General features: G+C 37.0%; 4 protein-coding genes and 1 long non-coding RNA gene across 5 annotated transcripts; 2 read left to right on the top strand and 3 right to left on the bottom strand.

Moving 5' to 3' along the window:
* Window positions 1-100: 100 nt before the first annotated feature.
* On the bottom strand, window positions 101-1,376 carry LOC137709707 (zinc finger protein ZAT4-like). Its single transcript, XM_068448688.1, has one exon. The coding sequence runs from the start codon at window positions 1,268-1,270 to the stop codon at window positions 278-280; it is 993 nt and encodes a 330-aa protein (XP_068304789.1). The 5' UTR covers window positions 1,271-1,376; the 3' UTR covers window positions 101-277.
* A 28,206-nt stretch (window positions 1,377-29,582) lies between these two features.
* Window positions 29,583-35,837, bottom strand: LOC137709963 (WAT1-related protein At5g47470-like). The gene is made up of 7 exons (XM_068448939.1): window positions 35,755-35,837; window positions 35,550-35,615; window positions 33,267-33,383; window positions 32,786-33,026; window positions 30,206-30,367; window positions 29,886-30,037; window positions 29,583-29,667 (listed from the first exon to the last, which is right to left on the bottom strand). The coding sequence occupies exons 1-7, from the start codon at window positions 35,835-35,837 to the stop codon at window positions 29,583-29,585; spliced, it is 906 nt and encodes a 301-aa protein (XP_068305040.1).
* Window positions 35,838-39,905: 4,068 nt separating this feature from the next.
* On the top strand, window positions 39,906-41,054 carry LOC137710407 (uncharacterized). The gene is made up of 3 exons (XR_011064976.1): window positions 39,906-39,991; window positions 40,187-40,336; window positions 40,981-41,054. It is a non-coding gene; the product is annotated as an uncharacterized lncRNA (long non-coding RNA).
* A 3,113-nt stretch (window positions 41,055-44,167) lies between these two features.
* On the top strand, window positions 44,168-46,561 carry LOC137710406 (uncharacterized). The gene is made up of 7 exons (XM_068449415.1): window positions 44,168-44,410; window positions 44,539-44,599; window positions 44,704-44,798; window positions 44,915-44,948; window positions 45,194-45,248; window positions 45,344-45,386; window positions 46,150-46,561. Exons 1-7 carry the CDS (start codon window positions 44,213-44,215, stop codon window positions 46,219-46,221), a joined length of 558 nt encoding a protein of 185 aa, XP_068305516.1. The 5' UTR covers window positions 44,168-44,212; the 3' UTR covers window positions 46,222-46,561.
* Window positions 46,562-61,164: 14,603 nt separating this feature from the next.
* LOC137709879 (metalloendoproteinase 1-MMP-like) lies at window positions 61,165-62,271 on the bottom strand. The gene has a single exon (XM_068448858.1). It carries the CDS (start codon window positions 62,269-62,271, stop codon window positions 61,165-61,167), a length of 1,107 nt encoding a protein of 368 aa, XP_068304959.1.
* Between the last annotated feature and the right edge of the window lie 9,818 nt (window positions 62,272-72,089).

The raw sequence follows: 72,089 nt of genomic DNA, 5'->3' as shown, positions 1-72,089 counted from the left end.
ATTACTAAATGAGTTAAAAGGCAAGTAAACGAACACCACTTGACATTGCAAGTAAAACCCAACATTACTTGAATTTTGCTATAATAATAAAAGAAAACAAAAATGAATAATGGTCCCAATACGGAAAAGAAAGAGCGAATCGATTGATATATGAGTGACAAATATCGAAAAAGTGTTTCAATCTTCACCCATTTGATCTAAATGTTGCTCGGATAATCGAATTTCTTTTACCTTTGGATCCGAGTTTTGATGGAGAAGTCTGTTACTTTTTACATTTTTACGCATCCGATAGCACGCTAAATTCATCATCTTCTTCCGGAGCAGGCAGGTTGAGATCTATGAAACCCTCTTTAACTTCAGTTTTTGCAGCCATTGATACAACCATTGATCTTGAAGAACCCGAAAGGTGAGATCTTTTGTGACCGCCAAGAGCTTGACCGGAACCAAATATTTTGTAGCAAAAGGGGCACTCAAACAGCTTCTCACCACCTGCATTGTTGATTGCTTCCTCCTCGTTCCGAAAGCAAATCTTTTTGTGGCCGCACATTGCTTGAAAAGATCGAAACAGTTTGTTGCATTTCTCACACCGATTCTTCCCTCGAAGTTTCTTCGATTTGACCCCCTCCAGCTGCTCCACTACTTGCCTACTATGTTCTTGAACTTGAACCGATTGATCTGCTTGCTGATGGTCATGTAATCTTATCATCCACACATCTCTTGACAGCATCATAAGGCACATAGCAACATCTTCTTCCGGAGAAGTATCGGAGACCGAGCTCACCGGCTCAAGCTCTGCCGCTAGAGTAGGAGACTCGGCCAAACGCCGCGGTGTTGAAATTGTCAACTTGGGTTTTTTCTTCAACTCCAACTTCTGGCTCTGCAGATTATCTGTAACAACAACGAATGATCTTCGATTCCGCTTGGATCGTCTCCGAGTTGGGTTTCTTGACTCGGTCTCACTCTCTCTGTCTTGAATCACCGACCCAGCATCAACAAAAGAAAACTCAGGATCCGCAAGCCGGAAACTCCTCTTTGGGTTCTCTCTCAGCCCATAAGTCAAACCCTTTTCCTCTTCTTGTTCTTCTTGCAAATGTTGTTCTTCTTTTTCTGGTTCTTCGCCGGAGGAGGAAGATGAAGACGAGTCGGACTCAGTGATTTGGTAAGTTTTAGGGGGAAGAGGAAAAGTTGCCAAGTGAGCCTTCATATGACCACCCAGTGCTCTGCCATTAGCAAAAGCCCTAGAGCAGAGCTTGCATCTGTGCCTCTCCATTGGCACAGTACACAGCAGAGCAGAGCTAAGAACGGAGCTTTAAGGCCCTCTCTCTACTTTTTGGAGAATACAAGTAGCATTAGAGAGAGATTGAGAACTTAAGAGGAGTAGGTGACAAGCATACCTTCACCAAAAGACACGCACAACCAGAAATTATATACCAATTTTTTTTAAAAACACATAAGAAAATATGAAAAAACAGTTGTGAAGTTTAAAATAATAAAAGAATTGATGATAATTGTAGGCCTATTTTACTAAAGAAAAATAGGGATGGGGGCCATTGGTAGGGGAGGGAGAAGAGAAAATTTAGCGATTCTATGGTGATGATTTTTTATCTTTATCGCCTTTATTTATAGTAGTAAGAATTTATCTTCAATTGATTCTATGGTGATTCTTTGGAGATGGGATATTGGCATAATGATGGAAGTATCCATGATTAATTGATTGTGATTTGATGAAATTTATCTTCAATTGAGAATGTATTAAAGATATAATTTAATCCTATCTTTAATACCTTTGACTTTTCCACGCCACGAGTAGGGGAGCCTTGAGCCAAAACAATGTCGTTTTAGAGCTGCAGGCTAGGCTCGGGGCTAGCGTTGTTGCAGGCGGCAGCTCTAGGCTATGGCGGCTTGCAATTAGGGTTTTGAAAAAAAACCTAATTTGCTCATATTTACTTGTTGTTTATTGTTCACACAATTCAACATAGCAATATCGAATAATAACAAAATAGATTATTACGTGTGTGTGTGTGTATTGAACAATACATGCAGTACAGGGCAATATATAAAGCATAAATAAATTGAGGGTTCATGCACTATAGTGAATGTTTTCATGCTATCAAGACTTATGAACTCAATTTTGTGATTTAGAAGGGTGAAACGACAAAAGCCTTTGAATGCTAGTTGTAGAAGAACCTCCTCCAAAAACCTTTAGTTTCTTAACCCATCAACGACAGCATGCTGATAACGTGTTGTATGCCTATTTTATTGAGGAAAAGTAGAGAGAAGGGGCAACGATAAGGAGAGGGAGAGGAGAGATTTGAGTCATTAGCATCACAATATATATTTATAGTAATACGGAAGAGAAAATCTTTACCTTTTAAGTAATATATTACAACTAGAAAACTATCTAGAAGATATTATAGAATCATATTTAGATTTACATAATCATATTCCTAATTAACTTAGGACTGCAACACTCATTAATTTGTTTTTAGTGTGCCAAAAAACTTATAAAGTGTGATCATGAATGGGTAAAGAGGGACAAGTAACATGCAATCCTTGCCCATTTCAGTAGGAAACTTTTCTTTTTACCACTTTATGGATTAGGCAATTAAACTCCTCCCATGGCATGTTTTTAAAGGGTTTTTCTTTAATTTTTTATGTTTGTTTATATATGTATAGTCAGTGTGAGTGTTGTATTCATTGCAAGGCCATTATGGATTTGTTAGTTTCAAGACCAAATTGATTGTGTAACATGGCGTTAGTTTAAAATTTATGGGCGATCATTTTTGGTCATTTGCAAACTTTTTTGAAGCCACATTGCATGTCTTAATCTGAATAAAATTCAATTTTTTTGGTATACCAAGTTTTCTTTAACTTGAAGACTTGAAATTTCCCTTTTTTCCCATACCTTTCTTCCTCTCCTACTTCCTTTTTTTTTTGTTTTTTTTTTTTTCATTTGTTAATGATTCCCCCTTTTCTTTTTCCTTTAGTCTTTAAAGAGAATTTTTTTTTTCAATTTTTTATTTTTCATATCAACAATAATCAATTGAAAACATTACTCTAGCTAGCATGACCATCTGTGATTTAGTTTGATTTTCTATCATTGATACATTTGCTTAACCCATGTAATTCAAGCTTGTAAATTGAGCAAACTTATCCCCTTAAAAATAGAAGTGACCTTTCTTAGCATGCTATCAACGTTGATTTTATGTTAGATTTAATTTTTCTCACACATTTTAACAATACAAGGGTGAGATTTGAGAGGCATAAGCATAATAAAGTAAAAAAAAGAGTTAAATTTGTTAGAACAGTATGCTCCAAGTGATAGGAATCATGTGTTACCAAGCATTACAGATTTGGGCTTTCAATGCCCGATTTGAGCCCAATGCCCCGCCGTATGGAAGAGAACGGCATCACAAAAAGAACATAGTATTTGTCTTGATACAAATACATTTTTACCCAGAATTCTAATGTTTACTAGCACTAAACAAGAAGTTTTGAGGAAATTTTTAGTATTTTGTTACTATCATATTTTGTGCATACTAAAAATTCTAGCAAGCCAAGAGTTGGGAAGACTAAACGCCTCAGAGCAAATAAAAAGATAAACACATTTAATCGCTTATTCTAAAACTCCAAAAGCCGTGGTCATTAATTTTAGATGGCACCATTGGAGCTATACGTACTTTTACTGGTATATATTTATTACATTCTGATACATACAGAAAAAATGGTGGTAGCTAGTCATATCCAAATTTAAGTAAGTACGAACCAGCTCGAGCTGAGGAGGATCAGTGACATGATCCCGGCACGCTTGCCAGGGTAGTTACAGTAACATAATGATAAATAGATCAAAATTTTTAAATTAAATTTACAAATTAAGTAATATGATTATTGATAATTGAATATTATTTAAACGTTAATTAACATATTTATTTTTTATTAATAAAATATTATTTAATTTGTAAATTTAATTTAAAGTATTAACCGGATAATTAATATTTGCGAATGTCCTACTTTTACCTGGGTAATCAGCACCAACTGTTACATTACAAAGAGCTTTAGCAATTAGCATGTCGGTCGGTGCTTTCTACGGTCGCTACATCCACGCGCCTGTTGCTTTGGTGTGTGTTTTTTCCTTTTTTCTTTTTATTGTTTTTCATAGCTGGAGAAGTGGTTGTTATACACTTTTTACGTGTTATAATATATTTTTGGAAAGTGTTATTGGTATTCCAAAATCTTATTCTACACTCCACACAAGTGTATTTTTTTTTCCAAATATAGAAAATTTAGAGTGTAAAATGAGATTTTTGAAGTGCCAATAACAATTCTCATATTTTTCATTGTTTTTCTATTTGTATTATGATAGTCCCAGCTCGTAGTTTGAGTATACGAAAATCTCTCCCTGTATATGTACTGAATTTCCGTAGATATTCAATTTAAAGAAGTAGAAAAGAAAAGGTTTAGCTTTGTACATGTGCATTGCAAATGTACATGTACATGGAGGGGTAGATACTAACAAATCATAATACCAGTGGCCATTGCTATTCTAATTTTAGCTTTGTACATGTGCATTGCAAACCATTTGTTGTACGAGAAAAGAAAAGGTTTCATAATTATGCTTTGTGTTGCTGCAAAGTAGATCAGTTTGTGGCACCAAACACGATGTGACTCGCGTTGGTTGATGAAGCAGTTTTAGATTTGCATTTTGCTAGTAAATGGAAAAAATTATGACACTCCTCACAATTTGTCTTAACTTTTAATCCATCTTTTTTATTCCAATGAGCAATCAAATTATAGCATGCAATGGATAAGTGTAGCTTGTAATCCCAATGATAATAGTGAATCCTTGTCCGCTATTTCTTCTCCTTCTTCTTCTTCATTTTTTTTTTAATTTATTTAAAATTTTTTTTTTTTTGGGTCTAATATTTCTTCTGAAACAACTGAGATTTGGCCAACGACAGTTGGCTTAGTGGGTAAGGCGTGCTTGTGGTCAATTTCTAATCCAAGTTCTAGCTTCGCTGTTGGTAGAAGAACTTGTTAGTGCTTTCTGTATAAACTCTTACATAATTTCATATTGGTGGCTGCTGACAATTTTTATTTTGTCAAACAATAGATTTGTTAGATTAGATGTTAGATTAAAGAACCAACATGATTTGAATCCATGCGTAGGACATGGGCAATACCTAATTGTCAGCTGTCACACATAAATCTCTCAAGCTGGAGCTTGAGGTTGTGCGTACGCTTTGACACTGGTGATGAGCATAGCCAATCTCCCACTAAACTATTTTGTTAAAAAAAGAAGAAGAGAGATTTGAGTCATTAGCATCACAATATATATTTTTGGGTTTTTAAATGGTCCCTGTAATTGACCCTCACCATCAAGATGATTCCTGAAATTGAAAATCAATCAATGTAGTCCCATAAGAAGGCCAACAAGATCCTCTCCGAATCCTTTTGGTGAGGATCCTAGGAATCCGTGCATAGTATCTGTTCATTGTACATCGTGCAGTTTGTTTTTATCAAGTACTGTTTGTGTTTAATTTTAAATAAAAATATTAAAATAATTTTTTACCATACGATGTACGATGAAAAAACACAATTCACAAATATCTAGAATATTCACAAAGAGGATCCAGCGAAGATCCGAATTCTTAGGAAGGGAGCAGCATTAACTCTTAAAAAAGTAAACCATGCAACAAGGAAAATCATTTAGGCCCACTAAAACGTGTCACAGTGTAATTAACTAGCAAGCATATACTCATGGAGTCTTGGTATAAACATAATAAAAGCGTAAAAGGTATTCGACCGACCGACCGAGTCATTGTGGTTGGTGATATGTTGTGGCAGTTTCCACCAGTTGAAGAATGAGCCAAAGCTACACACACAAAACACTACGAAAATTTTATGGTGTTCTAAATTACATATTCTAGACTTTTGGATTATTAGATTTTGAATACTATGTTTTTGAGGAGAAACGATAGTGTTTTATTGATAATTAAGCCTTACAATTTTCCAAGAGGTCACATATGAGATATGGAGGTTCTTCAAAACAAAATGATTCGAGTTGAAAGTACAAAGTTAATTTGGCCAATTTATACACTGCGACATTGAGCGTCGGTCATGTGTAATGCGGAAATTTGAAAGGGAACTCAAGTAAAATTCGATGCCGTCAATTAAGGCATCTTGGCGGCTGCTACTTACGACTTTTCGCTCTTGCAGAGAGTCACATTCAAGAACTTGGTTGGCTTGAAGCTCCACGGCTCTACAAGCACCTTCTCTGGGAACAAGACACTCGATCAAAGCTGGAGGGAAGATGTGACGTAGACGATAGATAAAACCACGTACAAAGTCCCCGTTACTGTTTCAAATGACACCCACCAGTAGGGGTGGGTTCAAAAAACATAAAACCGAACCGAAGTCGAGAAAAAAATGAACCGAAATCGAAGTAAAGAAACCGAACCAAACCGAAATCTTTTGATTTAGTTTTGGTTTCGATGGTTTGGAAACCGAATGAAACCAAACTGAACCGATTTAAATATATATTAATTTTATTTGTTTATTTAAATTATATATTTATTTTCTATACCCAATTTCAAGTCAATCATCAACTTAATTTTAGACCCAAATATGTTCTATCTCAAGCTTGGCTTTTTGGACTAGGTCTCCAGCTAGAATCATCCTTTAAACCAACAATCAATGTCATGATTTTTATTTTGTCAACAGCCAGCCATCCCATTGTTTTCCAGAGTTTCTAAAATTATGGCACTAGGCATTTGCAAAGCAAAGAGCTCCACCTTGTGCTATTGCATACACCTCTGCAAATCAATAAAGTGCCATACAAGTATATATATACACATGTATTCGTATATAGGCAAAGAACTTTAGAACTCTCAACTCTTCCCCACCCGCTGCTTGTGAATATTTAGATTTTTTAAAAACAATTTTCAGCTTTTATACAATAAAATAAAAAACCAAAACCGAACAGGAATCGAATCGATAAAAACTGAACCAAACAAAATGGAAAAAAAGATGAATTGAACTGAACTGAAAAGTAACTTTGGTTCAATTTTCGGTTTTGACAAAAAACTGAACCGATTGAAACAGAACCCACCCCTACCCACTAGTACATTTAGAGTATTTGATACACTCTATTATGTATACTTTGAATGTGTTGGTGGTATCATTCGAGGCTAGTGATTTTAACATATATAACAATGTATTGAGAATTTTTATGATAATTTAATGATAAGACTAGTAATTATGACACTTTTGTTTTTTTTTTCGCTCTTACAGTGTACAAAGTATTACAAAAAAAATTAAAAAATCAAAATAAAAAATTAATCTAGAGTAGAGATGACCAGAAAATGAGCGCCAAAATTGTCAACCCCATCTTGGAAAAAAAAAAAAAAAAAAAAGTCAACCTGATTATAAGAAGCTCGGTCATAAAAAATAAATCTAGTATTTTATTTTTCTTGTGAAGGAGCTTTTCAATAAATCAGAAGCTCAAGCAGTTGGTTAATAAGTTTTGAAAATTTAAAAAATATTTTGGACCTTGTGTGTGTCGACAAGTGATTTTTTATTTTTTATTTTTTCAATTTACAAGATTTAGAATATAATTATAAGGAGCTTAAGCTCTAACTTATAAGTTACAAGTATGATGGAAAAATATGAGGTCATGTATTTGATTATTTGCCCCAATATTGCTTGTCTTAAAAATAAAATAAAAAACTAAATGTAGGGGTCTATCTTCAGTTTTTATAAGTACTTAGCACTCTCATCATCCGGCGGTCTGCTAAAAATGATATTCAAGGAGTATACCCAACCGTCAGATATCCTTAAAGCATGTTATCACCGTCTGGTGGTGATAATAGTACTCAACACTCCTAAGCATTGTTGGTACTTGTGTATAAGTCCATGATCTAATTTGATATTTATGTTAATTTTTCTTTAATAATCTGGATTCAGTAGTACGAGAAATGAAAGGTTATGAGCGAATTGAGGAAATGTTGGTTTTGCTTACTAATTTAATGAATATAAACCCAAACTATCCACTAGTCCGGACTGTTGAGGACTTGTCACTGTATATGTCTTAAAAGCCCGACTTCCAGAGTTCATCAAGTATCACAGCCACACTACTCTACCTGCAATTGAATTTGAAGCTTATGTTGCAGGGAGGGGGCGCCTTTAAATCCATCGGAGTAAAAGTTGGCCGCCTTATTGCTTTTGAAGTTATGAAAGTTAAATGCAAACGAAATCAAGTGAGAAAAGTTGTTCCATGCATACTATACTTTTATGCCTAATCTCATGAGAAAATATTAAAACCAAAACAACTAGAATACTTATTTACATTTCCTACGTTGATGTAGAGTTTATGATTAAAATGGCATTTATTTTTAGGCGTAAAGTTAGGTTGTAGAGTTTATAATATGGTGGCAGCTATTTTCCAACTCAACTCAAAGATGATTGAGAAATTAGTTGTTGCAATAATTTCACATTTGTTACTTAATACTACAGTTTACTAGTATTTATTTTTAGTTATAAGTGAAATGTCTTAAATTCAAATCTCGTAAAAGACAAGTTCTATATAAAGTTATTTCTCCATCCCATTTGTTTAATTATATCGTCGTATATGATGATTATATAACATTCAAGTACTGACCTAACTAATATCAAATGAATGACGAGTCTTTCACCATAAAAAAGAATGATGAGTCTATGAGAGTGTATCCGATGAGTTTGACAACCAAAATTTAGATTCCTGATGAGTTTAGCCAATTCTCCACGATGATATATCACCAACCCATTTTGCTTCATTTAACTTGGGGATGGGTGATTGGCAATGTTAGGTGAGATGCATCACATGCATGACACATCTGTGTATATGCTATGCCTTTGCCTTTTAGCATGATTTGTTAAATGTCTCACTTTTTCATTTATACTCGACTTGACGTGACAATTCAAATTTGGACCTAGTACTCCCACCATCCATATAGGTTTAGTTTTTGTTGCTTTGGTAACAAGTAATAATTTTGAACCTCAACGATTTTACACGTGCTTCTGTTCAGTAATATTATGGACAGTAACTATACATATTTAGGAATTTTTGGACAAATATTACCTAAATTATTAGAGATGTCTGCAATTGTCACATAATTCTATTTTTTTTTCCCTTCGGCAACGCCGTATCTAACTTCGTATATAAGCTAGTTCGGAAGAAGGGAGTTATTATAGCGATAGGTATGATTAATAATCCAAAATTGACAATGGGATAATAAAACATGGTTAAGTTATATGGAAAGAGAACATTTTCAATATACTGTAGCACACAATCATATATGTGAAAATATGTTTTGCAGCATGTCCCGATTCGTAGGTCATTTGCAGGACCTTTTTAAGCGGCAAATATCTAAAGCCATCCAAATGGGTTACCGGATTTAGTTCCTTTAAATGGACACTTTGTTGGCCAAAGGAAACTAGAAAAAGTAGACACCTTCGTTGACAAAGCACTTTATGACAATCAGTTTTATTTTTGAACAGAGGTTAATAATGACCAATTATCTAATTGGTGTTAAAATCACGGCTATTGTTAGCATTAATCACTCATGCGGACTACCAAACCTGTAAAATAAAAATGGAGTTCTGATTGGATTCTGCTTCTAGCTTATGTATTTTCTTCCGGTCAGCTGTTTTTTCAATGTACCAAGTTTTACCACACAAACTTACCAAGTAGCCCTTGGAACCAAAACTTGGTATATAAGCCAGCCAATCAAGACAAATAATTCAGTACTCATTGTGGAGTAAAAAATAATCAAGAAAATTATAGAGGCAACATGTAGATTTTTGGGTAAAAATAACAAAATTACCCGAAATGCACATTGGGATTCTCACGCGCATCTAACGGACAACCTCGGCTCAATCAAGAAAGTGTCAAAGGTGATCAAAATGATATTTATTCAAATCCCTCTCATCACTCCTCATCAAATCCTCACTCAAAAGGTAACTCCCAATTATCCTATTTAAACTAAGATTGATTACCTAGATTAATTGCAAGATATTATTTCACATAACATCTTGCAATTAAATCCCTAATTCCACCAACAATGGTCAGACCCTATTCTCCAAATAGAGTCAGCCACACCCCTATAAATAGTCCCATTTCCCCCACTAAAATGCTAATTCATTCTCTCATCAAAAATTCCCAAACACATTTTCTCTCAAATTCTAACTCTGGCATAGGAGATTCTTCGACCAAAGCCCCCCTCCCCCCAAATCCAGTGGGCGAGTGAGACTTTTGGCCTTAATCTTAGGTGTTATTATTTTGCAGGTGCATTTTCGTCAAAGGAGATGACGACGGAAATTTGCATCCACAAATTGGTGCTTTCATTGAGAGTCTTGATTCACATGCTCGAAGAACACTCTTGCATTCAAAGTTTCTCATTTCTTGTTCATTTGTAGATTTTTTGTATGTTCTTATTCCTAGAATTTTTTTTTATAAAAAATCTTTGAATAAACATAAAAGAAAAGTATAATGACTAGAAATTCAGAAACCACAACGAACAGAACTTCCTACGTTTAAGGATTTGGACCACGGCGATCCACGAGGTTTAATGCAACAACAAGTGGAGCAATATCACCTCTACGAGGCACCACCGTGGTAGCAACCACGACAGTGACCTTCGGCAAGCCCACTACCCATAGAGAGTAGGTCACCTCGTAGCGGCAGGCCCAAGCGCATGCCATAAGGCAGCCAGCCCAGATTCAACAGCACATGGTGCTGCAATGGCAACTGAGGCCCAAGTAGTTGCAGTAATTCGAGCAGCCCAGCTCACTCTAAAGTCGAGCCCAAGCCCAACACCTACGTGCACCACACGCGGGGCAGCCCACGCATGTGGTCCAGCCTACACCAATGGCCTGACCTGCTTTTGCGGTTAAATCTAAGATCCAACCCACTCTTGTGGCATTCCGGTCTTCAGATTTCTGGATCGACGATTGAACTAGGGATATTTTCACCCCATTTCTCCGTAGATTTGTAATATCCCAACTTAAATCTCGCGCTTGGAGTCCACTATACTTCCATTATTCAAGGAGACGCATACCGTCCAAGCTCTTCTAACCCAAATGGCGAACACACTTGTCCTAACAAGTCATAGAGTTGAAAAGCACCTTCGCACAACAAACAACCTTGGTGAATCAACTCTTGCAGCGTACCAAGATGCGACGTGCCCCAGACGAGGTGTCCCGAAGTAGGGTAAGGGCAGACGACGAACCTCTCCCGCAGCTTCCCGGCAAGCAGCCCCTCGACCAGCCACGAACTGAGCGTTTGGGCATTGTACACTTCCGGCTAGGCCCTAGAGATAACATATACTCTCGTCTTAGCACGCAGAGGAACGTGTACTCTCGGCTAGGCCCTAGAGATAACATATACTCTCGTCTTAGCACGCAGAGGAACGTGTACTCTCGGCTAGGCCCACAGATGAGCATACATTCACGGTTGGGGCCATACTCCGATAATCAACATAAGCAACCTTATAGGTGAAGTGTTCATTCGCGGCTAGGACAGTAAGGAGCATCCTTCACCTTATATCGGAGTAGGCATCACAATGGATAGAGAGAAACAGTTAATTCGGCTTAAGTTCAACCGGCAGCTTGTGAGATATTCGATCGCCTGCTTGGAACATACCACTTACATCGTAGCCGCAGTATAGACGAGCCGAACACATGGAATAGCAGCCTAGACCATCAGATCACAATCGAGGGCAGCCGAGAACTCTGCTACCCCTAACAAAGGCAAATTCAAGGAGAAGTAGAAAGGCTTTTAATCGAGTGATTGCATGATTTCCAATGCAACGAGGTCACTGAGAAGGCATTACAATGAGACATGGCTAACATAAGCAGGTTACCCTTCACGGATAAGATCGAGCTGGCAGAGCCTCCACGTAAGTTCAGCATGCCATATTTCACATCATTCAAAGGAGATGGAGACTCGGAGAGACACTTGAAGCACAATCGAAACGCAATGGTCCTTTATCGAAACAACGACGCTCTCACGTGCAAGATATTTGCCACCACTTTGTAAGGCGAGGTGCAAGATTGGTTCCACACCATGCCGCTACAATCTATCCGGAGTTTCGATAAGCTTTCTTTAGTTTTCACCAAGGAATATTTATCTTACTGCTCGATCAAGAAGAAGTCCGACCATTTGTTCAACGTCAAGAAGAACCCAAAGGAGTCGCTTCACGACTATGTGAAAAGGTTCAAAGCAGAAAAGGCAAAGATAGTCAGATGCGATTACTCGATAACTAGTGCGGACTTCCAAAATGGACTCCTAGCAGACCACCCATTGTTCGGAGAATTGATCATGAATGAAGATCTAACTTTGGCAGAGAAACATGCACTTTAGGACGAGGCTTGGTGAGCAGACAAGGCACTTGAGCAGCCTTAAAGAAGATCGACAATAGCTCAAAGGAAGGAGAATGGGAAATAGTACAACAAAAAAAGTAGGTAGGAGGTCAAGCATAGGGACTGGTCCATGACCAAAGAAGGCTTGGCGCCCAAGAACTACTCTAAGTTCTCGATCCCGATCTACCAAATCCTCTGCAACATCAAAAGTGATCCATGATTCAAGCTGCCAATATAATCAAAGGGAGATACTTCCAAGTTGGACCACACCAAGTACTACGCATTCCATTGAGGTCCCGGTCACACAACTGACGATTGCTACACCTGGAAGAATTATCTAGAGAAACTCTTGAAAGAAGGCAAGGTCGACAGATACTTAGACAAGCTAGCTACGTAGCTTAGAAGGAACATAGACGTAGACGAAGAACTACCAACCAAGACGATTCGGATCAATGGCATCTTTGCTGAATCCGAGCATTTGGGTGCCACCAAAAACTCTAAGAAGAGGAAAATCCAGCGAGCTTTACTAGTCTCACAGGTCCAGTAATCAACACCCAACCTGGACCTATCGTTGGCTTCACCAAGTAGGAAGCCGAAGGCGTCGACTTCCCACACGATGATGCACTAGTGGTATCTGTTTAACTAGCCCACGCTACAGTCAATAAAATAATGTTTGATAACAGAAGTGCGGTCAACCTACTTCAGCTCTTAGTAATTCAGAAAATGGGCCTGGAAAGCATAATCATACGCCGAGATAAGGTACTCACCAGATTCAACGGACACATCTCAACTGTCATCGACAACATTACACTTGACGTGAGAACACCGTCAGTTGTCTCAAAGTAGATGTTCCCGATAGTAAGCGACCCATCTCCGTACAATAGGATTCTTGGGCGACCTTGGCTGATAAAGCTGGAAGCCGCAACCTTCGTTAAGTATCAAAAAATTTGATTTCACATCCTGGGAGGAGGAAGAGGAGAAATCAAGTCTAACTAGGCCACATCTCGACGATGCACTGTGTAAGTACTAAAGGAATAAAAAAGAAGACCTTTACCCCTGTAGAGGCTACCGAGGTTCAAATGGACGATGAAGCTACCAAATAACAATTATAACAGACGGATCAAGAATATGGTGTCCAAATCAACGCACTAGTAGGCGAGACATGATGGAAACCCGAAGAGGATACCGAGTACATCATTCTTGATCCCCAGCAGCCGGAGAAGACTGCTAGAATCAGCTCACTGTTTTCCTTAAGGAAAATCGTGATGTCTTTGCATGGTCACCTTTCGACATGCCCAGCATTGGCCCCAAGATAGCTTGCCACAAGTTGCACATCGACCTCGTTGCCAAACCGATGATCCAAAAGAGAAGACATTTTGCACCCGAACGAGTGTCAATCATCGAAGTGGAAATCGACAAGTTATTAGAAACCAGATTTATAGAAGAGGTAGCACACTCAGCATGGCTTGTCAACGTCGTGCTAGTAATGAAGAAAAAGAAGGGTAAATGAAAGGTTTGCGTAGACTACACCGACCTCAACAAAGCATGCTCGAATGATCCTTATCCAATTCTCCAAATGGATCTACTAGTAGATTCAACTTTTAGGAACCAGCTGCTCAGTTTCTTGGATGTATACTCTAGCTACAACCAAATAGCCATGCATGAGCTCGACAAGGAGAAAACCACGTTCGTGATCGAGTGAGGCACTAACTACTACAAGGTCATGCCTTTTGGCCTCAAGAACATGGGAGCCACTTACCAACGATTGGTAAACATGATGTTCAAAAAGTAATTTGGAGTAACTATAGAGATCTACGTCGACGACATTATGGTGGGCAAGCAACAATCAGAATACATCGACAACTTGGTGGAAACTTTCGACATCTTTAGCAAGTACAAGATAAAGCTCAATCCTGCCAAATGCAAGTTCGGAGTATCTTCAGGCAGTTTCTTAGGGTATCTAGTAACCTAACAAGGAATTAAAGCACATCTCAAGCAGATACGAGCAATCCTAGAGATGAAGTCTCCAACTACCTTGAATGAGATCCAAAGCTTGACTAGGCGAGCAACCGCATTCAATCGCTTCCTCTTATAATCCACCAATCGATGCAAGCTTTTTTTTCAAGGCAATAAAAAGGCATAACAAGACAAATGGGATGATGAGTGCGAAAGAGCTTTCCAAGACCTGAAGAAGTAACTTACATCACCTCCCTTACTATCTAAGCTGGAAGCAGCGAAGGACTTATACATCTACTTGGCAGTCTCAGAAGTAGCAGTAAGCTCTACCCTCATATGAGAAGAGCTGAGGGCCTAACTGCTGGTATTCTACACTTCTACAGCTCTTCTTGATGTGGAAACCAGATATCTGAATATCAAGAAACTAATTTTGGCACAAGTTGTTGTGGAGCTCAGACCATATTTTCAAGCTCATGCAGTCATCGTCATGACTCAATATCCTCTACGATCAATCTTACATGGTTTGGATGCTTCTCAACAAGTAATGAAGTGGGCATTGGAACTTGGCCAATACGGCTTAGTTTTTCGACCTCGCACGATGATAAAGGCCCAAGCCTTGGTAAACTTGATAGCATAATTCACGCCTAGCTTAGGCGACGCAACAGAAAGTCTCAATGAGACTTTAGAGGTAACCGAGCACACCCTAACCACGCTTGCTTCGCCCGATGGAGACTTTTGGCATTTACATGTCGACAACGCATCCAACTATAAGGGCTCGGAAGCAGGCACGGTCTTTGTCACCCCAGACAGTTTAATGCTCAAGTAAGCAATCACTCTAGGCTTCAAAGCATCCAATAACAAAGCAGAGTATGAAGCCCTACTAGCAGGCCTTCGAATGGCAAAAAACTTGGCAATGAAAAAGCTTACAATTCATTTTGATTCCTAGCTAATCACCAGCGAGACTATTGGGGAGTACATGGCAAAGCATCCAAAGATAACACAATACCTAAAGAAGGTACGAAAGCATATTGAGGCGTTTCAGACTTACACCCTTACTGAAGTTCCACGGGCAGACAACGCCCACGCTGATGAGCTAACTGGCCTAGGCTCCGCCCTCGACTATCAACTCAAACACTATATTCTAATAGAGTATCTACATAAGACAAGCATAAATGCGGTGCTGACAGCCTAGGTGTCACAGGTTAGTACAACTCCAAATTGGCAAGATTTCATTATAAACTACTTGGTTGACGGCACACTTCCCATGGAAAGATTGTAGTTTAGAAAGCTTTAAACTAAGTTAGCGTGCATATACGAAGCTTTATCCACTACCGACATGCTATGCAGTTGATAAGCTTCACCTCTACCAAGCGTGGATGATCATTTAAGATCTACACTAATTCCTAAAGTGTTGTGATACTTGTTATGCAACTTACGGGATTGGTTACATAAAGAGCAAAGAGTTTTCTCAGACCTTTGCCTACGAAATATCATACAACCGCGTACTTTTGATACAAAAGGTTAGCGAATTTCTTGACCCAAAAATCTTTAGTATGTTGTATTATAGACCATACAACTCAAAGGATTGAAGAAAGCCAAGGTTAATAGCCAAGTGGTTACGCGAACTCGTATGCTTCTGTAAGTAAAACATCTGGCTGCCGACCCTATGGCTAACAACTTTGCAAAAATTCTACACCAACACCTACGGCTGTATAGGCTACGCGAGCCTGTCTGCTTAATTATAGAAAAGTAGTGCGTCTGTCGCTGGTCTGTAAGTCAAAGGTTAAGCGTAAATAAAAGAAGCTAAGATGTAGAAAAGCGAAGAAAGCGAGTTTATTAAATTTTTTAGCAAAATTGATAAACAAATAGAAAGGCCAAAGGATTTCAAGAAAAACAAAAGCAACAAGGAAAACAAAGAAAATCCTAAAGGCTACTAGAAGATTACCCTTCAGTAACTTGGACATCCCACGACTACTTGGCCGTCACACCTTTAGTAGTCGCGCCGCTCTTAGCAGCGACATTATCCGACGTTTAACCCCCGTCTGCTCTAGCCTAGACACTAACCTTTTCGACTACTTCACCAATAGAGGCCTCAAAAGTAAAGGCAAACAAGTCTTTTGGAGAAATAGAAAAGGTCTCAAAGTCTTTCCCAGCAAACTCAAAGTCAGATGGCTTACCAAAGAGATAATCTACATAACCCAGCTTATAGAAGTTGGCCTGAGTATGAACAAGCGAAGCCTCGAACCCAACCTTTTTACCCTTCAACTGCTCATTCTCCTTGAGCAGACCAGCACGGACGCGCTGCAGCTCATCCACTTCTTTCTTTAGACTTTCATTGATCTTCAACGTACCTTAGAGTTCCAACACTTGGGGCTCGAGCCAATCAACAATCTTCTTGAAGTGGATCACTTGGTTATAAGCAGCAATCAACTTTTCATCCTTGGCGTAAACAACGGAATGAAGCTCAGAAACAACATGCTAAAGATCTTGAATCTAAGGTATGTGACATCCGATCCCATTCTCTGCACTTTCATACATAACTTGAATTACGTCAAACCCAATCTTCAAGTCAATGATCTTTTGAAGAGCAATCTCAAGCTGTAGAGAAGTATGGGCAGAGAAATTAGACCCATTTAAAGCGGCGAGCTCAGACTTTAACCTCTTGATATTTTCAGCAGAAGAATAAGCTTCATCTGCCATAGCTTTTGCCACCTCCTTAGCAGCCCTGCTATCCTCTTGGTCAAAGAGCATAAACTCGGCTACTAAAATAGTTGTCTTCTGCATCATTGCAAGTAGAGCAGTTATCCTATACTCGGTCATATGCTTTGTAAAGAAAATTGGGCAAATAACCCTTCCAACACCATTGACAAACTTGGCACAAGTGTCCATGTCTTCAAGCAGATATGGTTTCAAAAGTGCACAGATCTCAGCAGCCTCCCCAGAAACAAGCTTGGTAGATTTCTCACAACTGCCCATACGAGTAGTCTCCTCTTTTGTCAGCAGACGAATCACTCTCAGCATCAATAGGAGTGGGCCTTGTGCCACTTTAGCAATAGAGTCTACCTTACCGCTCTTTATAGTAGCAAGCCTCTCCAAAGGTGAACGAGATTTAGCTCCTAACAAACGTCTTGGCACTGATTTCAATACTGGGGGCATGACGAGACCTCTATCTGAGCAATCCTATCATCAATCGAACTAACCACCTTTGCCATAGAAGGCATCACCGACTTAGATCTAGTAGCCCTATCTTTTTTCCCTTTGGAAGAAGTTAAGTCAATCACAAGCCTAAGGCCAACATGCGAATCCTCACGAACAGCAGAGGAAGTCTTTGACTTTTTCTTAATCGACATCTCTTGAGTAGGCGGTGAAGATCTCTTTTTTCCACCTTAATTCCCAACAGGCTCCACAACAACGATTGAACGAGTTAATGCCTTCACCTTGATCCGTTTTATCTCCTTTCTCGGAGGCAGCCTACCTTTCTCTTGGCGAATAGGACTAAGCAGCCAACGCCATTCACGGCACTCATTGGGGATACCCAAAGTGACATACACCTTCTTCATATCTGGAAAAGCCTTAGAAGTTGAGCCGAATTCCGAATCTACATAAGTAGAGGAGGACAATCAACAAATTAGAGAGCAACTCAGCAAAACGCAAAGCAGCCTAAAAACTAAGCAGTCTACTTACTGGAACTCAGAGGAAGAATTAGACTCCCACTCTTCACTTATCTCCAAAATCTCCTTGGTCCGATCATGATCTCCCTTGCTTGAATGATCGAAGAGCCTATTGCGGGATCAAAGAGCCTATTGTGGGATCGCAGCTGCCCAACTCCATCAATATGGCATATGTTAAATAAGTACCAGAATTCGTTGATGGTCAAATCCAAGTAAAAGAATTGGCTTAAATTGAGGAAACCCATAATTACCCGGACTGCATTTGGAGAACATTGAGCGGAAGCACATTTCATGGAGCAAAGCACTTCTTAGAAGAAACACATTATGGGAAAGTAAATCCCAACACAACGTAGTAGTGATGAAATTTGATGGCTCTTCGAGCCTTATCATATGGCTTACGACTATTACTCTTCTTGACACGCTTCACACGCACCCCAAACGGAATAGCATGCCTATACGCTTGAAGGAATCTTTGAATGATTCATCGGAACTGATTTTGAAGTGAGTAACCTTGAAGTAGCCCACTTTATTGAAAGACTCACCTAGACGATATAATGGCAGTACACCATTATCATCCTTGTGGCTTAAAGAAAACATACTCGAGGAAATTCTACAAAGACACCAGGAAGAATCATTAGACAATTACATAAAAAAACCAACAACAAGAGCACCAGGCCCCACAACCCAAAGACTAACCAGCCACAGGCCCAAGAACGCAGGAGCCCAGCAGTCACACTAGGCCCCACAGCCTGGTCCCTTCTTTATTAGCCCAAAGACATCTTAACCCAATTTAGTTGGAAGGGGGGCAGGTGCCCCGCATCTCTCGCTTTCTCTCTTTCTACACAATAGGCTCGAGCCTAGCAAACTAAGAGGCCCATGCCTCCTTGACGCCACCTCATCAGGTTAGGCCCAAAGCCTAACCTGCTGCTTGCATGCATGGCCTGCGCCAGGCCCAGCCCAGCGCCTTTTGCGCTTCAATTAGCTCGGCCCAAGCCGAGCCGCCCTTGGCCCAGCTAGCCACTGCCACACCAAGCTAACAGTAGCAAGCCACCCATGGCAGCAATGTCATGGCTTGACACATTCTCAACCCCCGTCAAGCCAAATTTCAAGTCCAAAGGCTCCCAAAAATTAAGAAGACAAGGAAATTAATTTTTTTTTTCTTACCTTTGTGTGGCGTGAAGACGAAGAAAGCAATGGCAGATGATCATTTTGCATGGGCAAGTGTAGAAGATTGCTAAGGAAGGGGGAACAAATATCATTTAGCTTTCTTTCTCGTATAGCTTAGAATAAATTGCTCTCTAAAGTTGATTTAATCATCTACTTAAGGTAGACTTAAATAGACTTTAGAAGTAATTTATTTCCCTTTCCTAGAAGGATCTAATTTCCAATTAATGTGGGAATCTACATCAAAATAGGAAACAATATTATGTTTCCTAAAGTAAGGGAAGAACTCTACATTTGTTGCTCTTTCTTGCGAGTAGCCCAACAGGTGTGAGGGCATTTGTGGAGGAAAAAATAATCAAGAAAATTATGGAGACGACACGTGGACTTTTGGGTTAAAAGGACAAAATTACCTTCAAGGCGTACCGGGATTCCCACACGCATACAACGGACAACCTTGGCTTAATCAAGGAAGAGTCAAAGGTGATCAAAATGGTATTTATTCAAATCCTTCTCATCACTCCTCATCACATCCCCACTCAAATGGTAACTCCTAATTATCCTATTTAAATTAGGATTGATTGCCTAGATTAATTGCAAGATATTATTTCACATAATATCTTGCAATTAAATCCCTAATTCCACCAAAATGGCCCGACCCTATTCTCCAAATAGGCCTGGCCACACCCCTATAAACAACCACATTTTCCCCACTAAAATGCTAATTCATTCTCTCCTCAAAAATTTCGAAACACATTTTCTCTCAAATTCTAACTTTGGCATTGGAGATTCTTCAGCCAAAGCCCTTCCCATTCATCGTGGTTGCGTGAGGCTTTTGGCCTTAATCTTAGGTATTATTATTTTGCAGGTGCATTTTCATCAAAGGAGAAGACGATGAAAATTTGCATCCACACTCATTCCCCAACTGGTTAGGTTAGGAGAACACCAAACAATGTTGTTACACTATACATAAAACAGTTATCATGATGAGCAAGAAATCGTCGTGTAAATAAGAAATTTGTCACCTAAAATTATAAACGATGAAAACTTCGTCACCCCAAGTTGGTTGTGTAAGGCTCGTAAAGAAAGGTATTGCGCGGCGAAAAGAAAACACTTCATCGTGCAAACAGTTATACGTGACGAATAACTATGTTGTCGCTTCAAATTAATAGAGGCGAAGACAATTCGTCGCATATACCTATGGTTATGACGATACTAAACTCATCACATGAAGATTAAAGGGACAAAGGGTTTCTTGGCACAAGGCGGAAATGGCGAAGAGATTCTTTGTCGCATAAAGTTTTGAGGGACAAAGGTTTCTTATGTGACGAATAACGAGGTCGTCGCCTAAAACAAATAGGGACGAAGATTATTCGTCGCATACCTATATTCTCCACGAAATAGGACTGGTTGCATATAGACTAGAGGGACAAAAGGTTTTGTGCCGTAAGAACATAACGATGAAAAGATCGTTCATTGCAACAACGAATTATTGAGTCGCACAAACCTTTTTTTTATTTATTTTATTTTTTAAATTGTTTATAATCTGAATTTCAAAACAAAATAATTTTGTTTGGTTAAATTTAATTAAGTAGATTAATTGATAAAGAAGAATATTAATTTAAAATAAATATGGAAAATGTATGTATAAGTGGGGAAATTTTTTAAATGCACAAATGTTTAATAAAAAAAAAACTACAGTAAAAAGTCACCAGAGTTAACTTCCACGGTCCGCTGTGCTGGGTTGGGGGCTAGGAGGTCAAAGTAGTAGGAGGAGGTGTAGTGACGGGGATGTTGAAGCTAGACAGCTAAAGCGCGACGATGATTTGGTCAATCTTAAACTTTTGGGCAACAATATGAGCTTACAGGGTGGCAATGTAGGCAAACTATATCGCAGTACTTATGTTGGACTGCCACCTATTGCTCGAGTTTTGCTACTTTCTCCGTCAATGAGCGACATGTCCCAAGGTAGAGGTGGAAAAGAGGCTCCCGTCGCACAATGGCAGGAATTTCCTATACCCCGATACACCTTCCCCAGCCTAAGACTGAGTATCTGGTCGAGGGTATCCGTTAGGGGTAGGTTTGGTTTGGTTCTGTTTTTTGCCAAAACTAGAAATTGAACCGAAATTACTATTCAGTTTGGTTCGGTTCGGTTCGATTTTCTGTTGGTTTATGTTCGGTTCAATTTGTATTTGGTTCGATTTTGGTCCGGTTTGGTTTTTTTTTTTTTTTTTTCCAATAGGAAAAAAAAATTCCTAAGAAAACAAAGCTTGCAACCATTTTGTAATCCATCTTCCAAAGGAGTATAAATAAATTCAAAATCTCATTTCAACATAATCGATAAAATAAGCATTCAAAATTTCCAATAGAATCAAAGACAATGAAAATAAACATTCGAAGTTCAATTACAATCAAGTCTTCCAAAGTCCAAAGTTAAATAAACATCAAAGTTCAAATTTTCCAAAAGTCCAAACTTAAAACAAACATCAAAGCTCAAGTCTTCCACCCCTAAAATAAACATTCCAATGTCCAAACTTTAAATAAATATTCACCTTAAAATAAACATTACAACTAAGATCATAAATTCAAGTAAACATACAAAGTTCCATGCCTTGCACATACTTCTTCAAGATCTCAAGATCAATGCTTAACCATTTCAAGCTTGAATGACAATTTGCTTGCTAATGCTTGGGTGGCCTAGTGGGCAACATAGCACCTTTTTTTGAACTTCCACTTGCCATTTCTACATACAAATAATAATAGAAAGGATACTAATTAAAATGTTATTTAAAATAATCTAACAAAACCAAATGCAATAAATAAAATTACCTTTCTCAACTTCTTTGCAAAACTCAATCTCCTCAATGTTTGGCTCATGATGTAATGCAACATGGATAGACCTAGGCTAATTTTGAGTACATATCAAAGCTTCCACCATTTTTGGACTTAAAGAACTACGATATGGATCAATTATCCGTCCACTTGTGCTAAAGGAGGATTCTGAAGCTATGGTTGATATGGAAATAGCTAAGATCTCTCTTGCAACACGTGCCAAAATAGGGTACTTAGAAACCCCATTCACCGTCCACCAATTCAATATAACAAAGTTCTCATCTTTTTCTCCTTCATTAGAATCGGAAAGATACTAGTCCACATCATTATGCACAACCCGGGCTCTCATTGCTTTTCTCATTTCACTTTTTTCCTTCAACTTTCTATTTCGGTCATGCTTGATGAAGAGTCTCCACTAGTCGTTTGAGAACTACCACCACTATTTATACTTTGTTGTGTACCAAAATACACATCTTCATGAATCTTGTAAAGATCAATCAACAAGTCTTTCACTGCATTTGTGGCACTTTCAACTTTTCTTCATCCTCACCAAATAGTATCTCAAAATAATCAACAACTTTATCCAATTTGTGGCGAGGATCAAGCACAAGTGCAATAAAAATATATTGATTCATGTCCTCAATTGAACCTCAATACTTGTCATATTTTTCTTGCATCAACATGAAGATCATGGACAAAAATTCATTATCTTTGTTTTCATGCAAGAGACTTTTGATCTTAAACAAATCACCAAAAGTAGTATGAATTGTTGGAGTATTAGAAAACATACTTTTAAAGTGACTTCATAAAAAGGTCTAAAAAAATTGCAAATATCCCCGCCTCACTCCAATCATCCATCAAAGGTGGCCCCTCCCTCATATTATCATGATTGTCTTTAACAAAGTACGGAAGGTAATGACTATCATCTACTTTTAATCTATCAAAAGCCATCTTGAACATTAAATCTGATTCCAACATTAAAAATGTGGAATTCCACCTAGTAGGGACATCTAAAATCACAAGCCCTTTGCTATCTATTCTCATTTTCTCAACACACCTTTTAAAGCTTTCCAATCTTTGAGGTGAAGATCTTACATACCTCACCGCATTACGAATGCTTTCTATGGTCACATTCAACAATTTTATCCCATCATTCAGAACCAAATTGAGGATATGAGCTACACACCTCATATACAAATATTTTCCATCATGCAAGAGTGCATTAGGAATCCCCCACCCACTTATTTGGTGCACCAAGTACCTTAAACCACAATCATTTGCGGAAGCATTGTTAACCATAATAGTTAACACCTCTATACCCCACTCTACTAAACATTCCTTTAAAAGTTGAGCAATAGATTCTCCTTTATGATTTGGATTGACACAAAAGTTCAAAATCTTTTTATGTAACATCCAATCATCATCAATAAAATGGGCAGTGAAAACCATGTAATTGGTTTGTTGAATAGAAGTCTATGTATCTGTTGATAGACACACCCTCAATGTCTTCAATTTATCCTTTTTGGAATAAAACAAGCTAAGTACATCCTTAGCAATTGTCTTACTACTAGGCACTCTTTACATAGGACATGCTTGCATGCAAAAATGGGGAAAACCTTCTCCTTCTACAAAAGTAAAAGGCAACTCATCTATAATTATCATCTTAACATAAGCCTTGGTTACTTCCTCTTAAGAAAAGCCTATAGCTACCAACTTCTCTTTCTTACCGGCAAAAGTTAAGATCTTTTGCCTATTTGCGACAAATATTTCCTTATTAGGACCATAGCTTCTACATCTTGCTAAATGGTTTCTTAAATTAGTTGTACCATTTTTATCCGGGTCGGCCATATATAATTGGGTGCAATACTTGCACAACCCCTTAACTCTACCACCCTCAATTTTTCTTTCAAAGTGCCCCCAAACTATAGACCTTTCATGACTTTTTTATGATTCCAAAAGAGCTTCTTCGTTACTTACTTGGTCACTTGAGTCACCTTCTTTTGGAGTTGCATCGGAGGGATTTTCGGATCCACCAACAAAACTAGGAGTTTGTCGAGGTGCCACCATGGTGTTTTGAGGCGGAGTTGATTCACCAACAATGTCCATCTAAAATAAAATAATCATACAATTAATTATTCAAATAAGAGAATCATTACAATTAATGAATTAATTATTAAACATAAGGGCTAAAGTCCTAGAAAGATATGACTACTTATTTCCGATGGTATACTCGAAGATGAGTTCGTTTGATCATGAGGGCTATTTGATTTTGATCTCATTGAGTTTGAACTTGAGCTTGAGGATAGTAGTTAGTACTACAAACTTATACAAAAGTAAATGTTAATTAAAACTATAAGATTCACTATCTTAAATGCAAAATGTAACATTCATTCTAATAATACCAAAACAATTACAACAATATGAAAATCCGAACTTGCATAATAAGTTAGCTACACCGTATAACCACAAAATATATATATATATATATATATATATATATATATATTCTTTGATTATGCAATGCATACAGATAAAGGGGAAATGAAAGAAAATTTGGTGCTAATAGATTATTACATTGATATAAGCATGTGTAGGTACTAAGGCATACTAATCGATGAAAAGCGGAAATCATTATGCCAACACATGCCTCAATATATTGCATCAAAGATAACGTGTGTTATCTCATTATATTGCATCAAATTATAGGAAAGCATTAGTACAACTATCAATCTGTAACATCAAATTATAGGAAAGCATTAGACAAACAAATTCAACCCCACTCTGCAAGAAATTATTGAAATGCGTTGGATTGGGACTGGAGGTTTCAAACGAATGACCTTCTAAAACTAGCTATAATCAAATACTCCCTCCTTCTCTGGCACTCTCTCTCTCTTCTCTCTCTCTCTCTCTCTCTCTCTCTCTCTCTCTCTCTCTCTTTTTCTCTCCCCCCTCTCTATACAATCTATAAAGTTACAAAAATATGTTGGATGGCATGCAAACGAACCTAGTACGACCAAAAGGTTTACCTTTTAATTTTGACAGTGAGCAAAGCAAAATACTAAAACCCTCCTAGAAAAATCTAAAATTACAATCTATTGAAATATCTCAAATTTTCATGACCACACTACACATATAATATATTGTTGCAGAAAGAAACGCAGATTAATAGAAAATACAAAGTATGAATCTTTTTCTAATCTTTATCGACAAAAAATGCAAATTAATTATTGAAAATCTGTAAAGGCTACTATTTGTCCAATCAGAACCAATTTGAACAAATAAATAGAACAAAAAAAATTAAACATAGAGAAGTGAGAGTGTGAGACTAACCTTTTGCTGTCGAGACTCGAAACGGACAAAAGAAGTTGACCGCAAGGTGTGAGAAATAAAGAATGAGAAGGGTCGCAGGTCGCGGGTTGCCGCTAGGAATGAGTGATAGAGAGTTTGAGAGAGTGATTGAAGACTGAGAAAGAGAGTACGCTTTGGCTGCGTAAACTGGAAAAATGGGAGAGATAAATACGTGGAGGCTTTAGGGTTACAGTTGGGGAAGAATGACGCCATTTCTAGAATAGGATTATTAATTAATAAAATAATTACAAATCAATGTCGTTTTGAAGAACTTCAGTTCGGTATTCGAACCCCAGAAACCGAAATCGACCCAACCAGATTCCATTCGGTTCGGTTTAATAGATTCGGTTCGATTTTTTCGACCTCGGTTCGGTTTTTGGTCCAATTTTTTTTTTTTTTTGGTTTTCAGTTTTTCCAACCCACCCCTAGTGTCTGTCATGATAAGAAGACCCACATCCTCGAGGGGCCCACCTTCTCCATCGAGGTGTCAGGGGGAAGTTAGGAAGCCACTTTCTTAAGGATAGCCTGGCTCCTCTTTATCATAGTAGCCTATAATTATAAAAGAAAGTTAATTAATATTTATATAACATTTATTTAAAATGAATAAGAATTATAAATTTAAAAATTACAAAAAGTAAAAAGTGCAATATTTAATGAACATTTAAAAAAATAGGCGCCAACATTTTAATTTGGAAATTTTGAAGGACCTGTAGCGACGAAGTTATCCCATTTGTTGCGCAATATGGTATTGCACGACGATTCACCCTTATTCGTCACCCAATGTTTAATGAACATTTAAAAAAAAAGGCGCCCATATTTTGATTTTGAGAAATTTTGAATACCTTGCATGACAAACTGAACTTGTTGCAACGTGCAAACTTCCAAATGCGACGAATGCATCCCTTGTGTCACGCAAATCTATCTTGAGCAAAGAATTTTCTTATTTTCGTCGCGTTATTACGTTATGTGCATGACTTTCTAGTATTTGTCTCTTTGAATTGACTTTAATTTGTTTTTTTTAATCCCTTATCCAATTACAAATTTAATAAATTAAATTTTTTTTATATACAAAAAAATTAAATATACTTAATTGCATTGCATATAAGTCAAAAGTCATTAATCCTCATCCTTGATACAATAAATATCACTATCTTCACTTTGATCACTTTCAGTCTCCTATTCATCCTTATCCGTTGGTACATCAACGACATCATCCGCACCCTTAGGTGGATTGTCTTGGGAGATTTCCAAGATCAGTTGTAATTGAGTCTATAGGAATTTCGATTTGAGGACCCCTACTACCTGAAATGATTCTTGGACAATATTAGTATCCCAAAGTGTTCCTGCACCAATTTGTGTCAAAGTTTCAAGGAGTTAGTCGACAAAGTTGTTGTCATCGTCATTGTCGTCAGGATCTCGGTCCAGAATATCATATTGTAACGTCCCGAAAATATTACTTCGGAAGCCAATTACTAAGATAGGCCCAAATAATTCATGGTTAATAAATCTCCTCTTAACCACCATAAATTAAATTCAATCCTATTATTGCTGCATCTAACCATCTCGTTAGACTGCCTACATATCCTATGAAGGGATCAAGTTATTCGTAGTTCACATTTAAATTTCAAATCATTTTTGAAAATATTCAATTAATAGAAGTGTTCCACATTAGTGTTAAGTTATCAAAGCACTTCAATTGTATTCCAAATACGTAAATTAGAATAACAAAATATGCATCAAATGGCAGTGTTGGCCCCCTAGCCACGCACCGCCGCGGATGGCGGTCGACCGCCTCGACTCGTCGGAAAATATCAACTATTTTTAAAAATTCTCAAATTTCATAGAACAGAAGATCTCAATGAGTAGAGCAAGTTTTATACCCTTGGCCAAGTCAAATTTGGCAGGAAAAAGTCCCAATTTCACTTAACCCACTGGAACCCTAGAGTTTGAGTGGCCTCTATCCTCTGATGTTCCGCCGCACGAATTCACTGGTCCTCCATTCCACTCCACGTCATAACGCCACTGCTTGTAACCCCTCTTCAACCCCTCTTCCATCAACTTCATCAACTCTTTGTTCGTATCATCAAGAGTATAGTTACACTATTACACATATATTCAAATAATTATTTACAACATATATTTATCACGCATAACCTTTGAGCGACGAAACCTTCGTCGTGCAAAGTACGAAATAAATGCCATGATTTCAACGCCACCGACCATTGCTTTGCACGACGAAGTCTTGTCCCTCAATGTTATGCATGACCAAAATTTTGTCGCGTAATTAAGTCTTAATATGCAGTAAATACGACGCCTTAAACGTTAACCGACTGTTTCACAGTGTTTTTAAGCGGCGAAATCTCGTCCCACAAAGGTTTTAGCGACAAAAGTTTTGTCGCGTAAAGCCTTGCACGATTAACTGAAAATATTTATTTTATTCCATCTCGAAAACAGTTTCTCAACAAAATAATGTCAATATTATAATATTTTGGAAATCTGTTCTTGGAACAAAACAAAATAAATACAGTCCATATAAATTTATTTTTCCAAACTAATAATAATTCAGTGTCATTATTTAATAAACCATAAATAGACTAATAAAAAAAAAAATTCTAATAGTCCGCTAGTCCAGCCACTCTTTGCCGCTCTGCGTCACGTTCAACATCAAACTTCAACTCCCGAAAATGATACTTGAACACGATGTCAATGCAATTTATCGGATTTGCGTCACTTTTGTCAATATCCCAATCAGGCTGATATGCAAAAATAAATAAATTACATATCACTATTATATTTTATCTAAAGAACTAAATTTTTATTTAACTAATTAATAATTTACACATACTGCTAATGCATCTATCATGACCATCTTTATCTCCTCGAGAACGTCTCTCCAAGATTCCCAATTCACTCTGCATCTATCACGCACCAATACCCCGACGTCACCCCTAAACTTGTTCACCATATCCGACTTCTGATAACATACTAATTCTGTGTAAGTGATTCGGTAGTGGCTCTTAGCTGAAGAAGTGTATCAAACGCATGTCACATCTCTCTTCTTTTTCTTGTCTACCAACAAAATAAAAACTTATATTAGTCTACTTAAATATTTAATTAATTAAACAAACAACAAAATTTAGTATGTATTACCTTTCTCGAAACCTTCGCCCTGAACTCTTTTTGACGAAGGACCACCAGAGCCCCCATCGCGTACGGAAAAACAAACAAAAATTTGAATAATAGTTCGATGAAAGTAAAGAGTTTTCGGATTGAATTGTGAAGAGAAAGAGCAAAACTAGCTATTTAAAGGAATTCAGACTACTTTGCGCGACGAAACCTTCGTCGCGCAAAACCATGGAGTAAATACCGCATTCAACATTTTGACCAAACAACTGACAGAACCTTTGCATGACAAAAAATTAGTCGTGCTTTTTTGGAGCCAAAAATACAGGCATTCGTGCATTTTTGTCGCTTAAGCTACTTTTGTGTGACTAAACATGGTGTCGCTCATGATGTTTCTCCCGTTAAATTATTTCCGACGGGTTTGAGCGACGGAATGTTACCTTTGTCACGCTAACCTGTTTTGCGTGACGATTTTTATGTCGTCGCATAAAGTTTGGTCGTGCAAATGGTTTTTCTACTAGTGTTATGCCTAAAATAATTCAGTACTCATTTCTCAACTGGGAGTTGATTTTCACTCACTCCTTCTTCTCACACGCTCTGCTTATTTTCTGATCATCGAATTGAATTAATCAAATAAAATCAACAGACAATATTCAATAGGATTGTGTGACCTACTTTAACTCTCACTTTGATCATATTTGTCACGTAATGCATATTAACCATAATTGATCGTATTTGTCACGTTGTGTGTTCTAGAAAGTTCTTTAAAGAACGAAAGCACATAAAAAATATTATATATAAAAAAAATTATTGTAGTTAATATGCATTGTGATTTGTTTGTACAATACCATATACAATGCTAGCTCCATAGCAGCCTCGACTTGATTTTGTATATAATAACGTTTTACTACATCTAAAAACCCCAACCCAGTGGCTCAAAAATGATGTAACAGTGTGGTCTTAAGTGTTTAATTATTAACTCCTGAAAGAATGCCTGCCGAATGAGTCTTTTTTTTTGCTCAACTTGTAGGTTATATATTTTCTGTGTAGCTTTCCCAAATATATAAGAAAAGAAAACCCTAGATTTGAAATGTCTCAGTTGCCCGTATCCATACTCTTCTCAAGCACCATCTCTATAAAGTCAAATATTCCAAGTGGTATTTGTTGCCCCTTCATCATTCTGCAAAAACACAGTTAAAAATGCAGGAACTCTTGCTGATTAATGTCGAGCATTATTAAGCTAATTTATAACATATGTACTGAATTTTTCAGTATACGAATTGTATCGTCACATTAACACTAGTACTGTGCGTGAAAATCATGCACATTCCTTACGGCTGATTAGTCTATATATAGCCCCTAGAACGATTCCTTCAAATTTTATTTTAATTAAAGTACCTTCCAACACTAATGGCATCTCCCAATGTTACAACTGAGAGAACAACTGAGAAGACTGTTCCAATAGGGCTAAACATGGAAACCAAAACCGGCCCTCTTTTCTTCATTGCCCATCCGTTGAAGCTCACACATGCTCCGCTCACTGCACCTCCCTGTGAAGATTTGATTAAAAAAGCGGTGTTAAAGACTGCAGTCATATATACTAAGCCCTTAGGACTAGCCGGAGTGATGATAGGTGGAGAAAGTGATTAGGATTACGACTTATTATACGTTCAATGCATATGAAAGTATCAAAAAAGACACAAGAGAAGCGTACTCACCAGTAGAGAGAAGCCAATTAATTGTCTTGCACTCACAGGTGGCCAGCCAGTTTCTATTTTGTGGTCTTGAACATATTGTACAGCTGCAGTTAGAAACACTCCTATCAATGATGTTATGACGCACAGGGACATAGGTGCAGGAAAATCACCCAAGGTTGTAGCCTGTCAAACATCACAAAAAGTACAAATAAATAACAAAATATAGTATATTACGCAAGGACAATCTTCTTTTCCTAGACAAGTGTTTATGTTGTATGACACACCCCGACCGAGATCAAGGAGTGCTGGCCGTCACACGAAGGTGACGTAGCCATGTGCACGTGCGGAAGCTAATAAAGTAGTAATATAAAAAGTACGAATAATTAAAAACTAGCATACAAAGTACTAAAACAAGTGCTAGCGTAAGTGAAACACAGATTCAGAGCAAGTCCACAGCAGTCCAAAAGAAAAGATGCGACAACAGTACACCCGAAGGTGACCTTACGCTGGTGAGTGTCTGTCAGAAATGCCGGAAAAGCCCTCTGGGAAACCACCGAAACTGCTAAGCAACTAGAACTTGGAGGGGCGCAAAACAAAAGCGTGAGTGGGCAAAAACAAAGCTTTTCGAAAACCATTTAGTAAACATACATTCTAACCCCTCGCCGTAAAACCTGTATACCTCCCAGAAAATAAACATATATACGTATGTATAGATATGCCAATCATGCTCAAGGGTATGCCAATCATGCTCAAGAATATGCCATGTCGGAACCTCATAATGAAATGTAAGTGCTCAGGTATAGATCGTAATCATAACATATAATCTGGCAGCCGGAGTCACCTAACGTGACCTGTACGGCTACATATAAAGCTCAAATCTCATACTCAATAACTGAACCTGCCCACGAGTCGGAACCACCTAAAGTGGTATGTACGACAGGCCTGGGTGTAATACATATATACGCTCTAGTGCTACGATCACGTGAAGGCTGTGCGAATAATCGCGGGTCACCTACGAGTCGGAACCACCTAAAGTGGTCTGTACGACAGGACTGTGCACCTAACTTGGATCCAAGCTGAGCATGTGGTGCGGGAGGTGAACATCACATGAAGGACTGTGCCCTACTCTGGGCGGGAGCACTAACACCGGGGGTGCAGGTTATTAGCTCTCTAAGCATCTCAAACTACTACTAAATGTAAATATGAATAACACTTACCTGGCACTTACCTGTGCGTCCACAGCACCCAATATGCATATGTATATATATATATATATATATATATATATATATATGCAACTACTAACATAACCAACGATGCATGAATAACGACAATGTAATGCATGGCATAAACTAATAAACATTAATTCAATTTCTGGGAAAATATAGTATATAGGTATATACAGAAAACCAAAAGCCCACTCACTGGTAGGTGGAAGGGTCGTAGCCCCCCTACCTCGAGTGACCACGCTCGTCCTCGGGATACGTATCACCTATATGCGAAACAACTATAAAAACGTCAATTTTAAAGCACATAACCAACTTCTCGTAATAACTTCTCATACATTGCTCAAATTGGACAAATGAATATACCAACGTGCTCTACACAACCTCAGGATCACACCCATATTTTTAGAAAAAATTTTCTCCGCCGCACGCGCCCCCACGCGCCGGCCACGCGCAGGCACGTGCCTGGCACGCTGACGGCGTCAACTGACGCCGTAAGGAATATTCCGTCAGTTTTGACAGATTCCGTTAACGGCGTCAGGAATATTCCGTCAGACTTGACGGAATATTCCGTCTCCTTCTCCGGCGAACCTCCGGCGCCGGAAAACTGGGAAATTTTAAAACCGTGTTTTCTCACTCGTTTCTCAACCATTTTTCATGATTCTTGCACCAAAACGACGCCTAGAACTAGTAGAACAACGATATACAAGTTTTAAGGGTCAAAAACCACCAGAACTTACCTGTGCAAACTATCCAAAACCGGCCAACTCTGACCACGGTGATCCTGACGTCAAAACTCTTCAAACGAAGCACTCCGAGGCTCCTTGGGACACCACCAAGCTACCTACGAGCTTCAAATTTCCTAAAACGTTAGTATTTACGTTCGCATGAATAGTACTCAAATCGGACCACCTTGAAACGACGTGAAAACGTTAGAGTTCTCACCTGAAAATGGTACGATCGTGCTCCTCTCAACCTCACGAGCTTGAAGGTGTACTTGGTTTCCTCGATCTGTAAGGGTTTGGTGTAGTTGTGTGTGTGTGCGTACGTTTCCAAAGAGAAGGGAAGGAATGGAGCTCGGGAGAGAGAGAGAGACAGGGAAAGGGACAGGGGATAGAGGAGAGTGACAATGTGTGTGTGTGTGGCCCAGCACATGCCACACCACACAAAACAACCAATAATGTAACGAAAATGAACTAGGGGCAAAGTAGTCATTTCACACGTACGATTTCGATAATTTCGGGACGGGATGTCACATTGTAGGTCTGTAAATCTGTACTACACATTTTAAAAAACCAACCGTATCAATGATTCAGATTTACAGTCTGACCACAATCAACGTTAACAGTTATTTTCAACCTAGTTAAATGTTCACCTGCAAGACAGTATTGCTGGACAAAACAAACACAGCAGCAAGGAGATACAAGCGACCAATAATCTTTTGCTTATCAAAGAGAAATTCAGGAGAACTAGCTCGAACTTGGGGCCCTGCTTCTGTTTTGGTAGGACTGGCGGCGGTTTGCATTACGCTCAGTGTGATAGCTCCTACTACACACAGAATTGTGCCTAGAATCTTCATTTTGCTGTATATGCAACTAATTTTTACTCTCTCCAATCTGCATAACCATTGTAAATTATGTTACTATCTACTTTTAATTCAACAATTTTCCGTACATGAGATTTGCATTACGATTTTCCAACAAACACGAGACTAAATGTCATTAATCAGACCAAATGGTTATCCGCATGTTATGTTAACTATTCGATTAGTTTGCCACTTCTTTGTCTTCATGTTCTTCTTACCATTACATTTACTTTGGAAAAAAAAGAAAGAAAAATGATGTAAGGTTAAATACCTAACAGTACAGGCGATGATGAAAATAAACCCAGGAGCAAGGTTTGGCATGGCTGCTGCCATTGCTGGTGAAGTAAATTGGATCCCCTTTAGAAATAATGTCTGGAACAAAGTTACCCTGCAAAACAAGAAACAAAGAAATCAAATTAATACCACTTCTTCTTTCATGGCTTTCTACGTTTATTTTTTTTTAATTTAGAGAAGGAAGAGGACAAGAAAGTGTAAAAACAATTTAAATTTAGGGTGGTAGCAAATTTACACCTTTTTTTACCTTCTACAAACTCTCTCGATTCCAACGTTAGATTGAATAAATTAAAGAGAATCAAATGATAGACATTAACAGAATATGGTTGAAAGGTAAAAAGAGTGTGTGGATAGTACCACCCCTGAATTTAAAGAATCTATATATGTTTCAGTTCAAAAGTTAATTTATATTGATTCAAAACCAAAACAATCATCACTAAGAGCCTGTTTGATAATCATTTCAGTGTTTTGTTTCCATTGTTTTAAACATTGAATACTAAAAACTTGTTTGGTTACTGTTTTAAATACAAAAGCCAAGTCAAATTTGGAAAACTCAAGAAAGTAGCCTTTTTTTTAATTTTTTTTTATCATAGCATCTGCATTTTATTATCAAATCAAAGAGAGATCACAACTTTGTGATATAAAGGGAAAAAAAATAGAAATGAAATGGTTATCAAACACCTCGATTTTTTTTTATGAAGAATACTATATGTACTTCAATAAATTAAAACATGTAAAAGGCATGCAGCTCAAGTGGCTATATATGAAATTTTTACCGTCTGATTTTCCGACAAAAAATTATTGTGTATTAACAAGCTTGTCAATTTCTTACACAACTTATAACCAGAAAACGAAATGACACAAAAATAACAGGTCACCTATTAAGAACCCGTTAAGGTAATGAGTTTGACATGACACGATTCGTTAAGATAACTAATATAACACAAAAACGACACGAATATGACAAACACAATCAGACTTCCAAATCTTTCATTTACTCATACTGTGTGTACAATAATTGGAATTCATGATATGGATTTAGGTACATGCACAAACTGTGGAAAAAAAAAAACCCTAATCCAGAATCCGTGTTTGCACACCTCTTTAAAAATTTAAAATGTTCATCCCACGTTTTTAGGGAAAAAACCTTCTCTCACACGAACACCTTAAATCCTCACACATATAGTGTGAGCTTCATCTAAAGAATTTGAAAGAAAAAACTTATTTATTCTATATTATTAAGAAAAAGTAATATTAGGAAGATTAAATCTGTCAACCAAAGATGATAAACAACTATTATGCCATTTCAAGTTCAAAACTTAAAGATTTTTTTTTTTGGGTACTTTAATAATATCACTAGCACTCTCCTATTTTTTATCCAAACCTTTACATTTCAGTGTCTACAAAGGGAAATTTGCTTAAACATCACCTCGATCACTTATTAGGAGTGCACGCAAATACCATTACAAACTAAAAATCTTGTCGATGTACCATACAAATTCATATTCTAGTGTGAAAGTATTATCTCCCTTAGTTTTTGTTAACAATTTAGTCAAAACATATATCTGGAGAGCATGTAATATTTTTTAATCATATTTTTGCTACTTCAAGACCTATAGACGAACCAGTACTGTAAGAACTTCATTAACAGAAGCTTGTGGGACACAGATTCCACCTCCTTCGAGAACAAGTTGTAGCTAACGAAATTCTTCCCCCAAGTTGTCTAGGAGTCTTAGAGTGGTGAGAATAAAAATGAAAAATGCTCACTTGCACAACATATAATTAGTTCTGTTGAAATTTCAAACGAAAAATGAAAGAGATCAACATAAACATATTTCCATGTAAAAAAGATAAACATATGAAATCATCAAAACTCTCAGTTATGTTTGTCCTCATCTTTTACCAGGAAAATACATTAGCTTTGAAAGTTCATAAATTATGACTGGGGGGAATTCAAAACATGTATTCAAGGTCTTCTGACCAGCAATTTCCAGCACAGGTTTTAGAAATAACTCAAATGAAATATAGAAGAAAAACCTAAAAAAATCCATTGAGAGTTTGGTGAAATTGAAGAACACTAATTAGATTGCATATCCTAAATTTAGAACGAGTGATCCTTCACTTTCCACATTATCAGGAGAGAAAAAAGGTAGCACAGAATAAAAAAAGTGAATATCTTAAAGTGGTTTCCAGATAAAATTCAAGGGAATTATGCAAATTATAACTAACTAGAAACAAAATGATTTTAGAAATTTCGTACCCTCCAAAGGCGATCAAAACCAACTGTATCATGAACTTCAAGCTGATTTTCTTCGCCCATGTGTGCCTGAAACACAAATGTATCATCAAACATCGAAATCTACTAAAACCAAACTATTTGTAATCTAAAAAAGACCGAGAAATTAATTAATATAATTACTTTAATTATTAATATCCTAGCTGAAGAGAACTGCGTATTTACGTACCTTTCAAAATAAGCTACCAACCCCACTATTATTGCAACATCTTCAATCACCTCTCTCTTCATCCTGAACAATACTTCCACCATATTTTCCTTGTGATTTTTCCTTCTCACCACAAAAAATTCAGATTAAAACCCTAAAACAAATATTGTATTTCTTGCTGCTGCTGCTTCGTATGTCATCGTCTTTCCTGGTTTTCCAGCTTTTGGGTATTGGTTCTTGGTTTCCGTTACGGTTTGGTATTTCCGTCCTTGCAGTTTCGTTTGGTTAAGTTTTCTCATCAATCGTGTTCAGCTAACGTTCATGGGGGTTGAGACAGTTTTCTAGATTTTATTCTCCAGTCTTCTCTCATGGCCTTTCGGGTGAAAGCCAATCTCTCTAGTCCTTTTTTTTCTTTTTTGGGTTAAAAGGAGGAATTTTATAACAAAGTCCAAACGGAGACAGTACAAAAACCACAGCCTCATAAATGAGATAGATACAAATGAGACGTCACTTATACAATCATCGGGTATGGGTTCTCAATTATAGGGTACCTAAGGCATAAAAGAAAATCACAAAAGATGTGGCTCGGCCCAAAAGCTAGAGCCCACCTGAAGAGGCCCAAAAGTGACCCCTCTGAAAAATCTGGTAACCATAACCCTAAAACCGCTGCAGAAGTGACCCCTCGTCAACAGATCACCCACCGCTTCAACCGCCGCAAACAGGATGAAGACGACCGGCGAACAGAAAAACAGAGAGATACCATCATATAGAGCAATAAAAAAATCCTTCAATGCTTCAAAGTTGGTGAAAAGAAGCCCAACATGCAAATCAAGAAGAACCAAACCCATCCTGGACGCCACAAATCCGGTCCTTAGACGAAAACAAACGCAAACGAATGCCTAGAACCAAGCTGTAACCAAAAAGGTCAGGTGGTGTAAACACCATTCTAAAGAGATACCAGACCTTTGAAGGGGTGACAACATATAGTTGTCTCTGACCGGAAGCAGATTCGAAGTATTGGAGGAGATTGAGCGCAGAGTCCCAAAATCAGCCCCAAGAACCCCAAATCAAAGGAGTAAGACCTTGAAACATGGGCACAAAACCCGGAAACAAAGTTTCGTCCACACCACCAGTAGGTGGCAAGTTGCTCCACTGATCCATGAAGGGGATCGGGGCGATCGCAGTTGCGGGGAGGGACAAAACATCTGGAGATAGATCTCCAACCACATCGGGAGCCGAGACCATCGCAGTACGAGGAAGAAAGAGGGAGGAAGATAAAAATGAAAATTGAAAAGGGTGGCTGCCAACGGCCCCAAGCGGAAGTTGGAGGCCGACGGCGGAAGGGTTTCAAGTTTGTTGTTTCTGCTAGGCTTTGTTAGGGAGAAAGAGAGACAAACCCAGTGTCGATCTTTTTAGTAAATAAAAAACATAATACTTGCATTCCCATTTAGAATGAGTTCATTCCCCTTGTGAATAATGCCTTTCTTAGTACAAATTTTATAATTGAAACTATTTAACTTTTTAATTTTCATAAATCATCCTACAAAAAATCATTTCAATTAAGATCATTTAGTTATTTAAATATTTAAATCAAATCAATAATGTAGATACCAAGTAACATATTCATGATAAACTGTCTATTTGTTTAATACGTTTGGATGATTAAACGATCCCCAATTTGAATGATTTTTTCTAAGAGTGATCTTCAAATAAAAATTAATCAATTGAACGGTTTTAATTGTTGAATTTATTCGATTAAGATACATTATTTGTAAATAAGGATACGTGCATCCCCACATTGGAGGATGCAAGTACTATCCAATAAGGGCCCGTTTGTTTGACCGGATTAGGAAGGATTCGACTGGACTACACTGTAATCCCTTGTTTGGTCTGCACCAGGATTAGGTTTAATGACCTTAACTCGGACTCGCTCGGATTATACACCTCCTTACGAGTTCTTAACGAGGATCCCCAATTTCGGGCGGACTCGTAAGCCCTTCTGATAGAGAGAAAACCGCGAGAGAGTCACTCGTCCAAGAACCCCCCAAGGTCGGTCGTCCTGCTCGTCCTCATCTCTGTGTCTTTCCTCATTGTTGTCCTTGCCCTGCTCCCTCATCGTCGTCCCTATCATCTACCATTTTCAAACCCAGATCCCACAAAATTGGAAACAAAAGGCAAAAATTTCTGCAATATTTCCATTTTCAAAACTAGATCCAAATCCAAAATTCAGAACAAAAAAGCGAAAAAAAAAAAATACAAAATTGATGTGCGTTTGAAACGCTCAGCAGCTGTGCTCACACTCCACCTAGTCCAGACTCCCTGATCGTAGACCTTTGCTAATAATGCTGGAGAAGCAGACCCATGAAAACCCAAATGACCCAGACTCTGAATGGGTTCTAATTTGCCAATTGGTCCCCAAAAAAAATTAAGAAGAAAACAGGGAGATGAGCAGAGAGAAATAGGAAGAAAAAGATGGAAGAAAACAGGGAGATGAGCAGAGAGAAATAGGAAGAAAAAGATGGAGATGAAGAGAGAGAGAGAGAGAGAGAGAGAGAGAGAGAGAGAGAGGGGCGAAGAAGAGAGAGGAAGAAACAGAGGGAGAGGGACAGAGCAAACTTGGAAAAAAATGGGGAGATTAGCGGAAAAGAATCAGGAATGGGGATGGGTGGTTTCTAGAATGAAAAGAAAGATAGTGGTAGTAATAAAATATTACTAAATGTGTATTAAATAATATAAAATATTAATAAAATATGAATTAAAATATATTTGTTATTATCTAGCTTTTTAGTCCGACACTGCACCAAACGCCTCACTAAATTAGTCTAGCTTAGTCTAATCTAAACCAGTCCAGCTTAGTCCCTGAAGCTAGTCCAGTCCGAGATAATCCGGTGCAACAAACGCACCCTAAAAGGTTAAGGGCTTTTCCTTTTCGAAATCTCTCTTGTTTTCATCTCCTTTATTTGATAAGTTTAGTTACGTGCCCAGATTGTTGCTTCTTATTCTTTTTTAAAATATTGGATTTGACTCGCTAAATTCTCTCTCTGAAAATGAAGGACTTGATGGTGGAACAGCGCTTGATTCGATACCTTAATCTACACTCCACAAGGATTTTGTGCGGCTAGACAATATGAAGTTTTAAAAAATAAACCACCTTTTGACAATATGGTACGATGGAGATGGTAGACCATATGGTACCACTTCTTTAATAAAGATATGGTTCACAAATATAAGTAAATTCCACTTTTATTAGTGAGGTGATACAAAATAGTGTAACAAATGTAGTATCTGTAGCATTTTCTAAATAAATTCACTCAATGGTGAGAATATGGAATTATGAAGTAGACGATAAAGGTCTCAATCGTGTAACACTTGGGTTGTGCTTCGCAGAGGTCTCAATTTTGTTAACTACTCATCTTTCTGGCCTCTTCGTGATGAGGTAGACGTATCCTCAATAACTTCACAAGTAAAGGACATATCCGAATGTGAATGCAAAGGTAAATGATTTGCATAAAATCATCTTGAAACCAAAACTGAAGAATCACTCGCATATTTATGGTTTACATTTACTTGGTGGTTTCATTATGTCTTTAATACACTTATTTATTTTAAGGTTTTGAACCCCATCAGTTGTTAATTTAATATCTAATCTAACAAAATTTATCACAACTAGAAAATATGCTATAGGACACCGACTTGAGGGCACTATTCTTTATCAGTGGCTTTATAAACGTATGTGTCACTGTTGTTTGAATTTGGTGTCTTAAACATATTCAACACCATTCATTGGTGTCAACTGTAAAAATTTTGACACCAAAGTCGTATTGTTTTGTTTTTTAACTTAAGGATTCAGTTTTGCTCACCTGTTTTTTTTTTTTTTTTTTTGGTCAAAATTAGTTTTATATTCAATTAATAGATTCCACATATATTTTCACATCCATATAAAATACAAAGTTATCGAACCCTAAAAGATATTTACCCAAGTATCTCTCCTCGAGCTCATCGACTCTGTCACTCAATTCGACTCGATTCTCTCTCGCCATCTTGCCTTGTCGTCTCCTCCACCACCCTGGTATCATCTCCTCCACCACCCCGACATCACGACAACCTAGCAACCTCGATTGTCCCTCAACCTCGAGTCCTCGACGACATCCCGAACTTAGAGAACCCAGGCACCCCACCACCCATCTTCTTGATTTGTCATATCTCTCGCAAGTTCCATAGCGCAATCTTGTGGTGCACATTGCACTCAGTCTCACACGTAAAAACCAAACCCCATTTTAATCAGATCTGTATTTTTTTTTCTTTTTTTTTTTTTTTTTTTTAATAAAATTTTGTTTTAAAATTAATTGAATTAAACCTGTATTTGTTCATGTGAGATGTAGATGGATATGTGGAATTGTTATGGGGTAATAAGCATTCAAAGGGTTTTGACTATTAGGTTTTTTTGTTTCAGATATTTCTTAGGATCTGGGTTTTCTGATAGTGAAAGTCTAGGTTTTCTGGTGCATGTTGTGGGGGTATCTACACAAATGAAGCTCTAGCTCATGCTCAATGTCTTCTAAGGAGTAGAAAGTCTCTTGGGAAAATAGCATTGTTGTCTCAGGTAATACTCTCATCTTCTAAAGAGTAGAAAGTCACTCTGGAATGGGACTCTTATTTTTCTGTTGCAAAGTAGTGACCAGATCTACATAATAATTACAAAAGAATAAGAAATCACTTAATAGACTAATGGCTTCAGAGATAGTTGATCTTCTTCCATGGGATGAGTTAGCTATTACAAGGAAGAATAAGAAATCACTTGAATCATAGAATCAACGGGTTGTAATTGATTTTAATTGTTTCTACATGGTGTTAATGGCTCACGTTGCACTGGGTTTTTCAAGCAAGCAAAAGGAATTAGTAAGTCCATTATTCTCCTAGGTTATTGGCTTTGAAATAATTAGTTTTGAATATGAAGACTGATGGAATAGTTCTCTTCAAATTCTCTCGGGGAGGTTGTTGTGTGTTTCGTTTTGTTAATTTCAATATTTATCATATGGTTAGGCAGATTGAGAAAGCAAAATCTATATGTGAGTGCCTGATTGCATCAGAGGGTGCTGATCTGAAACTTGAGGAAGCTTTTTGCTTGTTCCTCCTGGGTTAGGTATATTTTACTAGATGGTGAGATTCGCAAGGATGGATTGATTAAGGATCCTATCTTTAGTTTTACCAGATGGTTTATGTATGTGTGTATGTATGCCTTTGTAGGCCAACTTTTTTGGTAGTGACAAGAGGACTCCTTTGAGCAAGAAAAGCAAAGTAGCTCCACAGAAGTTGTCTATATACCAAACCATTTGTATATTCTAATATCCTAGGTTGTCTATATACCAAACCATTTGTATAGTCTAGGTTCTCTGTATACCAAACCATTTGTATATTCTAGGTTCTCTATATACCAAACCATTTGTACTTGCACTAATTTAATATGTCTCCATCTCCAAAGTATTTATATGTATTTTGTAAAATAATTGTGCGATGTCTTTGTTATGTTGTTGTGTTTTGTTTGAATTTTGTAGAAGTTGAACACTTATTTGATTGTGTGCGTATAAAAGATGTGCTTCCCATCTCTTTCATGTAGATCTACCCTTTGATAAGGCCCAGGTAACTCTTTCATTGACTTGAGATTAGGTCCTATTAATTTTTCAAAGTATTGTAGTTTTCCCATATATATATAATAGTTGTGCTTTTGCTTTCAACGAGGTATGATTGTTGTGCTTTTGCTTATTGAAGATGATTTTGCATGAACTTGGTGTCGTAGAAAACTTACGAAAATTTACAAGGATTTGAGAAAGGGTAGCCATAAGTAATGTTTATATGAATTTGAGCACTTATATAATAACAGTCCAAATAGCTGGGGTTGCAACTCCAACCCCATAATTAGCTTGAGTGAATTTCTTCTTCTTTAATTTTTAGGTAATACTTTTCAGTTACAAGTTGATAGCTAGTTGATTGATTTCTCTCCCTGTTATTTTCAGTTACAGGTTTATTATTTACCTTACTTACCTTGACATCAAATTAAACTGTACCGAACTAGACTTTGTGCACTATGAGCATAGATTAATTGGGTTTGTTCGCTAATTGTTGCATGTGGTATAGTGCTCAATTTTTTTCTCTTGTACCTCCACAGGTTTATGAGAAATTTTTCTTTCTAATCTCGCATAGCAACTCCATTTTTATCACTATGTAAAAACCACAACTTCGACCCCAAACCTAATTTTGAGCCATCTCCATCTCTGTGAAATTAGAAAACGATCTCTTACAAGCAAAACGGTATGATTTTGTCACTCTCTCTCTCCCTCCCTCCCAAAATTTCTCACTCTCTCTCTCTCTCTCTCTCTCTCTTCTCTATAAAGATGAGCTAGGGATCTGCACTTTCACCGACATCGGCAAAAAAGCCAAAGGTGAATTTCTGCCCTTCCCTCCTCATTCATCTAATTATTAACCTTTCAATTTGATGAAGAAGAAAAGAAGAATTCAAGGTATTATTTTTCAATTTTTCTTCTTTAGTGGAGTTTATCTTTTGTTTCTCCAGAAAATAAATTTGAGATATGTTAGCTTTTTGTTCAGTTTTTTTCAGATACAATGTATTTCTTTTTTTCCAGATACAGTTTTGCCAACATTTTTTTTCCAAAAACAGTGTTATATATATATATATTTTTTTTCAAGAAATAGTGTTATATTTTGGTTTTTTTTTTCTTCCAGATATAGTGTTTGTTTGTACACAAACAAAACAAACACTGTATCAGATTATTTTTCCTGAAACAGTGTTATATTTTGGTTTTTCCAGAAACATTTTTATGTTTGGTTCTTATTTTTTTTCCAGAGACAATGTTAGGTTTTTTTCCAGAAATAGTGTTATTTTTTGTTTTTCCAGAAACAGTTTTATATTTTTGTTTTATATTTTATATTTTTTTTCATAAAAAGTGTTAGTTTTTCGCCGATTTGTTTTTTTTCCAGAAACAGTGTTAGTTTTTCCAGAAACAATGTTAGTGTTTTTTTTCCAGCGATAATGTTAGTTTTTTTTCCATAAACAATTTTAGTTTTTCAGAAACAGTGTTAGTTTTTACACAAACATTGTATCTGATTTTTTTTCTAGAAACAGTGTTAATTTTTTTGTTTCCAGAAACAGTGTTATGTTTTTCCAGAAACAGTTTTATGTTTTGGTTTTTTTTATTTATTATTATTATTATTATTTTTCAGAGACACTGTCAGTTTTTTTTTTCTAGAAACAGTGATAGTTTTTCTTTGATTTGTTTCGACGATGGTTCTTGTGTGTTTTGTGCTTCTTTTTCTCCAATTTGTTCACATGGAGGTTCTAGTATGTTTTCCATATCTTTTTTCGCCGGTTTGTTTCGATGGAGGTTTTGGTATGTTTTGCACCGCTTTTTTGCTAGTTGTTTCAACGGAATTTCTGCCATTGAACTTGTTTCGGCGACTTTGTTCCGATGAATGCTTCATTTTTCAACTTTGATTTGGTGGTTTTTGAAATGGGGGAATTCGATTTGATAGGAAGACAGAGAGTTATTATGGCGGTTTCGTGCTGGTTTGAGGTTGGTGAAGAGTCAGGACAATATCGAATCATTTAGGGGTATTTACGGAAATGTAGATTTGTAATTAGTTGGGCTTGTAAGTTTGGACCATGGACAATGGTTTTGGATGGTTTTTTATTAAACTTTGAGCTCTTTTGGTTAAATAACATTTTGGGATGGTTTTTGGTTAAATATTTGTTGGTCCAATTCCCTTTCATTAAATCTCCCTTAATTTTATGATAATTCATTAAATTTGATGAGGTGATAAGATTAGGACCCTTATAGGTCTAACCTATAATCCACATTTGCAAGAGTTTATGAAGTTATAAAGATGGAGTTGTGACTTGTGAGGATGGAACAGCTTATACTTTTGATGCGTGTCTTGGCGTTACAAGTAATTTTATCTATCTATTACTTAAGAGTAGTCTACTATTCTATTTTAATTTATTTATTATTTCCAATGTATCTGTGTGTACTTTCTATTTATTTCCAATGTACCATTAAAAATACTTTTGAACAAACGATGTGATCTACACTAGAGATTTTGGCGAAAATTGAATCTAAGACCTCACTTACAAAATAAATAGAAATATCATTAAACCGTAATACTAAATGACATTATCAAAAATACTTTGAAGCCTAGCGCTTCTTCCTTTTTGTCAATGGACGATCCAAGGCTTTGAGTGGTCATCAGAGATTCAGAGGTGGTCTTTTATTCGCCATTGGAGTAGCGCTATGTCTAATGAATCTATTGGGCCCCCCTGTGGGCCTAGCATCTTGGTCTGTCATTGCTTGTGGGCCCTCTCATGGCCTTATGAGCTTGGGCGTGGACCCGGGAGGGAAGAATGTGCGGTAGATATGAAATCAAAAGCCTGTATAAGATTTTATTGGTTCTAATTATTCTATTGCCAATGGCAATTAAAATGCAAATGCAGTGCCCGCTATCAGTGCCAGTAAAGTGTTGTTTGGTGAGTCCGAGTCGGAGTGGCAGAGGCGGAGGCACCGCCGTCGATTCAATTCCAATGATAGCCGCCGGTGGTCCCAAGTGGGCCCAGAAGACCATAACTCTGCCTCCTCTGAAGAGGGGTTGTCATCTCGTCACGCCCAAGGTAGCTCCTCTTTTGAGTTTTGAATGTCTTGATTTGATCCATGCATCCAATCCTAACCCTAACCCTTGATTTGAAATTTGAATTAAAATCAATCGCGGAATTCACGAAACATGTGTCTTGTATTTCAGATAGTGAAGGAAATTGGGGAGGACTTGTCAGAATTCAACTGTGGCCTTGCCCATCTCTTCTGTAACTTTGCCTGCCTAATACTCTTTTCTTTCAATATTTGTTTTTTGGTTGTTTTGAATCATATTAATATGTGTGTATGTATTTATTTGTGGGTAATATTGCAGTGCAGCACACAAGTGCTTCTCTTACTATCAACGAGAATTACGACTCTGATGTTCGTGACGATACAGAGACATTCCTCAATACCATTGTTCCTGAGGTTAATTAGTTTCGTTTTGTTTCCTTTCCTTTGTAATTTGATCACATGACTCACATCACATGTAGCACTAGGACTAGCAAGCATTGTATGATGTTTTCTTCTTCATTTATTTTCAGGGGACCTCTGCACCGTGGAAGCATACCCTTGAAGGTTGGTATTTCGATTCCATTTCAGTCATTCAGTCCACAGCTTCCATCTCTTCCTCTGCGGAGTACTTTGTTTTTCTCTGTTTGAACCCAAATTGCTATAAGCCTGTAACTTTGTTGGTGACATCTTTGAGTTTGCATTAAATGTATTATCATATGACTGCTAGCTACTGTGGTGCTTAGTAACTCCGATTTTACTTTTCTGTAAAGAATTCCAAATGTGGATGCTGAGTTATCTGAGTTTTACAGGACCAGATGACATGCCAGCGCATATTAAATCATCCATGTTTGGCTGCACACTGATGTAAGGATATCTTACTAGCTTGTTTCAAGTGTTTATATGTGCTATGAGGAATTTATGGCCTCGTTGGCATTTACATGTTCCTTGTTCTCATGCAGGGTTCCAATTACAAATGGAAAGCTTAACATGGGAACTTGGCAGGTATGTGAAAGTTTAAACCATTATTCAACTTTTTCAAGTTTTCTACTTGTAAATGGCTTGGACCTCTCAATCCTGTAATCATGGGTTATAATAGAAAGATTTTCACCTATGCTCTGCTTAATACATATCTTGGACAACGGCTCATTATTCACTGTAGCAATAGAACTTAAAAAATTAAATTCTGGAAAATAGAAATGCATCATGATGAGGGAAGGTGAACCGCAGAGTTGTACTTAATAAATTACTGGCTGCAAAAGAACTTGTTATGGGAACACTTGCATTCTAAGCATTCTTCTCTACTACCGTTGTAGTGTCAGTAAAGGCTAGAACTATTTTTATATAGACAGATCATGTAAGTTAAAAAAATAGAAATGCCTTGTGTAGAATGTTTTGAATGCCAGTGGTCAATGGCGTTAATGCATGGTGAAATATCTTACAGACCTTACTGTAAGCAGCTTGACTAGTCGGAAACTTCTTGTATTTGGTTGTGTAAGTTGATTATTGAGTATTAGCTCCTGAGAACAGAATGATAGATAAGATATGCATAGGCCTTTTCTTAAGATTTCAGCAAGGCTTATAACTTCTAAGAGAACTTGAGTGAGGCAATTAATGACTCTATCGAATTACTCTTTGGCTAACAATCCCTCCTTCAAATTCTGTTTCCGGCGCATTGGCTTTCTAATAAACCAAAATTTTTGAACTTCCGGTGTGTTATAGCTTTATGGAATTTGTATGACTTTTCCTTGTATTGATGCTGCTTCAGGGAATATGGTTGTGTGAGCATCGTGACTATCCTACAGCACGGAAAGTTGTGGTTACCCTTAATGGAATATGAGATGCTAAGATTTGGATTTCTGTCATCCAAGTCTGCAAATAAAGTCGTACTTAGACATCTGGTTTGTTGATGGGAACCTCCTGAAGGGATGTTAACGTCCTAGCTGTTTTCTGCATCTCTCTGGCTGAATGTTTAGTACCTTGTTACATGTAAAGGATTTACTACTTTTGTGATGCAGACTTGTAGAAAATGTAAGAGCTATTATCTCGTAATAAGTTACTTATTCGGATTGCCGAGGTAAAATCCCATGAAATTGAAGATTTACCAGGCTCGATTATTGTAATGACCCTTAAATATGTCACGCATGAGCTACATCTAGGAATGCATTAAAAAAACTGAACCAAATACTTAACCGAATTTAAAAAACCAAACCGAATCGAAATTGGTTGGTTTGGTTTTAGTTTTAGTGGTTCAAAAATGAATCGAACCGATTTAACCACTAAAGCGACGTTGTTTATGTACTTTCCCTTTAATCCTAAAACGACATCGTTTTTGTCCCTTATAATGACGTTTTTATAATCTTATAAGTTGATAACACTACTTCTTCCGGTCTTCTTCTCCATCTTCATCCCTCACTCTCCCTCTCCGCTGCTTTCTGCTCCTCACTTCCCCAAGAAACCCAAATCCCACCTAAGAAACCCAACTCAGTCGAGGCAAGCTTTGGCCCGCCCCCTCCTTCACCGATCAAGGTAAACGCGAACGGAGCTGAAAATGAAAAAGGATCAATCCCCCTGCGCTTAGGCAGTCTAGAGGTTTTTATTTGCCTTAGTTTTAAATTTGTTTCTAAATTCATAAACTTCATGTAATTGCCATAGAAATTAAAAACTTGATTATTATCTTGACGATGACAAAAAATTAACATCATTTTTCATGATTGTCGTTCTCTGAATCCTTTGATCAGCAACATTCTTCATGGTGTAGAGAACTGCAAGATATTGAAAAAGATAATGTGAGTTGGCTAAAACATGAAAAGTATTAAAATGGTACATCCAATAATCTAAAACTAATTCAAAATAAATAAGTTCACTTGCCTTGGTTTAATTTGTTGAATCAATCTTTTTTTTCTTCTCTTTGGACAGTTTCTTGTATATCCACTCTCAATCATCTTACATGTTAGACATTGCCTATCTTTTTTTTCCTAGATAACTCAAGACTGTTTTTTATCCTTTTGGAACTATTGGATTTCCTCAACTGTTATCATCCTCTTTTTTTTTTTTTTTTTTTTTTTTTCTACCTTTGATCTTTGAGATATTTGAATCCAAAAGCAATGTTTGAGAAGTGTTGTTAATAGACTAATTAGGATCATCACGAGGATTTTGCAAATCATTGGTTGGAACCTTAGAAGCTTCTTCATCTGACACAATATTGACTTCAACTTGAGATAGTATTTTGGACAATTCATCTAAAAGTTCCATGTAGATTGTATATGCCTCATTTGAACATGTTGCACAACAAGGTAATTTAGTAGCTCTACGACACATATGGCTACGTCTCAATGCTCTGCTTGTTCTTGACCGTCATTTCTTACCAATTCTTCTAAATCTATAACCCTAAACTTGTTTGCAACTTGCTTCCATCTTTCCATAATGAAGTGGGATGGTATGACACCAACATCTAGATGAACAAGAACTTTAATAATATGTTGACAAAGAATTCTAACAAACTCAAAATTTTCACACTCCTAGGTGTCCTCGTAGGTTTGTAGATTGAACTTAACTAAAAATTCTTCAACTTCACCAATTTGTTTCCCGACTACATACATATGAAATTGATTGACACTTCCCTTATCTTCAACATTGAGCCGATTGACATTTATCCATTCTTCCTTGAACTTTTCAAACATTTTTTTAGTATAAACTTAGCCGCATGCTTCAAAAGGAAGTCATCATGATCCACTATACGGTAGTTATGCTTCAAAACAAAATCTTCAACACTTTCCTTTCTCACAATCTTATTAAGGGCTTGCTCATACTTGACAACAAATTCTTTAAGATTTGTTGTTGATGTAACAAAGTCATCAAAAATGAATTGATACACTCACTATGTCCATTTGTATTCATCCTAGCAAAAAAATGTGCCACGATTTCCATAGAGTTGGGCAAGCCATTCATTTTCTTCTAATTCTTAATCCTTTATCAAGTTTTTTCATTGTTGTTCAAACTCCTCTATTTTGTATGTTGACCTAAAACACTTTTTCATTGTAATCATAAAATTTGATTTTTTATAGTATATATGTGACAATTTTTCAGCAATTTTTTTTCTTAATATGCCAAAGGCAAAGATGATGGCGAATATTAGGAAATATCTGTGATTGTTGCTCTCATTGCCAAATCTTGATTTGTGAGTATAGATACTAGATGACAACTTCCCATAGCTTCCAACATGTCTCAAAAAATCATAAAAATGTTTCCTCTGTCTCATCTTATAAAAAGGCACATCATTATTTTCTGTCAAGCGAATGGAAGTAACTACCAAACTCTTCCCACTGAGCCCCCTCCTCAAATTAGGGGCACCGCACATCTGCCAGTACCAGTTGAGAAAGGGGAATAGAGCAAGGTGTAGCATCGGGAATATATGTTGTGGTGTAGCAAGGCGAATTCTTTCTTCTCTCCAGAGGGGCTGCTTAGTTGACTGGTAGAATAAGGTCCCAGGCCTGCCAACCAACTAGGATGGGACATAAAACGTCTTCAAGTCTTGCACAACCGATATCTCCATTTTTGCCATGAATTTTGTGGACATTTTGAGTACCCCAAAAATTTATGGAACTTTGCCAATTTGTGAATTCTCTATGAAATGCTTTTTTCAACTCCTTAACTACATCAGGCATATGTTGGTTAGACTTCATCATTATCTTTCGAGATGGGGTCACTTGTTTGTGATTGTGAATGTCACTAATATTGACACTTTCCACTTGTTAGTCCATTTGTCATGAACAACATGCATGGTAGCCTCACACCTGCATTTAACTATTGAACAACTTATCTATCTTTTCTTCTATTTTTTTTTCATGTCACATACATCTTGTTCATCATTATCTTTGATGTCATCTTCATTTTCAGTCTGCACATTGTATTTTCCTTGAAATGAATTGGAGATTTGTCACCTCATTTAAACGTCGTCCAGACTTCGATGAAGTTCAAATACGAATCCAAAACCCTTCTTGTCGGCCATAATCTTCAAAATAATTTATTGCCGCTTCCAAAGTTTCAAAAAGCATACCCACATACGGCGTTTCTAATCTTGATCATTTTTCTTTGGAGCATATACTAAATATTTCTTTAGCTGGTGCTAACTCGGCATCGCCGAGTTGAGGATCCATTAAGCTAGAAAAATGAACCTAAAAGTACTATCATCATGTTACTTAAAAATAAAATATCAACTACTCTAAAGGAATTTCAAGCAGAAACATGAATTAAAGTATTTGTTCACATTCAATTGTTAGTGTTCTATTTTGTTTAGGATTGTATTAAGGAAACTAAAGGTGTGCACATATTCTTGTCCTAAGAGGATGAGGAAAGAATTAAGTTTCCTTGTACAATTTAGACTAGGAATCCTAGAAGCCTAATTGGAAAAGGAAAAAAAGTGTACTTTCATATTCCTTATAGAAAAGGAAACTTAATAAGAAAATGGGCATGTAACCGTTGGTCTATGTACTATAAATAGGCTTGTTGGGGACTGATTCTTCACATGAACAGCAACGTGAAACACTTTGAGAGAGTGTGAGGTGTGATAGATATTAAAACCTAGGGTTTGTGACAACAAAAGGGGTTTTCTTGTAAACCAAAAGTGCCTTCATATTAGTGAAATATCTCGGTAATCACAGGAGTGCACGTAGATAAGTTTTGGCCAAACCACTATAATTTTGTGTTCGACGTGTGTTTTCTTCTATGTGTGGTGTTTTGGTTGTTTGTTTATTCTTAGTGCTTGGTTAATTGAGAATTATGATAGTTTATCGAAAACAAGATCCTAGAGAAAGCATGTTTGTACAACAAAGAGCAACCCAGTGAAGGGGTATACCTAAAGGGGGGCGATTGTAAAAAAGATGACAAATTCAAGTCACGCCCATCGGCCAGTGAGTCTCATTCAAACAAGACGTACATGACATTTTCCATTCCTATCCACTAGATTTACGGGGCAATCAAGAATGAGCCCTGGCTTGAGATGCCACCACCGTTGAGGAACCCCAAGAAGGTACACCGGTTTAAGTATTGCACATACCATTGTGCACAAGGCCATGATTTGGAGAAATACTTCAAGTGGAGGGATTACCTAGAGAAGCTCGCAAATGAGGGCACGTTCACAAAATTCGTTGCCACTGAGGCCAACAAATTGAAAGAAAATACCTGAGAAAGCTTAACCTCAAAAGGCAATGTAAATCAAAACCATATTGACGAAGTTTGAACTCCTTAGATACACTTACAAAGATGGTCTCCTAAGTGCAGATGGATATTAACAACGACGAGGTGGTGAGATTCTCCAAGAAGGATCACGCAAGGATTGACATACCACATGGCGATGCCATAGTCGTCAGCATCCAGATTGACAACACCGATGTCGATCGGCACCACAAATATTCTTTAACTCTCGATGGTCTAGAAGATGGGTCTCGAGAAGAATATCCAAATGCAGGCTAGAGCACTTATAGTCTTTATTGAAACCACGACCATCACCATCGGCATAATAGACCTCGACGTGTACTCACTGCCAATAGTTTGCTTGCACACTTTCATCGACATAGATGAGTCATTACCCTACAACGGAATTGTAGGTAGACCATGGCTAAATAAGATTGACACCATATCCAACACCAATTGCCTCAAAGTTTATTTTCCAATACTTGGAGGAGGGGTGGGCGATATTCGTGGAGATCAAAATATGGCCCGCATATGTGCAGTTCAAGCTATGGCCTACAAAATACTAAAACACATTAAAATAATAGAAAATGATATAATCCTCATTGTACATGATGACCAAGCATGAAAGAAGCCTTCAAGCCAACGTCAAGGTTTGAAAGCCAACAATATCAAGCCTACAAGCTAAACGTATGCTACAAGCCATGTGTAATAAAATTAATACAACAAACAATTTGAAGAGCATACCAGTGATTAGAGAAATAAATGCACATATCACAGAAAACTTAGTCGAAGCAACCTCATCAACCAAACAACAACTTAATAACCTGTTGGAAAGCTACAAATACAAAGTCTGTTATGCAATCAATACTAAGTCCATGCATATGCTTAATCACTTATAGTGTTTCTATCTTGGTTTATTACTATATAAAATGCATGCGCGTTGCTGCAGGACTTAAATGCACCAATCTTATTAACCACATGAATTAGACACATGTAACTTGAAAAAAAATTCAACAAATCGTGAACGAACAAAAAGGATAGATGAGTGAACGGTGTTGCTAAGATAAGTAGTTCGGCTTTTGCATATATTCAACTAAGCTTATTACAAAAGATACAACTGCAAAAAATGGTCTATTTCTTTAAGAAATAGGAGCAACATGCATTTAACACATATATTGGCCTTGAAGTTAAGATGAAAAAATATATGTTCTGCAGGCTAGGTACGTGTTTTAACAGTTAAACAAAAAAGCAAAAAAAGTGGGTCGTTCTTGTTTCAACAGCTAATCTTTCAAGCACTAATGTTCAAAGTAATAAAGATGTAGGATGCTTGTTTCCATAAGTTACAGAAGGAAGATGCAGTCCACACATAGTTAAGGTGGCAAAATACATGCCCTGCAGGCCAGGCACCTATTTAAGCAGTTAACAAAAAACCAAAAAACCTGTTCTGTTGTTGTTTCAGCAAGTAAGTTTTCAACAACACATGCTTAAAGGCAAAAAATGTAGAGCGGTTTTGTAGCAGCTAATAACGGAGATTGCGGTCATTCATTTTTTTGGTTGGCGGACATCTTCAGCACTATAGTAAAAAAACATTAATAATATTTTAGCAAAGACTGGTACAATGAATGTTATGCAAGCGTGTATGCGAAAAAGAAATTGTAATTTTCCTATCTTTGATTTTTTTCGCTTGAGATTTTGTTTTGAGTGCAGCTATCAGCTCTTTGTCCACGGGCTAAATCTTAAGGACAACCAATTTGTGGAATTCTCTAGCAACTCTAGCCGAATTGGTTGTCTCTATTTGCCCGGTGCGTGCTTTTTTGCTGTGAATGAAGGTAAAATTTATAAGGTTAGAGAGAATTGTGAGAGGCATGGAAAAGAGTGTGAAAGAGTGGTGCGAAAAAGATCGGTTAACAGTTTTTGATAAGTGGCGTAAAACATATGCATACTCAAGATAAGCAAGCATATTCATTAAAATTTACACATGACATGATACTTGAGAGGAAAACTTAACCTGTCGGATTTGCCACCAAACAACGCTCTTTTTGAAGTCTTGGAAGTGCTGTTGATTGGGGTTGTTGATCTTGCCGCTGGGAAGGTGTCATTGGGGTGGGGGTTGCTTCACTTATAATTTGTTTTCCTGCGGTGGCAGCAGGTGTTTGCGGGTTGATTAAGGTAATGGCTGGGTTCGATAGCAGCTGATCTTGAAGCAGTCCATAAATGATGAAGTCCGTCTTCTAGAAGTCACTGTTTTGATTCCCAAAAGACAACTGAAATCATTTTGTCTCACCCATTAATTTTTTCAGAGCAGGCGGCACCACTAAGGGATCATCATATCCATCCTCTATTACCAAAGTGTGGCAAGAAACACGAAGTATCTTTTCGGTGTGCCTTCCTAACATGAGGAAGTTGTGCTAATTGGTGCTATCTTCCACAATAAGATTGATTTTGAACCTACGCAAGGGTTGGATATTTTCATGTTAGGCAAACATTACAGCTAATAACATTATGAAACTACATATTGCTAAAAGCATGTCAATAAAAAATTAAGACAAAAAACCAATGTCCCTATAGACATCACAACAAATGAAACAAAGTTTACCCAAACGGTAGAAGAATGAGGGTTACATTGGATATATTTGTTCCTAAACCAATCTGTGGGGAGGTTGTTAGTCTTCACAAAACCAAGTTGATATGTGATGTTCTTACTACAAAACTTACCTAAGAGCATAGTTAGAAAACTTAGTGAACTTTCATGTTCTCTTACATCCTCTTAGATAGGAAATCATCACCTCTTTCAGGCATTTTTTAGATTGGGCCCCATTTTCATCTCATTTAACAAACTGATTTGCATTATAATCCACCAAGAAAAATTGGAAAAAAAAAAAAATGAATGAACTAATGCCCCCTAATCTTAGATTTACAATGCGATGGAACACAAACTTAGGTATTACTCAACTAAAACATTGCAAGTTTTACAATAAATGCAAAAAAAAAAAAAAAAAAAGAAAGAAAACCCACAATCGTCTTTTACTATGCAAAATGAAATATGAGTAGTTATGTCAACTTTCATAAGCTAAATTTCTTATTCACAGTGAAATATGAGTAATTATATTAAACTATCTTAAGCTAAATTTCTTATTTGCAATTCAATGATGCACACTAAATGAAAAATCTTGGCAGAACCTGTGCTCGAATTAAATACAGAGTGATGAGGGTTTGATGGCCCAACCCCTTTAGAATCATTAAAGGCACTTACTTTCCAAAAGTCATGCACTATAAAAAAAAATGCAATTAAATTCAATTTTTGCTTTAATCTGATGAGGGTTTGATGGCTCGACATCTATGGCAAGTCCAACAATTTGAACTTCAAATACAAAGATGCTTTGTTTACAAAAACAACTTCGAATAAAAGTCCATAAGTATTACAAAACTTTTATCAATCAAAGACACTCCCATCCATATGTATATCAGAGCCAATTCAAGAGGTTGTAGATTGAGTCATAAAGTATAAACATAAACCGAAAAACATTATTCCGTATAGCAAGATTAACGATTCATAAACACAAAAAATGTAGTTTCATAACACTTGCACACCAATCTTTTTATTAAGCGCAAAGTCATACGTAACGCAAGCTTTGTGATGCATTAAATCTTGTTGCACAAAAGATGATACGTATAAAAACGTCATCAATCATCAATCATCAATTTTATAATTGCAAGAAATTTGAAAATGACCAACCAACTTAATATAAAAGCTAGATGTAAAACAGGTGCAAAAGAAAATTACCATGGTTCTGGTAGTCTATTTAACAAACCATGTTCATTGCACTCAAACGATCCAGACGTTTTCTTGATAGCTTTATGGCAGGATGGGCACGACTTGTACCACCAACCCCTAGTCAAATTCAATCCAACGACAGTTGCTTCGCATGCAAAACTTGCATTTTGTTATGGAATTAAACGGTTTTTAAATAATGAAATACATTTAACCATCACCTTGTCAATATGAATATACATGATAAAAGAAAACCAAAACAAGAGATAGCCAAGGAAGAAATACCACAAAAATTTTGTTATTAAAAAGATATCATTTTTGTTAACAGGTTGATGATAAAAGACTAACCTTGTGTAAAGCAGGATCAAGTAAAAGCAACTCATCAATCATTTTGGACTCATAAATAGGACTAATAGCACGGTCTGCATACATCTTAGTTGAGGTGCGCAGGATTTGAATAGGTGATCTTAGATGCTCAAACCTGTGTCGTGCATGTTTAGGTTGAGAAAGATCAAGTGAAGAAATATAAACGCCAAAGTTATTAATGAAGGGTTGTCAATTTACTTTTGTTTGTATTGGGAGAGCTATGGAATGTCCAAATTGAAAACACAAACAATTGATCCCGTGCTTCCAAGTACAAGGTTTCCTATAGATAAAACATACCAATCAACAAATTGAAGATTTAAGCAATTAAATAAAGCATATTGAGGTATAACCTTGGTATTCTTTGACTTTGAGGCTTGTTATAGCAATGAATATGGGTGGTAGAAGTGATTGCATTCCGCTGTCCTCAAAACTTGTTGCAGCTTCTCCCCATAAGGTGATCCTAACTGTTTTCCCCCTGTAAGTTAAAAAAGTGTGATGTTTTATTGTACGTTATAAATATGGTGCCATGTGTAAATCGTGATTAGAAATTAACGCAAACAGGAATGACCTGATATTTTGCAAATTAAGATTCCACTTCTTTGAATATGTGAGTTTTGGACAGTGACCTCTTCAATCGGCTACACAGCCGTCAAGCAACCAAATACATCTGCGAATGACATTTAGTGGTTGAAATGATTGTACATCGAAGTCAACGAAAAAAATTATAATAATGATTTTAGATTTTAGCGCAGCGTTGAAAAATAAATTTGTTACCTGTAAGCTCAACATCATTATTGATTCTCCTACGAAACTGATCAAGATCAATCAAATTGAACCACTGCTTTGGGATATGTTGGTCTTTTTTGTCAATGGGAACAATTGCAGTTCTCGTATTCAATTCAACCGTAGTAGGAGGATGGACAACTTTGTTTGATGTCTTATTGTGAACAACGCGAAATTTGCTGATCTCGTATAAATCGCCGACTCTTAGAAAAAAAACACCACCACATGAAATAATGCATTTCAAGAGGCATATTAAAAAGACAATTAAAATACATGGAAGAGCAACAAAAATGATATCCATTGAAGTTGCAGTTCCCCTGTTAACTGAATGAAAATTGAACATCAAAATCATATTATGTTTTCTAATCCAATTTGGTGCCTAAGGAAGAATTTTAGCATTCAGTCAATTAAATGTGTTCAATGCCATTTCTTTGTATTGGAAATCCCATATAACAATGTAAAAACCACATTCTGCAATTTAAGCTAAGTAAAGTAAAACCCTCAATTAAACCCCAACCACAAACCCGAATTAAACCTTTAATTAAACTCTTAATAAAACCCAAATCAAATCAGCAATCAGGAAAGATAAAAATACACCTATTCAAAATATTACATAACTTAGAAAGCTATATTTCTAAGAAAGATTAAAACCTTTTACAAAAGACACCTACTGAAAAATCTCACATTTGTAAAGACTGGAAGTTTTCACTTTAATTTGGTTTCCTTCATGTGTTTAAAGTTAATTTCCTCTCTCTATTTTACAACTCCACTCACACATATTTACAACATATTTACAACTCTTTTGCAAGAATCAGGACTCAAGATTGATGAGTTCTCAAGGGGAAACCTAGATGCAACTACAAAAGAGCTCATTGAGGAAAAAAACACTGGCCTATTCATGTTTCAATTAGGGTTGAACTTTTCTTTTCTCATGGAATAATGGTAGGAGGGACTCGATAATCCATCAAATAAATTAAGAACACAAAATTGTTTTCCTTGTACTTGTAGACAGTATGTGATAAGTTATTCAATGTTAGTTTTTCTTTCGTAAGATTTGTTCATCACATTGCATGAACACAAAATTGTTCATCACATTGCATCATATAATCAAACATCCCTCCATACCTAAAATCTTGCAGTGCCAATTATTTCATTTGACTGAAAATTACATGGGTGAATAAACCCTAAGAGCTACAGTTTAGAAATAAAAAGTTGAAATTGTTTATCTTGAGCACAGAGGGCTTCCTACAACCAATTTTCAAGACTTGTGTTTGATCTACATATATGTCAAGGAAAAAATTAAAAATTTATCATAGAAATACATAAGGAAGCAAGAATTGCAAAAAACAATCCATTAACAGAGGACCAAAACAATAAGTAAAACAGCATTCTAACACCCTTATCACACAAATACAGAAGCAAAAAAGCATGGAGAAACAATCTAGCAACAAAGGGATATTCAAAGGATGTAAAGCAGAAAAGGAACCTCAATTCGATTTGTTGAGAAGGAAACAGCAGCAAAGCATGAAGAAACACATAAATGAGCACAATGCAACCCCCTAAGTTAAAAAGACACAAACCTGACTCTAACAATGTAGGAAACAGTGCACTAAACAGACCAATCTTCCTAATACCCAACTAAACAAGCTATAAACATCCATTACAATTTTATTGAAACAAAAAAATGTCAATCGCAATTTTAACAAAGCAAATGGGAAACCAAACAATAAACAATGATTTCTGAACAGTGTTATTACCTATTGAATCAAAGGACAAAATTGAAAAACCCCTCATCTCCCATACCTTCCTCAGACATCATGTCCTCACCAACCCCATGAGGTAACCCGTTAACCCCAAAAAATGCACAGCATGCTCTCTGCTCTCTCTCTCTCTCTCTCTCTCTCTCTCTCTCTCTCTCTCTCTTTCTATCCATCTGTTTGTCAAAAAGTGGGAAAAATCTCTAAATATTTCTTCCACTCAGTCGAAACCATGTTTTATGCCCTCTTTCTCTCTCACTCTCCATTCTTGTCTCAAAAATTCAACAAAATCCCTAAATCTCTCTGTAACCCAGTCGAAACCCCTAGCTCCCATCTCTCTCCAACATGTCATTCCCTTTGTCCCCCGCCTCTCCTCCCTCAACGACCCTCTGACGGATGCATCACCTACAGCCATACCCACTAGCATCCAAGCCAAAATTTCCAGAGATCATCTCCTTCCAACACGTTAACCCTCATGTTCCCCTTTCCGATTCTCTCCTCAAGTGAAATACCATATCCAGCCCAAAGACCCAAAAGATTTTTTGAAGCCCAATGCCAAAAAGACCTAGCTAAAACCCTGTCTGAAGCCCAGTGGTAATTTCGTAAATAAAGTGAAATTTACCCTAACATTGCACAGTGTCGTTCCCCTTTCAATTATAGAATAGATAATTCGACCCATTTTGTTGTCCCTGCCTAGCTAAATAATCCAGGGGGCCAATGTTAGGGCCCAAAAATTTCACGAAAAGCCCAAGTAAATTGAAGGCCCATTGCTTAGTACAGTTCAAATGCCTCATGCTAAACCCAATTATATCATACGTATTTATCCAAAAAAAAATTAGTAGTTAAGTAAGGTTTTACACAAGTTTTAATTATTATCATACCATGGAAGCAATAAAATATATCACGCCATGCCAAGCACATTCCTTTAAATCTAACATATACCAAGATTACATGACTCAAGAAATGTGGTTTCACAAAGCTTGCTAGAAGGGTTGATGTGTGTGAAAGGTTACAGAGTTCCACAAGGCCCATTGAAACTCTTTGATAATAGAAACTTTGGTCTATTTTGGAGCACCAAAGTCCAATCCTATTACTTGAGGTAGCCCCTCGCTGGGTAAGCAAATGAGATACTTTCTTACACCGTATTTTGGTGCACTATTGATTATTAACCTAACTCCATAGCAACTCATCCTCCCAAGTCCTTCCCAGGAACCTATTCATGCACCAGGCCATTTTACCTTTTTTACTAATTAAAAAGAAAAGTGAACACAGTAAGCCGTGGCTTTCACCATAAGAGGAAGATTTTGAGGATTTCCTACTAGAAATATCTTTAGCATCTTTGACCTTCATACTTCTTTTATCCACCAAAAATAAGATGTTTCCAACGTCCCTTTTTGTCCATTAGACATAAGCCAATTTTGGTTCTTCATTTTACCTGCTGAAAACGTGTTGTTTCTAGGACATCCTTTAATTCAACAGAAATTAGGGATAACCTTAGCCCATTATAAACTAGAAGCCAAGATCTGAGTAAAAAAGGAGGAAGGGGGAGGTGCCAGCTTACCAGTACCAAACATTCTCCAACATGCCTTTTCAACTTCATGCTTAGAGAAGAACTTCTCCTTGCTGCAAAAAATACTCTCCCTGTTGTAGGAAACCCTTCTTGACTGCTGCAATCTTTCCTTTACCAACTACTAACCCAACTTCAAGCTTCACACACCCCTGCCTTCAAAATTTTCATTCTCATCTTCCGTAAAAACACCACCACAATCAAAACATCAAGTTCCCCATTGTACTACACATGAAACTCAACCACCACGCCCAACTCATCCACCACCAAAATCTCTTAAAAACCTTCATGCTAAACTTAAGCCTAGCCCAACCATCTCATTTGTTAAACTTGTAGGTCTTTAGCTCTCACACCTCAGCTCTCATGCCAAGCTCACTTGCCAAACTTAATTATTCTAATCCCTAGTATTTGTTAGTTTAACAAATCCTCATCACAGCCGCGGGAAGCACCTTAACAGAAGCGAGAAGCACGCCAACAGTCACCGGACAACTTCGACAGACCGCTGGAAACATTTCAACAGAAGATCGACCCAACACTTTGGAGTTGCTGGAAGAAAAACGAAATATTCCTAGAACTTGCTTCCCCTTTGGGATGTTTGGGCTTGGTTTTTGCTAACTCAGATATCAGGGGCATAAAAGGCTTTAGTCACCTTTTTCCCGATCAAAAGTCCAACAAAGCCTCCGACCAAAAAGACCCCAATAGAAATTTACAAAAAAGCCCATGACGTGTCTTGACTGTATCCAAACCATTGACCGTGTCTGAACTGTGTCTGGAACGTGTTTGAGGCATAACGGCGTGTCAGGGTGTCCGAGACTCCGATACGTCGGAGTGTCCATGCAACATGGATTGTAAGTAGGTTTTTTTTTAGTCTTTTTTATTTTTTTGATCCAGTAGGTAGGTATTTAATGTGGGGTAAAATTTCAGATGGGCTGCGCCTACTCTTGTTCGGCCTGGACTCATGCCTGCCCATGTACAACGAGTATAATCATTGACAATCGTGAGGAAGTATCATGCCTCATTGATAGTAGAAAAATGTTATCCCGCCAAATACATGAATTAATGGAGCTTAAAGAAAACTGAGAACAAGTCTGTTTAGTTAATTAACGGACAAATTGAAGAATCATTAATGTCACAAAAACTCATGTCTTTAACAGAATGAGTTAAAGCACTGAGGCTTTTATTAGAAAGATGACCAAGGCGTCGATGTCAAAGGCGAGATAAACAGGACTTTTAAATGGTATTGCTTTACTTGTCCCAAAAGATGATCAAATGGCAAGCTCAAAAAGTGTTATCTCAAACTTGCTTGCTATATATGGCTGAAGCAGAACTTCTTGTGAAACTGTAATGCAGGGTCATAAGGGAGTGCATTCACACAATCTTAAAACCCTTTTTATCGAAAAGATGGCAAGTGATCAATCTACCACTGCGGGTTTCTGGTCCAAATCAGTGGCAGTGATCATATTCCAAACTGTAAGTTTGACTGTGAACCAGCAGACGATTAATACGAGAGATGAATACACCACTTCCTCTTATTTAGGGCACCGTAAGTATTGGGGATTGGGGGGACTTTTTCTTTTAAAAAAAAATTTATGATCTTTTTGCCCTTTCGAGCAAGCTTATAAATCCTCCCATGCACGTTATATGTTCCTTCTGCCTAGTTCTGTGAGAGACTGGTACAATTATCTATCTTGGGATGTAGGTGATACCTTTATTTCCTCCCCTTTTTTAGGTCAAGCATATTCTTTACAGTGCCCGGGAAGTTGCATGTATCACAGAAATTGGGTTGGTAGCATAGGATTTCCATCTCACAAAGCATTCCAACCAGGATTAATTAGTCCTCAGGTTAATTAGACACAACCATTGACTTCGAATTCTCCTTGTCATTCTCCATGATTCTGACCACTAATACTTAATCTTTTCCTTTTGTTCTCCTCTTTTGGGGGTTTTCCCTTCTGCCTTCTTTTATATACAAAAAGTCCATAAAAAAAGTTTAGAAAATGATATTCATATACCCTTTTTTCTTTTGCACATTCTGTGTAATTATCTCTCTTAATTTTCTTTTTGTTCATTCAATCTAAACAGTCAGAAATAAACAAGAGTATGCAAAAAGATAAAAAGTGCGTGTTTTACTATTTTCAACCAGATGAAATCCATATGTCACCATATTCCCAAACCAAACACATAAAGATGATATAGAAAGAATTCTTTTAACCTTCATTTAGTATTTTGTCCCTACAATTTCACTGAAAAGAATACAAGTACGAAAAATATTCAACCAATTTTTTTTTTTTAAAAAAAAAAAAGAAGAAGAAGAAAAAAGAATTAAGAATAGAAAATTGGAGGCTACCAATAATTCTCAGGTTGCCAAAGGCCTAAAATCAATACGAAAGTGATGATGAGTGTTAAAGAAATTGACCACTTAGAGGAAGACCTCGGGTCCAAAGAAACTGCATGGTTGTAAGAATCTTCACTCAGCAATGAGCTAAACCTGAAATTAGGGTTTGAACCGTACAAAGCTTGGACACCTTCCACGTCATCAACCCTGAGGTTCACCTTCTTGGTCCGAGGACGCAGGCTCGGGTACATCACGGCCTCCTTGACCGAGGAGTGAGCCAGCCCGAGTACATGACCTATCTCATGAGTCGCCACCGATTCCAAATCAATCGCCTCCTTTGACTTATCCGTTTTGAAATCAACGGCCCACGATTCCGCCGCGTCAAGGTGGAACTGCCCATTTTCGGGAGAAAAAGCATGCGCCAGCACACCTAACACCCCATCGAACGGCTTCCCATCTCCATGGTCGCCGCGGTAAAACCCTATTTTAATATCCGCGGAAGTGTAGTTCTGGGTCTCGGTGAAGTTCACGGGGATCACCGCCGACCACCGCGAAAAAGCGCGGCAAAAAATGTCTCGAATATCCGATGGGTTCAGGTAACTGACCGTGTGGTTGGGGGAGAAAGCGTAAGTGAGCGGGGAAGGGCGCTCCCACCTCGGCTTGCCATAGAAGTAGGCGAAGTGACGGGTCGCATGCAAGGCAGTATGTTGCGACGCATCGCTAACACCACATCTAGGCGAAATGATCGCTGAGATTGTGTCAGTGTCCAGCTTGCCTGTAACGGGCAGGCTCAGCCTGGACTGGTATAGCGTCAGGGCCGACTCAAATTCGGTGTCGAAGAAATCGGTGAAGTTGGAATTGGGTAAGTAGCCGAAGCGGTGCATGTATTTCTTGAGCTCCGACATGCCGCTGACTAGGCTTCCTCTGCCGGCGTCTAGGAAGATTGAGAAGTCGTGCCATTTGGCATTGTGGACGTCGGAGGCATCAGTTAATACAGGTACTGAGTCCGGTAAGATTCTGGCTGGAAGGGCAGGGCGGGAAAAACAGAGGAAGCAAAGACATATGAAGAAGAAGAAGAAGAAGAAGAAAGAGTTGTACCTAAAAAATGGGAACATGGTTTGATTTTTCGGTTATGTTAGTTATCTTGGGAGTTGAGCTTTGAGATTGCAGAACAATCATAGGCTAATCTATAGATGGCATGTAAGGGACATTTGGATTAAGAAATGAATTATATATAAATAATATAAATAAAAGTTGATGTATTTTATAATTTGAATATATAGGAATCATCGAAAGTTTGGGGGCTTATAATTCTAGGTAGGATCGATGGGAGAAGAACACTAGAAATTCAAATGATGGTGGAGAGATAAGTTAACAAGATTCTGCCGTGTTTGTATTTTGGTTGGAGATTCTGACTTTCAAGAGCAAATGATGGGTAAACCACTAGGTCGGTTTTCTGTTAATTAATAATTACTTTCACTAATCCTTTTTTCTTTATTTTTTTAATATCAGGCTTAATAAATCGGCATCTCTTGATCTGGATTAGTTGATGATTTGTGGGTTCTGGGTTTTGTTTATTTGAGGGAAATTAAGAAAAATAGAATATGCTTAAAAATTTGAAGTGTAGGTCAAGTTATATATTGGTTGATCAGTTTAGAGTACTCTATTTGCTGACCAAATTTGGTGATTTCAATTAAAATGATCGAGTATAAGTGTAGAGAAATCATTTTCTAGTGAGGGTTTGTTTTGGGTTTAACTTGTTATACTTAAACAAGAAAGTTTCTTCATCTTAGGACAGACCATTAAGCAAATGTATGAACTGATCATGCGGACGGCTTTTCCAAGTAAATTCAAACAAGAGAAAAGGACTGGTGGTCGAAATTAATATCAACAGTTAACAACTACCTCATGATTTTGTTATTTATTTTGGGTCCAACCTCATGATATACACATTGAAGAATAGAGTCTCATATCGAAAATGTAACAAAATAATGTGCAACTTATATGTGAGAATTTCACTTCTAATATCATTGAAATTTTTGTGAAAATTCAATACGTAATAATAACTGGTTAAATTAGAACAATGTTGGTGATATATTTTAAACTGAACTCACGCCAACAATACATTCATGGTTCATGAGTGATTAAACCATATGGTTTTGCTTTTATTAAAAAAAATTAACTCCTTATTTTCTAGTCCTCTACTTCAAAGCCCTCGATGCTAAACACCATTTGGTACGGTAACACTCAATCTTCACTTTGTGCAATAGTAGACTCAAGATTTTATCTACGTAGGACATAAGAATTTGTTTTCATAACCATTTTTACTGAAAATTTACCAAATCCTTTTCCAACCAGCTCCATTCTTAGTTAATTAAATCTTTTTTATTGTAATTAAGTATGTGATCATATGCATCATTTTGGAGAAGAGGTAAACTCAAATATCATGAACAATAAAGTAAATATTGTTTGGGCCTAAATTATCTAAATATACCTATAATATTATGGTATGAGATCTAAGTGCAAAAAATATTGATCGTATTAAAAAAGTATTCGCGCCATTTCATCTAGAGAATCCGGCAATACAGATGCACCATGATTTAAAGAGAATCCGGCAATACAGATGCACCATGATTTAAACATATTTAAATAATATGTTTTAATTCGTTTTAAAGCATAAAAAATAAAAATCAAATAAAAAAATCAAATTGATGCACAACCATTTAATTAGAAGTCAATATTGCCACTTAGTACTACGGTCTGATAATATTTCTCTTCACTTGTAAGAGAGAGGCCTTACGCTCGATTCTCTCCAAAGACGAAGTTGAACTACATTATTATGGCTAGTTTAATGTCAGACTTAGCCTACTCTCCTACCTCCCTTAGTGCAGATACTATTGTTTAAACATAAAAAATTAGAAGCCAATAGTTAACTTCTTTCTTTCTTTATTATCGCAAAATCCCATTTTGATTTAATATATATATACACACACACACACATACACATAGAAGGATCTGTGGCATAATAAAAAAAAAAACACAAGATTTGACACAAGTTTTAAACCATTAAATTAATCCACTTTTAATGGTTGAGATGCAATATGGCGTGGCATTTAATTTGACATATAATTCTTCAAACAAATATACATTACAATAAAAATAAAAATCCAAAACTTTCTTAATTATGAATTTGATTCTCTCTCCTCAATCCTAATTAATATTTCTTTGGTTCTCTCTTGTATTCCCCTTGCTTTCCTTTTTCTCTTCATCCTCGCCTCTAATTCTGAAAATTTTCTCCAACTTCATGATAACATCTTCCAGTCAATTGCACCATACGTCCCCATAGAACACAGCACTACTATGGCACTCTTGACTCTTGTAACTACATTTTATTCACACCCTTACAGGGTACTTTATAGCCTTAGAAATCATGTATTTTTTAATAACATTGAGAAAAAAATCCAGTTCTCTCTCTCTCTCTCTCAGGATACTTTACCACCACCTCGACCACCATCTGGTGGTTTTGGGTTTGTTTCTAGAGATCAAAGATGTTGAGGATTATATACAGGGTTCATTAGATATTGGTCCTGAAAAATCATGATTTCTAAATATAAACCCACATATAATTAAAAATCCAACAAAAACCCAAAAGTCAAATAAACTGCCACATAAGAATATAAGTAACCTACTAATACAAATTATTTACAATTTTTGCCACAACCCACACTTGAAAATTAGCTTCAATCAAGGGCCTTAAAATCTAATTAATCATCCTGACGTTTTTTCTATTTATTTATTTTTAATTTCTACAACAATCTAGTGCATTACTTTAAATAATGACTACATTATTAATCGGTGCAATTATTCTCCTTATATATAATAGTTAAACATCCCTACTTTACCTATATAAACAAAATATTATCATATTTCTTTTGGCAATTTACCTATGATATATGCAAATAATATTCTCATGTTTTGTTGGCATTTTTCCTAAATTATGTGTGACAGCCCGTCCCAGAAACATTTTTAACGTACGTGTGAAATGACGAAATTGCCCCTAGTTTGATTCCTTACGCTCATTTGTTGTTTTTGAGTTTGGGTGGCATGTTTGGAGCCACACACATCTTCCCACACACCACCACCTTTCTCCCTGTTTCTCTGCACCTGTCCCGAGCCCCATTCCTTTCCTCTTCCTTCGAAAACGTACGGACACACACGCAAGCACACTAAACCTCCACAGATCGAAGAAACTAAACCCATATTCGAACTCGTGAAGCTTGTAGGAGCCCAACCGTACCATTTTCAGGTAAGAATATCAACGTTTTCACGTCGATTCCATGAAGTCCGATTTGGGGTACTATTCATGCAAACGTGATTTCTCACGTTTTAGGAAATTTGAAGCTCGTAGGTAGCTTGGTGAGGTCCCAAGGAGGCTCGGAGTAGTTCGTTTGAAGGAATTGGACGTCGGGATCACTGTATTCGAAGTTGGCCGGAGTTGAGTTGTTTTGACAGGTGAGATTTTGTGGTTTTTAACCCTTGAAAGTAGTATAATTGTGTTCCTCTAGTCCTAAGCTTCAATTTGGTACCAATTTTGTCAAATTTGGATGAAAAACGAACGAGATATTGAAGTTTGAAAATTTTCCAGTTTTCCGGCGCCGGAGAAGGAAACGGAATATTCCGTCAAGTCTGACGGAATATTCCTAACATCGTTGACGGAATCCGTTAGAACTGACGGAATATTCCCTACGGCGTCAGTTGACGCCGTCAGCGTGCCAGGCACGTGCCTGCGCGTGGCCGTGCCTTGGTCGGCGCGTGGGGGCGCGTGCGGCGGTGAAAAATTTTTCTAAAAATTTGGGTGTGTTCCCGAGGTTGTGTAGAGCACGTTGGTATATTCATTTGTCTAATTTGAGCAATGTATGAGAAGTTATTACGAGAAGTTGGTTATGTGCTTTAAAATTAACGTTTTTGTAGTTGTTTCGCATATAGGTGATACGTATCCCGAGGACGAGCGTCGTCACTCGAGGCAGGGGGGTTACGACCCTTCCACATTCCAGTGAGTGGGCTTTTGGTTTTCCGTATATACCTATATACTTATATTTTCCCAGAAATTGATTTGAATTGTTATTTGCCATATGCCATGCATTTTATTATCGTTGTTGATGCACCATTAGTCACATTATTAGTTGCATACATATACATATGCATATTTGGTGCTGTGGACGCCCAGGTAAGTGCCAGGTAAGTGTTATTCATGTTTATATTCAGTAGCGATTCGAGATGCTTAGAGAGCTCATAACCTGCACCCCCGGTGTTAGTGCTCCCGCCCAGAGTAGGGCACAGTCCTTCACGTGATGTTCACCTCCCGCACCACACGCTCAGCTTGGATCCAAGTTAGGTGCACAGTCCTGTCGTACAGACCACATTAGGTGGTTCCGACTCGTAGGTGACCCGCAATTATTCGCACAACCTTCACGTGATCGTAGCACTAGAGCGTTTATATGTTTTACACCCAGGCCTGTCGTAAAGACCACTTTAGGTGGTTCCGACTCGTGGGCAAGTTTAGTATTTATATTGAGATTTGAGCTCTATATGCAGCCGTACAGGTCACGTTAGGTGACTCCGGCTGCCAGACTATATGTTATTGATGTGATTTGTACCTGAGCACTTGCATTTCATTATGAGGTTTCGACATGGCATATTCTTGAGCATGATTGGCATATCTATATACATACGTATATATATTTATTTTCTGGGAAGTATACAGGTTTTACGGCGAAGGGTTAGAAAGTATTTATTAAATGGTTTTCGAAAAGCTTTGTTTTTGCCCACTCACGCTTTTGTTTTGCGCCCCTCCAGGTTCTAGTTGTCTAGCAGGTTCGGTGGTTTCCCAGAGGACTTTTCCCGGCATTTCTGACAGACGATCACCAGCGTAGGGTCACCTTTGGGTGTACTGTTGTTGAATCATTTTTCTTTTGGACTGCTGTAGGCTTATGCTCTGAACTTGTGTCTCGCTTATGCTCTGAACTTGTGTCTCACTTACGCTAGCACTTGTTTTTATTACTTTGTATGCTAGTTTTTAATTATTCGTACTTTTTATATTACTATTTTATTAGCTTCCGCACCGTGCACATGGTTACGTCACCTCCGCGTGGCGGCCAGCACGCCCTGATCTCGGTCGGGGTGTGTCATTATGCAAGTAGGTAAATTAATATAATAGTAGGTAAATTATGCAAGTAGGTAAATTTCAATAATAGTAGGTAAATTATGCACATGTGATTTACCTACATTTTTTATGTGAATCAAATATCTAGACTGTGTATGTAAATAATTTACCTATAGTTGGTTCTTTTCTTTTTCTTTGTCCTAAAATTACTTTACCTGCAATTTTTATCTCCTTTAATTTATACATTTTTACTTAAACAACAATTTTTTTTATATATTTTAAAGTACAATAATTTACCTATATATAATATGGACACGTTGTAATGGTAAATTGGAATTCGAGAGTCAAACTAACCAACAAATCCCTACATTTATATGCAAAATATTATTTTTGTAAAATCATTAATTCTCCTTTACAATTTACATAGAATTAATTGTGTACATTAAACATTCGATAAGGGTGTTTTAGGCATCCGAAAAATTTTAAATGGGTAAAGTCAAACATAATTAATGAATTTGCTTATGTGGAGTCTAGTCAATGGGTTTTATTTGAGCAAAAAAATTACGTCGGATTTTATGTGGAGAAAATTGAGTTCCAGGGGCTAAAGTCATATTTTCAGTTATATATATTACTCTAGAACCACCAAATTGAGTGCGAATCTAAACCCAAAAAGTTGAAAACAATAAGTGGTACCTATTTGGTTGGTGCAAGATATGATCATCATGATCAATATGAGCAAGAAATTAGGAGAAAAAAAAACGAAAAAACTTGGTAAAAAAATTAGCAGGCGAGGATGAATGAAGAAGAAAGATTCAAAGGAAAAAGGGAGAAAATTAATGAAAAATAATTAATGAGATAGGAGAGAGAATAAAAAATCTCAATTTAAAAGTTTTTAGATTATTTTCAATACAAAACTTAGATTAAGAAAAATAATTGGACTAAAGAGATTGCATCTTAATCATTAGAAGTGGACTAATATAGTGGTTTAAAACTTGTGTCAAATCTTGTGTCTTTTTATATAGCCACATATCCGCCTATATTAGTGATGTGTTCCATGACGAAGCTTTTGTGTGGAAAAAAGACTTATGGTGCAATTGATTGGAAGATATGAACATGAAGTTGGAGAAAATTTCAGAATAGAGGAGAGGACGAAGAGAAAAAGGAAAGCAAGGGGAATACAAGGGAGAACCAAAGAACAATTAATTAGTATTGAGAAGAGAGAATTAAATTCATAATTAAGAAAGTTGTGGATTTTAATTTTTATTTCTAATGTATATTTATTTTAAGAATTATATGTCAAATTAAATGCTCTCAGATTGCATCTCAATTATAAAAATTGGACTAATCTAATGGTTTAAAACTTGTGTCAAATCTTGTATTTTTTTTTATAGTGTCGCGTATGAATGAGATTTAGGAATTCATTCCAAATGACATTCAAGGTAATCATATAAGTAAGCGAATCACATTGGATAGTAGACATGAATAAACTATCAAATCAAACAATGAGGTCAAGAGTATTGTATTAGAGAAATACTGTATTGCATTGTAATCACAAACTGAATAGGTTCTCCACCTCTTCTGATTAGCTTGGGTAGCCATGACATAGTGCTAAGTGTCACTCATGGTTTGTGGAAGCCCTATAGGTGTATAATCACTAAAGGAAGAATTGAAAAGTAAGTTTCAATTCACAATCGATTTGAAGAGTTCACTACCTCACTAAAACGAACCAAATGGATCATACACCGTATAAGGTAGAGATTGAAGAAACAACGGAGATGAGTAAGGATAATTAGATGGTTTAATTATTTATGGCTAGGAGTAATTAATATGTTAATTAATCAAACGAATATGTTCATTTTAGACCTCGGGTTAGTTTTGGGCCTCAAGGCCCAATAGGCTTCAAATGTCAAGTCCATTAACTCAACTTGTATGACAACTTCAAAACACAAAGGGCATGAAAGCCCAATGAACCCACATGGCCGGCCATAGAGAGTGTGAGGAAGAATTGGTTTTAATTTCAATTATGCCACTCAATGTAAGTGGCTATAGATAGGAAATTATAACCCATTCCCTCATAAGGGTTTTCTAGAGAGAAAAGAGAAAAACACAAAAGCTCTCTCTTCGCTTAGGAGGCCGGCCACCCTAGGAAGAATGGACTAGCATCCATTTCTTCCTAGGTCACTCATCTCTTCTTCAATGCTCTCCTTGGTGTGGGGAAACTTAGAGGCTCCCTTTCTTGGGAACTTGGAGAATCCATTCCTTCATCCATATCTAAGAAGTCATGGAGCCAAAAAGCAAAGTTCCTCCATCCACATCCATGAAGCCAAGGAGTAAGGAGACTAAGGAAAGAAGGCCCTCACATGGGTGAATATCCTTGCGAAGCAATGAGGTGCTTCAAAGGTATAAAAGTTTCTCAACTCTTTTCTTTAAGATTTGAGTTGAGTCTTGGTTCACCACAACTCCTAGGCCTTGAATTTCATGGGTAAAGTTTTGTTTTTGAGTGCATACAAGCATGATTCCGCCTTTAATTGTTAATTGCATGCATAGATGTTGCTCAAATGAACTTGTTTTCACAAAATTTTCCTTCAAGTGGTATCAGAGCCTAGGTCTAGTAGTAGGTGAATCCTTTTGGGTTTTGTTATTTTATAGTTTATGATTTGAATGTTGTAATTGTTACAAGCTTTATTCTTGCTTCTTTGAATGTAAATTTTGTTATTTTCCATCTCAAAAGTTGTAGATGTCATTCATTTAAGCATGAATTTTGGAGCTAAAATTTGGTGCCATGTTTATGGGGAAATTCGGCCAAATCCAAGGGGTGGATTTTTGGGTTCTTGTTTGTCTTGTTAAAAGTGTTTTAAAGTGACATTAGGAATCCCTAAGTACCCTAGGATGTTAACCCTCTTTTGAGTAGTGAAATTTTGAGTTTTATTGAGTGAAAACATTCATGGAGCTCTTATTGGTTTTCATGGATGTTCTTCAATGTTCTTGCTTTGTTCTTGTTGTTCATACCAAAAACAAAAAGTTTGTTGTTTTGATTCAAAAAGGTGTTTGGTTGTTTATTTGTTTTTGTTAGTGATAGATGATATGATTTTTTAAACAACACTCATACCTTTTTACTATTCACACCATATCAATCACTTACAACTTTCAATCACCTTTCAAACACACAAATCAACTCACACACACCATCACTACTCAATATGACCGGCCACCCCTATAATGGGGGTACTATTGGGGTTTTTAAGCAATTACATAAAGTTTTGATACTTTTGTGTATTTGCACTTTGACTCGAAAGTTTACTTTTTTACGTAAATGCCCAAAATCACTAAAGGACAAATTGTTTTGCTCCTTTAATGAAGTTTTTGCGTTTGTTGAAATTTTTGGGTTCTAGTTGTAATTACATGAAGTAGTGGACTTTTGTATTTTTAGAAAGTGACCTCAAAAAGTTTGTATTTTGCAATATAGCCCAAAAGTTAAGGTTATTGCATTTTGGCCCAAATTAGTTGAGAACAAAATAGTTTTGTCTCTTTAAATGAGAATTGGATTTCCATTTCATTTAGCTCCATTTAAATCTATTCTATGGATACAAAAACCAAATGACAATGTTGCATTCAAGTTTAATTAGTTAAAGCGTTAATCAATTAAAGAAATGGTGATTATGAACCTAAGCCTACGATAATTGAGCTATGTGAAAGGCCGTCTCTCAAATTTGGTTTAACCATGGGAATGTGTAGATTACTTTTTGGTTGTAATTTGATATGATCAAATGTTGTAAAAGAGCATAAGCTCTTCCTTACTTTGAAGTACTCTTCTCTTGTTTTATTTGATATGCATGAATTGGAGTAGTTGGGTCCAATGCCGAATAAGAAAACACGCCTTAATGTGATTAAACGCGTAAGTAAAATCAATCACCATCCCTAGACCAAGATCCAACACTAGGCTCGTGTTGGATTGAATCAAAGGTTCATAGTCATCCTAAGGGCCTAAGGCAACTATATATCCATCAATGAATGCAAAGCTTATGTTAGTAGTACCATTTACTCTTGCTTTAAAAATCGTTTTACAAGTATAGTGGGAGTATCATATACTATTAAATCAATCACATGGACCAATAGTTGTAATAGGACCAAATTGTTTTAATGAGATTAAAATGCATGCTTATATGTGATGAGACCTAAAAATCCTCAACTAAACCGTTATTAAGTTGACAAGTGTGAGAGTGCTTTGAACACTCCTTTGTAGCCTTCCACCGTGGTAAGCTCCGATCGTTTGTGACTCATACATCGACTTCACCCTATCATGGGGGAGTACAAAGTATGTGCTTACACTTAGGATGGTTCTATACGCATACATGATGTTGTGCAAGTAGGCAACAAGAATGATCAACATCATATCATTGTGAGGTTGTTTTTGAACCCCCTACCCGAACTTGCATGGTGGGAATGGCTTAACTAAGTGCAATAAAGCCATCATTATATCATTGTGAGGCATCATTCTCTAGAGACCAAATAAGATGGGTACTTACATGAGATGTAAATGAGTAGGCGTACTATCTCATTAGTATTGATGCTAGCCAACATCATATCATTATGAGGTGGGTTTGGTAATAGTAAGCCTCCCATACCCTAATAAGAGTTTCAAAACTCTCGAATTCCAATGAGGGATATGGAATTTGCCAAAAATAGTGGGTGGTGCTATTTGATTTAAAGATCCAATTCAAATAGCTTAAAATCAATCAATTTATATTCGTTATGTATTTATTTACCGTT

Source organism: Pyrus communis, chromosome 12, assembly GCF_963583255.1.
Source record: "Pyrus communis chromosome 12, drPyrComm1.1, whole genome shotgun sequence".
NCBI lineage: Eukaryota > Viridiplantae > Streptophyta > Magnoliopsida > Rosales > Rosaceae > Pyrus > Pyrus communis.
Note: the sequence above shows the minus strand (reverse complement) of the source record. Positions and strands in the feature narration are given on the sequence as shown.

What these genes read in the sequence shown, in the direction of transcription:
- LOC137709707 (XM_068448688.1), bottom strand. Translation starts at nt 1,270, where the DNA reads ATGGAGAGGCACAGATGCAAGCTCTGCTCTAGGGCTTTTGCTAATGGC.
- LOC137709963 (XM_068448939.1), bottom strand. Translation starts at nt 35,837, where the DNA reads ATGGTGGAAGTATTGTTCAGGATGAAGAGAGAGGTGATTGAAGATGTT. An exon ending in GTTTTGATCGCCTTTGGAGG is followed by an intron (nt 33,384 to 35,549) that starts GTACGAAATTTC and finishes CTTGTTTTGCAG; the next exon opens with GGTAACTTTGTTCCAGACAT. An exon ending in ATCATCGCCTGTACTGTTAG is followed by an intron (nt 33,027 to 33,266) that starts GTATTTAACCTT and finishes ATGGTTATGCAG; the next exon opens with ATTGGAGAGAGTAAAAATTA.
- LOC137709879 (XM_068448858.1), bottom strand. Translation starts at nt 62,271, where the DNA reads ATGTTCCCATTTTTTAGGTACAACTCTTTCTTCTTCTTCTTCTTCTTC.
- LOC137710406 (XM_068449415.1), top strand. Translation starts at nt 44,213, where the DNA reads ATGGCAATTAAAATGCAAATGCAGTGCCCGCTATCAGTGCCAGTAAAG. An exon ending in GTGGAAGCATACCCTTGAAG is followed by an intron (nt 44,949 to 45,193) that starts GTTGGTATTTCG and finishes TGAGTTTTACAG; the next exon opens with GACCAGATGACATGCCAGCG. An exon ending in ATGTTTGGCTGCACACTGAT is followed by an intron (nt 45,249 to 45,343) that starts GTAAGGATATCT and finishes GTTCTCATGCAG; the next exon opens with GGTTCCAATTACAAATGGAA.